Here is a 72,089-nt window from a genome sequence, read left to right as displayed (position 1 = left end):
ACAGTCTCATGATTTGAGCTGATAGACACCTGCCAACCACATTGGCTTGAATCAAAACACCAGCTTTACTGGAATTGTACTTACTGTAACATCTAATTCCTGCTCTAGAGAGGTGCCAATTCTTGGATACCCAGTCACCTGTGTCTTAGCTCAAAAACCACCACTGACAATGTTGTACCACTTGTAGATTAAACCCTCTCTTTTGTATTTTGTCTTTAGTATAATCTCAAATAATACACTAAGACTGGCAAAAGGTTATGCAAGGTGACGGATGAGATAACATCATCTTACGCCAGATCTATGGCTGTGTTAGTGCCGTTCTCAATGCTTTGTAGGAGTCTTTAGGTATGCAGGCTGCTTGTTGATTTATTTTGCCCTGTGCAAATTTCCAATCTGCGGTGATTAAAGGCCTCAGGCAGAGCCAATCTTGTGTTGTGTAAACCAAAAACACCACAAACATTCCTATTTTCACCTCATATTACCCTACTAGCAAAAGAGGAATGTTTATCCTCTAACAACGTCTTAATATTGTCAACAAAAAGATGAATAAATATAATTTATTAGACTCAAATAAAGCCACATAAAAAGGCACAAATGTGTCCCAACTTGTGTTGGTTATTTGTTACAAATGGACTCGTTGTTAGGATTTTTTTAAGCTAGTCAAACAGCATGAGGTCCACTTACAATAGGTTGAGCATAGATATCACAGGCTCAGTTGTTAAATGCACACATGCTAGTTTGAGCCGCAAACAACATGTCCTCCTTACGTATTAGGCTACTGCGAGTCGCTAGGGGGTGTGATAAAGACCTCCTTGTAAACACACACCTCAATCGGCACCATATCATTCACCACCTTGGAGGAGAGTGTGTATAATTTGGGACATAAACTGAAAGCGGCATCATTGAAGAATGTAAATGTTTCCATAATAGAACATCAAGTGCTCAAATCCTTGGCTTGAAGCACCATTCTATTCATAAAAGAATCCTGAAAAAATACTATGGTTTCAACAAAAACATTAAGCAGTACAACTGTTTTCAACATTGATAATAAAAAAAAGTTTCTTGAGCACCAAATACACATATTAGAATTATTTCTGAAGGATCATATGACACTGAAGCCTGGAGTAATGACTGCTGAATATTAAACTTTGCACTTTAAAATATAATAAAATAGAAAACAGTCATTTTTAATTTTACTTTTTAAAGTAACTTTTTAATGTATACTGTCTGTTTTCAAAATAGCTTTTTTATTTACTTTCTTTTATTGGAATATGATAGGGACAAAATTCGAGAACACTGTAAATGTTTGAAATGATATAATGCCCTCAGACAAGCTCAGAACCTCGTTTCTACGGCCAAAGCAAATGCATTTAGCATAATGTAGAAAAAGAAATGGAAAATTTTTTCAACTACCCAAAACTACATGAAAGCACAGTGAAAAGAGGCATATGTGGCATGTTCATTTGCCAAAACATTTGCCAAGCACAAAACTTGAAAGTTGAGGATGGAAAGGCTTGATTCTATTATTGATCTTCAAGGTTCAAGAAAGAACCAAAAAACAAAAAAATCTCAACTGGAAGTCATTTCAGCGTCTTCGAAAAGAAACAGATATCTGGAGACTTCTGAGAGTACGCAGATATCCAACTGCAACAAATGTTAATTTTACTGGACAAGTTAATCCCTCACAGCTCCGCCAACGACCACAAGCCATCTGTGTGGGACTACAACCCAACATACAACAAATAGCATTGTTTGAGGCTTTTGACCCAGCCTTGCAGCATGGAGGAGCTCCATGAACATTTTCCCATTGAGTTCAACATCAGAGAAGCCAGAGAGAAACCACCTACACAAGGGCCAGGCATTTCCCAAGAAACAACCCAGCTTCTCTCCATGTGAGTTAATGATCCCTGAGGAGACTGAAATGAGCATGAATACTTCTCAATCTGAAATCCATATATATTTGTCAGCTTCAGAGGTGGTAGGAGAATGACTATCAGGATTCTGAGTCACAGTTTGAGCTGGCTTGTGTAAGGCAGCTAACAGAGACATATGGAGTGTCTGAACATTGCTGTCTGGAATGACATGGGAGTTAGAAACACAAAGTAATATGCCATATGCTTCAGTCCTGATCCATACTTGTTAACCATTCAGATACTGCCAAAGATGCTCATTCTGTATCTTTGCATTACAGGAGTGCAATTAATCGGTACATTCAAGGTGGTAGTTTAAGAAACATATACAAAACAGGTATTGGCATAAACACTGATGACTGACATGAGGAACATCAACACATCCGCCAACCTTCAACTTATTTGTCAGTATCATCAGCATATCTGGGAAACCCCATGGGTCTTTTTAAAGCAAATCAATGAAGCACTTACCTGGGACAAAGTCAACACTAAAATACCTCTTCATTTACTGCTTAATAACTTAATTACTAATCTGCCACTATAAAACATTCCTGTGGTAACCAAACAACCATAAAACTAAATAGCCCCACTAAGGTGATGCTACAAAAGTACTTAGATAAACCATCCACATTGATTTTCATTTGAGATGACTTTTTCAACAGTCTGAAATATCTGTATGGCTTATATTGTTATTTTTAAATTACAGCCTATTTGGACAACTTTGTGATGAAATGGACTTTGCTGAAACAGGAACAGACAAACCCTGGTACATTAAACCTTTGTTGCCTGTGGATAAAACTATACAAGCATAATATCTGATTTCAATTGTCAGATTGGCCTGGTTGCATGAAACATCATGTTGTGAGAGACATTAAACCAAATGGTGATCAAGTCACATCAAAGTATACAGATGTATTAGATAAATACAGATAAAACTACACAGAGAGACTACTTTTTTATCAATTCATTTTATATAATGCATTTCTGCTGAGAAACATCTACTTGCTATATTTCAACCACTTTAATGGCAATGTTCAGTCTCAAAATTCAATCTCTTTCTTTCACAGTACTATAAACTTTTCAAGTGCACAGAGAACAGGAAAGTACTGAGAACATAACACTGGCCAGGCAAGGAGTTAAGAAGTTCTCCAAAAAAAATGGTAAATGTAAACATTCAAAACTATTAATGACCTCAGAAAATTGCTATGCAGCTGGACCACTACACTTTTTCAATAAGATCTTGGTATATATTTTTACATCCTGGATATTTGATTTCTGTTTATTCTTTTGTTACACATATGCGTACAAAACCAAAAGTCCTGTCCCAAGAGTTTTGGGTATGAATATATGTACTTCTACACCCCTATGTATTATGGTAGCACTGCCCTGAAAAACAAATGCTGTAGGATTCATTTTTAAGCAATTGAATTCGAAACAATTAAAACTAGTACATTTCTCAAATAATTACAATGAAAGAGCTAAAATTACATTTTTAAGTAAAAAGACTGAAATAATATTGCATTACATAAACAATAATATTCTTAATATTTTTTTTAAACAAATAATTGTTTATTTACAACTTCGTTTTTATGGTGTATGTTGAAAACCCATTTGATTGGACATTCAAAAATGCATTTAATGGGATTTAAATTATGAAAATTGTATTAATGACATAAGAAAATGCATGCATTTATTTCCTACTTTTCTTATTTTAGTGCATGTGAAATCTTTTTATACTACTTCATTAAAACTACCAGAGGTCAATTAAGGTTACCATTCTACATTATTAGTATGAATAGTCTTGTTGTGGTGATAACTCACCATGCTGAGCAGATGTTTTATTAGTGGTAACATGAGAACATTGCACCTTGAGGCTCTTAAATCATGCATAAACTTGTGCTCCAACAGCATGGAGATGTAAAGACCTGAGTCACACTGAACCTGAGCTCTGTTCCTTCATTACATGCAGGTAAGTTCCTCAAAAAACATCACTTTACAGTATCACTATGGAAAGACGTGTGTGCATTGTTCAAACCATGCACCATACAGTAAGTTAACAGTTGCATCTTTACTCTGTCAAAAGGTTAAAGGACAGTGACTGAATCCCTCTTTGTCTAAAAGGGGCTGAAGCCACCTTCAAGATTCAAATGTCACAAATGTGGCTACACATCATAACCTCCTACAAAGCTTATTGGAATGAATTCTGCCACGCCTTCACAGTTTTCTATCAGTTCCAGTCCAGTCACATCCCTCAGGAGTTGTCTTTGCCTGCCTAAGACTTAGGATTACAAATTCAAACTGAGCACAATAAATCCCTGTCAAAATACGAACAATATGTTATGGCTGACAACCAAAACAATAAGTTCTGAAATGTACTTCTTACAAAACCAGATAATCACACTGTCTTGTATTTCATATCATTTATTGTACTGCAGGGCACTTACAACAACAATAAAAACATGTTTCACAGTATCAAACAGCAATTTTTACTGCATTCGTTTGAAAACAATGACTGAATATGACTCGTGTGATATTGGGAGCTCTACACACCCATCCACAGCAAACACTGCAGCTGCTAAATGCTACGAGGAACTTTACTTCTTAAGAACTACTGAGTGGCATGTGAAAAGCCTGCCATGTTTAACTCTAGAAGACTGATAAGTCAAGCATGAAGAATCTGTCATGGTTTGACACAGGGTTACTACCTCCATGCCACAAACTGTCATTTTCCAAGTGTATGACTTCCCTTCTACTGTGGAACACAAAAATAATTCAGAAGAAATTCAGTGGTGTTCACTGGACCACACTTTCTTTAGTTTGTTAAGAGATATATAGTACTGTTCAAATGTTTGGGATCGGTGAGAATTTTTAACCAATTTTACTAATTTGATTAAAAATACATTAAAAACAATAACATTGTGAAATATAAACATTAATTTGTGACCATGGACCACAAAACCAGTTATAATTTTTTAAAATTGAGATGTATGTGCCATCTAAAAGCTAAATAAATAAGCTTTGCGTTGATGAATGGTTTGTTAGAATAGGACAATATTTGGCCGAGATACAACTTTTTGAAAATCTGGAATCTTGAGTGTGCAGAAAAATCCTTAGCAATGCATATAACTAATCAAAAATTAAGTTTTGATATATTTACGGTAGGACATTTACAAATTATCTTCATGGAATATGAATATGATATATATACTTTTTTTTTTTTTACTTAAAAAAAACTATATTTAATTGGCAAATAACTTTATTTTTAATTTCAATAAACAAAGTTTGTAAACAACCAAAACCCCATATCATGTAAAAACTGCTGACGGCAGAAGCTGTTTCTCATTCTAGCGTGCTCAAAGTGCATCTGAGCAGCTCAATAAGTCATCAACTCCAATTGTTCAGAGCACAAAAGTACAGAGATAACAGATAACTGTTGTGGAGAAGTACGAGTTTCCCCTTTTGCTAAAAATTTACAGGTCTTTTGTCACTTCTTACATTCAGCATCTGCTTATGGGCCATTTAAAGTGACCTGACATGTCAAAATGACAGTGTGAAATATAAAGTCGACAAACCCTCACCTTCACTGTTCCAGCTGTCAACAGACAGAACCATGCAGTACATGAATGGGCCTGATATGCTTGTAAAGCCTAAAGTGTCAGTGACTGTTTCTGAGCACGTGTCCATGGTGATTAAACATGTGGAAAAACAGAATGGGTGCTGCCTGGATCATTTAGGAAGCCACTGACGGGCATTCGCAGGAATTAGCCTGAGCCTGCTGAAATACAGGAGAGACAATGACACTGCTGATATGAGTTGCCAAGATCTGACACGGAGGAAAGACACTGCAGGACTTCGGAACTGTCAGATCAGGGGTTGTTAAAGTTTGAACAAATATATATCCAAGCTGATACATGTAGATTATAATGAAACACCTATAATTAATTACTGTCACTTTTGCAATGTGTTCAATGAGTACTTTAAAGCCAACAAAAGATGGCATTATATAGTTGAGAAAGCGGCAAGTGGGAACAGGCTATTAACTTCTTCTCTAAATGAATAATAGCAAATGTATTCAGTTTCAGAAAAAGGTGTCTCTAATCATGTGGGTGTCCACTTTATTGCAAACCACACTGTAAACTACTCTCTGCATAAGCACGAAGCTGAGGAGGAATATAACTTCATGAAATCATGGTAGAAATTCACAAAAGAAAGAGTCTGGTTGGTCTCCTCACATCATTCAACCCAAAATGCACACACACAGAATGAGGAACCAGAAAAAAACTTTGAATCATTTTATAGGCCAATAAATTGTTCAATTTTCTAGAACACTGAGCCATCTGAATTTTTTTATGGGTCCAAAAATGAACTTCTGGGAACATTATTGTTTTCATTAGGATTATTATTATTAGCCTATACTTTTTCTCCCTTAAAACTTAATATACAGAATAACCCACAAATCGTAGAAACATAAAATACAGGTGGAGCTATGAATCAAAATAAATGATTTATATCCCATTTTATTTCTGCCAAGGAAATTTTTCCACAATATTGGATTTTTCAGAAACCTATTTTGCAAACTAGTCCTTGTTTTTTTGACTGTCTGTACCTGTAATTTGTCTGTGCCATATTTTGCAAATGTGCAGTCTGGAATGCAACATAATCTAATCATCAAATTATGTTACATTTAGGAATCTCCATAAAGAATGTAGAGCATGGTCTGATTTACAAAAAAGTTATTTTAAAGAACTTGCAGAAATGCATGCAGAAATTTACTTTGAGGAAACTTCAGAAATTTGGTTGGGCTCGGCCAGTTGGTGGCGCTATAAAAATAATAAATGTCATTAAACAGGGTCTACTTCAGTACTTAAGTCTGAGAACGCATGCAAAGTCCCATCCCGTTTGAACAAAAGATGACACAGTGAAACACATAAATGCATGCAGCTTCATTATATACAACTGATGTAATTATTGTGCATGCGTTGGTCTTAACATATATAGGACAAATTCAAGTTTTAAAAGCCTACAGGTTACAGGGATTTGTTTCGACCCTAATAATTCATGCTTGTACCGATATACAGTAGCCTATCGCAATTGCGATAATTTGCATACAGGTAAACACTAGGGAGAAATGGAAGAAGTATCATATCAAGCACTTCCAGGGGAACATAACTTTCCGTTCAATATATAAAAAAACACCTTCAGTGACCTAAATCTTCAGCAATGGGGGATTGGCTTGAGGGAAGTGGCCTTTGCTTCCCACAAAAAGTACCGTAAACAAGTACTTCCAGAGTTATATGTGAGATTTTTTTTTTCCTTTTCTTTTTTTTCTCAGTGTTAAACATGTTACAACTTTTGTAGCACAGTGCAAAACTTAAGTGCATTCAAATGTTTATTATTCAAAACGTAGGCTAAATAATAACGAAATCTGACGACATTAAAAAAAAAAACAATGCGCAATATCATTTACAAAGCATCAATGCACGCCTTCGGTTGTGTCTCAAAACAAAATCAGCTGCCTACTTAGACAACATTTCGATTTGTTGCCTATGTGATAATTAAAAATGTTTCTCGCGCCTGTGACGCCCAAAAATGCAGTCTAGACAGGCAGCTCGCTAAGACTGCGACACAACTAATAAGTAATACTGTACCAGTTGGTGGATGCTCTCGGGTTGAGAACGTCTTCTTTAGCGGTCAGCAGAGACAGGCTGTACGTGTCCAAGTTAATCGCTCTCATCCTGATGCTGGAGTGTTTCTATGTACTCCACAAACCAGTGCACTTCAACACACGTTTTGTGTCACTAGCAAACAAGCAGTTCCTTTATCCAAAGTTGCATTCAGTGAGTTTTGCAGGCGATTTGTAACTTCTGAAGGTGAAGGGCTGTTGGAGTTGGAGGTGGAGGCGAACACTGCTGATGTGCTGCATCAGTCCTGCTGGAAAACTTCATGAAGAGGAATCTCTCCAAAAGCTCCACCTCCTGCTCAAAGGGGAAAAACACCAGTGCTGTTGCACAATTTTAGTTTATCTCGGTTGCTGCTAACATGAATTATTACAGACCGTGGTATGTTCGGTCACATTAAAACAATTTGGAGGTACCATAATTGAATCCAGTTTTATATTCTAGACTTTTTAAACACAAGGACGCATTTGAAATGGGTTAATGGGCATTCTTGTTGAATTAGGTCATGAGATGTCCACATTTAAAGCTATCTTGTATTTTAGTGCATAGGGCCTACTATTTTTTTAAAAGGTTTTCAAACTTTTTGAGGCCCTATTTACTTTTTATGTATGCTCATTTATGGTGTTTATATGTTTGCAAAATTAAAAATAAAAACAACAACAACAACAACAAAAAAACTATAGCCTATGCAGAATTGTTTTATTTCTCACTGTTACTATGGATGCCAATAAAATAAAAAAGCAGAATGCAAACAGTTAAAATAGTAATAATGTCAAATTCAATGCTTTAAAATTACTTAATTATTTAATGCTTTAAAATTACGTAATTACTTTATAATTTTTTTTAATCACAATCTAATTACAATGAACATATTTAGTTAACAATAGGCTATAAGTTAACACATTAACACTTTTTTTTTTCTTTTCTTGTATAGGTTCTCCAGCGCCCCCATACAGCCGAGGGTCAGCAGAATCAAGTTAGAAAATGAAGTTTATTTTAACAAAGTTTGAGAGGAACATGTTCGGATAATCCAACCAATCAGCATCAGAGAAAGCCTCTCTCACCTCCATTCAGTGGCAGTTTTCCAGCATCCCAACCCAACACCTCTCTCTCTGCCAGCCAGGGAAGTCCAGAGGAGTTACTGGGTTTGTTCCAAATCTCAAGCACGAAGCCCTCCAAAAATGCTTATTCTTTACCCCTTTCCATTACATGTGAACTTGTGAAGCCCCTGTTAGTGTAATACTTTAGTACTTAATTAGTCTTTTTGTTCTTATTTTCATTCTTTTTCCTGGATTTTATAAAAGACAGAAATCACAGGCACAAAAAGAACATCTATATTAGTCTGTGCAAATTCAGTCAAAATGTTTCGAGCTTTGCTCCTGTTTTGTGCTCATGTTTGAAGTATAGCAGTGAATGAGTGTGAGTTTGGCTGGAAGTCCACTGGTCCTGCACTGACACGCTATTGAGCTGCCAGTCTCTCTTTGTACAGGCTTCCTGTGAGCAGTCTTTGGAGTGCTTGGCAGCCAGCTGAGAAGCCGTTTACAGTGCATTGATCTCTGGAGGGACCCTTGTCCCAGCAGGGCCGATTTCATGGGAACTGAACTTGATGTAGTCTCCTTTAAACTGGCTTTGTTTTTGTTGAAAATGCAATGCTTAGTATAATGTATTTCAGGTAATAAAATGTTATAGTATGCAGAAAACACTTTTCAACAAAACACTTTGAAACTTTCCTATTGCTTTTTTTTGATCTGTTACCTCTTTGGATGTTTTATGCTTTCCATGGTGTAAAGTTTCGTCTGTTATTATTGTTTCAGATCTATTTCTTGCAAAAGATGTTCATGATTATACAGAATCATTCTGTGCATATGGATTAAACAAAATGATGAAAGATGCTTAAAGGTTAAAATACCCTTTATTGACCCACAGGAGAAGAGAAGTTTAGTCTTCATACTTTACTGACGTCAGTTCAACATTGCTCTTAGGAATCAGGAGTTAGGAATTACCCACTCATTCTCTTTCACACACCCAGACAGCCGTGAACGCAAACTGAACCCACATCTTCCTCTGGCTGGCTCTTTAAACATTACATCATCTATCTTTATGGTTTAATTAATTCATGTTGTAGAGCTCTGCTAGTGAAGGAGCCTCTATACTGCCTGTCTAAAACTCTGTGTTTAAGGGTAAATGTGCACTAGAGCACAGATCCCAGCTTAAACCGCTGGAGCCCCCTAAAACATCCTCTTTGGAGGCATGTGTGAGGGTTTGTGGCACATGGTCTGAAACAAACGGGTGCCAAAATGTCCGAATTCCTTCATGATCTCAGCAGCTTCCTGCCTCATGTTGCTTTCCCCGCTGACAGATTTGAACGTTATGCTGTTGTGTTTGACATGCCACCACGTCTGGTATTTCCTTTGAGTGACACGAGAGATTGTTTAAAATGCTGAGAATGATAAAGTGCTGTTTATTTGAGAGGAATACATTTAGCACTGGAATAATGTTATTTAAAACAGAGTAAACACAAAATGGAGGATGAAGCCCTCATGTGGTTTCTAAATGTTCGGACTGAGCCTGATAAAGCCTATTGTCATATACTATTTTTCTTTTCTTTTTTATACAGGGGCCCCTAATAGGCTGGAAGTGGTGGAAGGGTATAAACATTTGAGATATATATACAAATAGCTTTTCTAGGAATGTCAAAGATTGCATGTTTATTTCAAGATATTAATTAAATGTTTCTTGCATTCACACATTTACTTTATAATCTGATAATATAACCATTTCATTCTACTTTCTAAAGAATCAGATCATAAGATGAACTGCAATTGTTTTATTTTATTGACAGCCTTTTTCGTTTATTTTTTACAGAAGGTTTTTTTTTTTTTCAAACATTTAAGAGTACTCTAAAGGTGTGGTCAGATTTACCGTTGCTCTGTGAAATCCAGTCATTGGGAATCCACACATTTTGGGAGTGTCACTTGAATGCAAAAAAGTTCCCCACACAGATTTCACTAGTCTCACTCACAAAGTGAATATGAGCAAAATCTGTGTGGTAAAATTATTCCTAAAGTCCTGATTCCAGTCATTGTTATTGAAATTACTGGATTTTGCCCACAAAATTTTGCAGAGAAGGGGTAAATGCAACCTCATCTTAATATGGATACAAAAAAGGATTGCAGTCAACAAAGTAAATATTATCAGGCTTATTTGCTTTGGGAGACTGACAGTTATTCAGCTGAGGAAAAATAATGTCTATTACAAATAGTCAGTCAACAGTCTATTTTTGTCCCTGGCCAATAGATCATCCTTTACGGTGGCCTTGGCCTTGGCCTTGCTCTACTATAACGCCTCATAGTTTCATTAATAGTGATGCGTTGCACAAAGAAAAAACATTCAAGACCATTCCTGTCTGTTACAGCGTTGGCATATTTGTCCGCCTTTACATCTTGAACACATGCAATGCACACACACAGTCATGCTTCAGTGTGTTTAGACCTGAAAGAGATGTCAAAGTTCAACACACCAAAGATATATGCCTTTAGTCCAGGCTTATAGCTTGACCTCTGCCCTCTCATAGTCATTACTCTTTTTCATCATATGTTTTCTGTTAGCCTTATTGCTTCTCTCCATCCTTTTCAAGCATCCAGCATTTCATCAACCTTTCCTAGATGTTTGATACTGTGTTTTCATCTCTGAATGCATTATCTTAAGTAAATGCTAGCATTATCAGCACTGACTTCCTGGGAATTCGTTACCTTTTGGAATGCCTACATGTTGAAGACATACAGCATATTTGCCATATCATATGGAGCTGTACTATGTCAGGTTTCACATAACATTTCTGTGGATAATTTCAACCCTATTCTTTTCATACCAGTGTCTAAAATTGAAACACTGTTACAGTTTAAGTCATGAATTTCTTTAGGTCAACAATCATTAATATGCAGGCAAAGATTCGTAACTGGGGGAGGAAAATGTTTACTTCAAGGGTTTGGATTTCAGTGTTGTAAGCAGTTTGTGTTTGCTTTCTCATGACAAACAATGCTTGCTACGTTTTCCAGTATTATCACATTCTTGTGAGGAGGCTTCAGGGAACATCCTCCACTGGGTTCCAGTCTGTTTACATAGCCATTATTTAGTGCTGCGCTCATTACACCAGAAGATGAAGATCTCATGCTTTAGTTGTCACAGTCTGAACTCCCACATGTGGCACGCTTGTGCGTGTTAATTACATTCTCCATTAATGTACATCACACCAATTGAGACCCAAGTAGGATGTTTTTTTGCTTCACTTTTGACAGGAGGAGCTGGTTGTTATGTACAGTAAATTGTTCACAGCAGGTGAGGTGTCTGTGTGGATGATTAAGGCCAGAAAACTTTCAAAGAAGTATGTGAGCACAGACGCCAACTGCCAACGTTCTGCCAGGTTAAACAGCACCGGGTGTGCTATTGCATTGGAACGTAACAATCTTCGGTAGGCTACTCAAGGGGGCGATAGAGTAAATAGAGCAGTCAGCTGTTTCCATCTCCCTAGAAGCATTTTTAAAGGGTTACTCCACCGCAAAATGTCATAAATCACTTACCCTCATGTCGTTCCAAACCCGTAAAAGCTTTGTTCGTCTTTGGAACACAATTTAAGATATTTTGGATGAAAACAGGGAGGCTTGAGACTGTCCCATAGACTACCAAATAAATAACAGTGTCAAGGTCCAGGAAAGTATGAAAAGCATCGTCAGAATACTCCATCTGCCATCAGTGATTCAACCATAACTTATGAAGCAACAAGAATACTTTTTGTACACGAAGAAAACAAAAATAACGACTTTATTCAACAATTCCTCTCCTCTGTGTCTCTCCAAATCAGCGTATTGCCATTTTGGCAATTCTGAGCAGTATGCAGGTGGTGTACGCTCTTCTCTATCAGCCGCGCCGCCAATTCACTGTTTTCATTCAAACCAAAGCGTAAATACAAGTAAAAAACGTATCCTTGTGGTGCGGCTGACACAGAAGAGCGTAAGCAGCCTGCGTACTGCTCAGATTTGTCAAAATGGCGCTATGAAATTGTCTATGAAATTCTACATGAGCATTCAAAAAAGTCATGTGACTGATCTCATTGCACAGCATTTGAAATGTTACGATCATTCTCAAACGCCCGAGGAAACTCTGTCGTCAAAGTATTTCTGTACAATTGTCTCTCAGAATGGTCTACCATGACTGCGTTCACAAACAGCTAGCATTCACCTCCGAAAGCAAGACCGCACTTATGTTTTAAATTAACAATTTAGGATGGAAACCCAGCTATTGTAGTCTTCAAAAGGAATCAGAATGTTTGTGTGAAGGACACATAAAGTGAAACATTTTCAAACACAGCCATTTAGGCAAATTCCTGCTTTAGTCCCCCTTGTGGCAATGGTGAGAATCCATAGCACGCTAGTGATACATTTCACAACAAATGACACATAGGGAATCGAGATTGGTAGTTTTTTTTTTTTTTTTTGCCTCATTTAATGTGATAAACTGAAGAGCATTGAGAAACAGAAAGAGGGAAAACCAGCTAGAGAGTTGTGATCATGATTTCGCAAAACAAATAAGCAGAAAACCTGCAAATACCCGCAGAGAGACTACAACTGTCAGTGTACAAAGATTTGAAGGGAATAAAAATATATTTCATCAGTGGCTGGTACTTCAACAAAGCCAAGACGATCTCTAGAGACAACATTACCTAATAATAACAGCGGTCCAACATAAGCCTGATTACATAAGACATTACCAACACAGAAGAGCAGGGGCGTTGCACAAGATCCCGGGCCCTATGCAAAGGCAGTCCTGACCCCCCCCCCCCCCCCAGACCTTTCAAGGGCCCTCTCTTCCTTTGGGGCCCTGGTAATCAGTACTGGTTTTACCCCCAGTCCGATGCCCCTGCAGAAGAGACAGAGGCATAAATAAAAAAAATAGGTTCGTAGAGTCTGCTGAAAAAAACAGCTAAAACCAGCCTAAGCTGGTAGGCTGGTCTTAGCTGTTTTTTTCAACAGACCCCTGCAGAAGAGAACCAGCCTAAACTGGTTGGCTGGTCTCAGCTGGTTTAAGCTGGAAATAGCTGGTTTTAGCTTGTTGTTTCAACTGGTCCCCCAGCCTGACCAGCTAAGTGGCCCAACCCCCTCTAAAACCAGCCTGCTGACCAGCTATGAACAGCCTAGACCAAGCTGGATGACCAACCAGGCAACCAGCTTAGGCTGGTTTTAGCTGGGTTTTTCAGGCAACATCCATTCTTTTGGTTTCTCTGCAGCTCGTTATAAGGACACGTGAATTTGCTATATGTTTCTGAACTTCACAATTGATTGTCTGACAGTTGATTGATTTACACATATAGCTGAACAACTGCATGCAAAGAAAGACTTAACATAGCCAGCATTTTGATTCTTTTGCTTTCAGAACAATTGCCCTTCACCCTGTATTTAGACTAAGGACCTCACTAATGTAGAGGAATTTGTTATGAGGGGGTGAGTGAGTCTAGGCATTCGGCTCCTGTTGAGAATGTCTGTGACTTTGCTCTGCTGATTCCAGTAATGGTTTTGGACTTGGGGCAACAGATTTATTGAAGAATAACTTTGAGGAATTCCATTCTGAACAATAAAATCTTAAGAGCAACTGGATGTTCATGTTCTTCTCAGTTAAGCAAATCAATCTATGGTCTTATTACATCTGAGGCATTACATTAAACAGATCTTTAAAGAAAAAATGAATGGAGAAAATGGAGCATACTGTGGTAGCCATTTGTGAGATGTTTGCTAGTTGCAAAAGATAAAATATATTCTATTAACAATACATTCACCTTTTAGGGCATTTATGGGAAACTGTGCTTCTTGATGGCACGTTGGTGTGAAGGGAAAATGTGGGAGAGTGGGATAAGACCATGCTCTCATGGAAGAGGAATGCAGTGGCAAGGTCAGGTAGAATTTACACTTATGTAACTTAGTATAACATTTATGTGTATGAAAAACAGTGTCAGCATAAAAGGCACTCTTCAGAATTATATTTAGTTCAGAAACAATACTGTACTGCACATTCTGTTATATAATACAAGCTTTTCTAGATATCCAGCATGGAGACTTTTTAGAGTTGCTCAATTACAGCCATAAGAGTGTTACCACATTGTGCTTTCATACAGTGTTTCTGGCCGTTATGAATCAAACCATGGCACCACCAAACACATCAGTCACAGATCTGATGACACAAGCACTAGGGCTGTAATCAGTGTCTCACAAACACACACCAAGAAGACTTTCTGGTCTGTTAGCCACCCGTCTACACAGACACCCCCTCTTTTGGGGCTGCAGCATCAATTACAGCATATGTGTTGGCTTTGCCCCTTCAAAGTGTTACTGGAAATGTTGCAGTGTGTGAGTGTGTGTGTGCACGTGTGTATGGAGATGACTTATTTCCTGTGATGTGTATTCCTTCAAACAATGCAACACCACCGTGTCCTATGGAAATCATTACCATGTCCGTGTTTGCATGACAACCAAAAATCTCATACTACAACTGTTTTATTAAATCACCTCTGGGGACTGACATTTTGATCTGATTGTTTCAGGCGTTTGACTGAGGGACTGGGGAAGGAAGGCAGTCACTTTGAGATGACGCAGCCATCTTGTCTGCTACTTTGTGAAGGAGAGACATAAAGCAAGAGCCAGCTGAATAAAAGTAGTGCTTCTGCAACAAACCTAAGCAGCTCAACTAGCAGTATGTGGTATTAGTGCATGGAAAGCTGGTCATAATTGTAATGCAAAATATTTGTGACATATTATATTATGTAGCCTATATAATATTTTGGTAAATATATTTATTATAGAGTTTAACGAGAGGAAAGCTTAAAACTGTGTATGTCTCCCTCTGTAGGGCATTTTACAGTACTGAATTTCCACGTAACAAGCTGATCACCTGTACAAATCTTACATAAAATTGTGCACATTTCTCATTTATGTTTAAGATACACTGAAAAAATGATATAGGATTTACTCAGAAATTGCTTGTAAATTTATAATCATAATTAAAACAGAAGTAACACATTGAATTAAACATGAATTTTTGAAGCAGAAAGACAAAGTTTTTTTAAAACTCCAATACAGCCAATCTTTATCTACAACACTGAAATATCATTTTTACAGTGTATCTGAGAACAGTTATACTCTTTTACATGTATTTTAAATGATTATTATATTAAAATGTGTTAATGTAACCATTTTTATGATCAATGTTAACATTTCATAGCAAATCAAAACACACAAATAAATGAGTTCAGTTAAGTTTTATTAAAAGCCAAGCAAACATTAAAATACTGAAACAGATAACCTTTTTCCAACCCCTTTTTTGCTCCATTTTGTACAAATCACAGCTGTTAAAAAATATTACAAACCATTCAATAAAACTTTTTTTTTACTTTTCTTTTTTGCAACAGCAGCAAAACATTCTGATTTTGTATTTTAAAAGCCCTTAGTTGTGTGTGTGTGCTTTTTCTGGTTCAGAACAAGAACAATAATTACAGAACAGGTATCAGAAACAATAATCAAACTAAGAAGTTAAAAAGAAAACCACAAAGTGCAAAACAGCTTTAAATAGTCACAGATTTGAAAGAGGAAGAGAGGTCAAGGGTAAGGTCAACAGTCAGTGACACCTACCTCACCTCAAGAAGACAAAAATGGCAAGGACACCTCACCACAAGTGGAAAGAGGGACAGCGTGCTCCACTATAATTGACAGATGTTGTTCAGTAATACGGCCCTTTTCTTTCATGGAGATGAAGGTGGATTTCAAAGCACATAAAGGAAGTTGGTTGGAGAGCCCCTCTGTTGAAACACAGAAACTAACAAGGGCTTGAAGTGGACTCTGCCTATGACTTGAGGTCAGATTGTTAATTTTACAAGCAGATGTGGTTAACCTTTCCAGTTTTTTACAAATGTTTAGTGTTTTCATTAAAAAAAAAAAAACAATCACCACAATAAATGCTCTCTGATATTAGTATTTTACAAAAAAATAAAACAAATATCTAATATCTAAACCAAAGTCATATTCCAAAAAGAATGTTGTGTATCATATCTTCCCTGTCCTATACCAATTTATATTACCCATAGCTTTGTAAAAAAAAAAAAAAAAAAAAAAAAAAAAAACCTGACCTTCAGTTGACTGTAGAGGGTGCAAGTGTGCCTCTGACTCTGTTAATGTGCATGTGTTTACATCCACTCTCATCCAAACGCTTATAATCACTGTTCACAACAAGCACAGGTTTCCACTCAGCTCAGCACTATCAAAGAGGGATGAAAACACCTAAAATGTTAGGGGGAAAGCATAAAAATATTTCACATCATCACTCAAAAAACAGAGGGTATTGCTACATGCTGGCCACAGGCATGCAGAAGGAGCAAGTGGTCTGATGGCTGTCAGCTAAAGTTTGTGGTGTTGTGTGTGTGTGTGTGTGTGTGTGTGTGTGCACTACAATTACCTTGATCAAAACTAAAGGCAGTGACCTCTCTTAAGATTTTTTTTTTTTTTTCCTCAATTAAAGGCACGGTGACACAACAATAGACCACAATTCTCAAGTGCTCTCACGTTTCTAGTGGGATTCTAATGCTGAACTGTTATTAAATAAATAGAACTACAACCACAAGGTGTCATTAATAATGAACATGATAAACATTTAGTATAACATTAAGTATCTTTAAGGGTTTTGGATGGACTTTTTAAAAGTTGTAATAAGGGCTCAGATTTTTTAATCATTTATTTTTTTCAATAACATGATAAAGGTGCATGATAATTCCTTAGTAATGAAAGCTACTGTTATTCATAATTACATACAAGTTAGCACTTCGACCATTCCCATGCACATCTTGCCTGTAAACATGCACCGATAAATGCTTTACAATTTGTTTAATTGAAAGAGAAAATCCACAAAGAATATCATTTGTATCAAATTTTAAGCTAAAGTGCATATTTAGCTAGCAGTTATACTGTCTGTCCTGTTGTTAGTCACTGTCTGAATCAGTCTCTCAATTTGAAGTGACTGTTCACCCAAATATGAACATTCTGTCATCATTTAATCACCCTGACGTCGTTTCAAACTTGTATGACCTTTTTTTTTTCTTCTGTGGAACATAAAAAATATGTTTTGAAGAATTTTTTGTCCATACAATAAAGTTAAGTTGGATGCCTTTGACTTCATGGATGCCACACACTTCTTTTGTGTTCTTTAGAAGAAATAAATTCATATAAAAAATGTTGAAACAACATAAGGGTGTGAAAATGACAGAATTCGCATTTGGGGTGATCAATCCTTTTAAGGACTAATAGACCTTTCTAATACTGTTTATTTGAAATCTACTAAACCACCTAATTTCAATCACATGTCCTTGAAGTCAATGAAGGCATATTCGATTAAAGCACAAGGTACAAAGACTTTGAGGAACCGACATAAAAGTATGAGGGATTTTTTTTTACGCAAGCACAAAATACGCAGGGTCAAGGAGCACCGTTTTAATGGAAGAAACCATTCCATGCTACAAAATGTTTTAAAAAGCTGTAGTTTAGAAACAGTCAATGCCATGCACATCAAAGGCAGACCAACTCTAAAATAAAAGTGCAAAAGCAAATAGTCAAAGAACAAAAAGTGCTAACAAGCCCAACAATGCTTTCCATCCCAACAAGCATGCTGATGTATGAAGTGTTCTCGAATTGTTCTTTAACTCTAAGAGGCAGACAGGAGAGCTGCGATTAAGTACATAATTTATCGCAGAGCCAGTCTGCAAATACACAGTAAGGTCTTACATTCGTTATTTTACTAATTATTAAGCCTTTAGGCATAGTGTGGCATCTATAAACATTCATTTGTCTGCCCCTATAAATAAAGCATCTTAATGGGATGAACCTACAAAAGTGCGCCTACGGGTGAAGACGGTCACATATAGCCATACAGCGTCTGCTCTCCGTTTCCATCTTTTTTAAAATTTATTTATTATTTTGTGTGCAGATTGGCCTGTCTGAGCACATGGGCTCTGCGTGTCTATTTTTGTAGCTGTTGATGATTTCAGCTCGTCTGGTGTGAAAAGCAGGGTGCAGCCTCAAGGAAGCGAAATCAGAAAGCCACAAATAGAAAAAGGGTGGCGTGGAAAACTTAAAATGTCTCCTATTTCTCACTCACCTCCGAAGAAGTTATTAAAAACACTTTTGTTAAAAGGCACGAAACGGGCAAAACAAACATGCTTCACCGAGAAATACTTGAATGTAGAAGGGAAAGTGTAACAATGGTCATAGGCACTCATGTGTTCAGATGGAAGGCAGTCGAGACAGACTCTAGCAAACAGATGCTAACAACACTTCACAGCACATGCACATCTGAAAGAGGAACCAAAGCAAGAGTGGCTGTTAGTGTCACTGTCAATTTAACCACAAAACCGGTCTCAAAGCTTGAAATCGAAAGCTTATCAATTAAAAAAAGAAGGATAGGCTTTTGATTTACAGCTTATGTTGGGATATTCTGTTATTAAGATTGTCAAAACAGGTAAACTCGTGTAAAGAGGCGGTCACGCTACACTTTTCCTTCCATTCATATGCATGCAAATGTTGGATACTGGAAACACAACGTTCCAAGTTTGGTGAACTCTGACCTGCAAACTTGTGTTACCAATAGAGGATCATTACGTCATGGCTTGACAGTTTAGTGGAATTAAACAAACACAAACTTTAAATTCGCAGCACTGCAGAAATTATTATTATTATTATTATTTTAAAGACACCATATAGCATGACATCACATCACAACTGTTGCTCAAAGTCTAGTGTAACCGCCCCTTAAAGATATAATGGGTGAATGGTTGAACACTGTTACATTTAGCCGGTTAATCCTGAGCACCGATTGTATCTGCGTATGTAAAGTGCAAAGTGAAGCATCACATTGCAACATATCAAACACTACAGGTAGTGGATCAATAGATTCTCCCTCAGTTTGGCTAACTGCAGAGGTAGAGGAGCAGAGGAGTAACAGAGGGGAGTGGCAAAGGAATACTAAACACTGCAACCTACTTTTTGGTTCGCCAATAGCTAAGATTAAAGTAGTGCTACAAAAACAAGTGCATTTCACAAGGATGGGAAGATCCCAAACAGGATTGACAAACAAATGAGTAGCTAATACTTTCGAAAGCAGGGTAAAGTCAGAAGGCATGGGCGCCTCCCAGTGGTGGAGGTGAAAGGCAAGCTTGCTAGTGGTCATATCACAAAGCTCAATCTACAGAACATCATATAACAGCTGTGACTGTTAATACTGTCCTGGCAGTGGTAAAATAGCCCTAATTTTGTAGTTTACTTGCTGTCAACTTTTTGTTTTTCTGCAGATTTTGGTAAGGCGTTTGTGTTTGAATGAGTTGTCTGTGTGTATGTCTGTCTTTGGTGCTGGCCTGGAGTTTTTTTAGTGAGTGACAGACCTGAACTACACACCCCTTCTGTTCTACCACATGAGCAAAATTTAGTAACAGGACAAGCAATCTGAAAAACAGTTCTTCGGTAGGCAACACGATTGGTATTCTGAGCCAATATGGGGCAATGGAAGATCTAAAATGGAGAATTGTTTTTAGTGAGAATGTAGGCAAGGGCAATAACCCCTTTATTTGAACAATTTATATATATATATATATATATATATATATATATATATATATATATATATATATATATATATATATATATATATATATATATATATATATATATATATATATATATATATATATATATATATATATATACATCCCTGCCGCCATTTTTGTTGCTAGTTGTATTCAAAGCTAAGCTATGTTTCAGCTTATAGGCAATGAACATGACGGTTTTCCCAGAAATAGGTCTCACAGAGAAAAGCTCAACACAGCAGCACTATGCAGCATCCGTGTGCCTGGGCGCCAGCGCTCAGACGGGGTGCTGGTGTGAGTGCGTGTGTGGTCTTGTATAATAATAACAGTCTTAAGAGGCGAAAGCAGGTCACTGCAATGATGGCGTTCCCTATGTGATGCTGCGGCGAGACCTAATGCATTCGCACAGTAGAACATGTAACATCGATAGTGAGAAAGATTTGAGACTTTCTCCAAGCCGTCTCCCATTTAATGACACATACGCTTTGAGCTCTCGTGGCGGGCAGCCTGCTAAGAGCCAACGCGGGAGGGAAGGATAAAGTTCGGAGGCAAAGAAAACCCAGACTCGCTTCCAGCAGTCGGGATGGATGCACAGAAACAGGGCTCCCCAGGCTTGGCTACATGCCTCTGGGCTGAGATGAGGGAGAGGGGTACAGGGGGTTTGAATGGATGGATGGACACAGACCCTCAGGAAATGTGGGGTGCAGAGGAGGATGGATGTCTCCAGAAACACCACCCCCGTTTGGTGTGCTGCTTGCGTAAGATCTCCTCCTCACGCTCTCGCTCTTTTTGAGAACGGAGGTAGCGGTCTTCCTCCTTCAGGAACCAGACAGGGGGCCAGCGATGCTTCTCAAAGTGTGTCTGGTTTTCTGGAAGAACAAAAGGGCAAGATGAAGGAAATACAGTGGAAAAATCATTTTCTTGCTCAGTATTAGTATCTTGTTTTTTCACCTAAAGATAAATATCTAAAAATCCTTACACCAAGATGCTAGATATTGTGTTGTATTCAGATTCAGATATTCAATTTGAATTTGAAAAAGCAAATGGTTTAAAAAAAAAAAAATTTCCCAGTGAATAATCCCAGTGGCAAAAGTTTTATTCGTAAATATCTTCTGTAATATATATCAAGTTGCTTAGATGTTTAGCTATATTTACTTAAAAAATTCAATTGAAGAGAATAAGGTTTACAAAGTACAAAATTAGAATTGTAAAATAAATAAGTAAATAAACGTAGATATTTAATTTTTTATACACATACAGACACTTACTTTAAAAGTTTGGTACAGTACAATTTTTTCATGTGTTTGAAAGTCTCTCATGCCCACCAAGGCTACATTTATTTGATCAAAAAATACAGTAAAATCAGTAATGGTGAATTATTACACTTTAAAATAAAAGTTTTCTATTCTATTTATATATTCTATTTATCTATTTAAATGTAATTAATTCCTGTGATGGCAAATCTGAATTTTCATCATTAACATTATCAAGTGAATTATTATCAACTTCGAAATCAGTTGTGGTGCTCAATATTTTTCTACTCCATAGAAAATTCAAAAGAACAGCATTTATTTAAAATAAAAAGCTTTTCTAACATTATAAATGTTTTTGCTGTCACTTCTGATCAATTTAGTGCATCCTTGCCGAATTTATTTCATTTATACATAATATACATCTAATAAATAAATGAACAAAAGCACTTCTTGCTTCTTACCAGGAGACATAGTCTTCATATCTTTAGGGAATTTTCGACAAACGCTATTGTAGTTTGTGCAGATGTGATGCAGACACCAGGCCGAGAGCTGTTTGGCATTGTGGAACTACAGCAGACAGAAAAGCAGAGTTGGCACAGCGTGATTTCTCTCAATGAGGCTCATTTGAAAAGCAAAGTCTGTTCATCCTTTGAACTAGAATAAAGTAGGCTATGAATGAATGGTAATTCTGTAATGTGCGCCATTGTTTATATTGCCACTTCATTTCTCAGTTCATTCTATTAAAGGCTTTGTTTGCTTCATCTTTATTAATGTTACCTGAGCCATCTCCAGATAGGCCAGCACATGCCCATCAATGTCCACCCCTTTAACGGACAACTGCAACAGCTCCTCAACGGCATGTTGCTCTGTAGACCATTGCAAAACACCACACAACAAGTGTTAATATGTCAGCCATGAGGCTTAATGGTTAACAACATGCAAAATACTCCATAACAACAAAATCGTCAACAGTGAAAAACTTCTCACCTTCACAGGTGTATTTTTAGATAATATTTAGCTGTAGATAACATTTATTTTTGTTTATTTATTTTGTCAGTTAGCACCATGTCTAGTAGCTTTGATGAGTTTAAATGCTATCATCTGTAATATTAACCAACATTTGGCTCACAAATGATGTCTTTGCAAATTCATTCTGAAAGTGTAAGTCTCAGATTATTTTCCTCTCTGGGCCCATTAACCACAGAATTGTACAGTGGTTTTTCAAGGTATGCTGTCTGCCTTCGGGTAAACATAGAGCCATTATTAAACCTACCTGTTAGAGCTACAAGGTGGGGAAGACAGAGGCGGTTGGCTAGTATTATAAGGTCCATTGGCTCCAGTTCAGGACAAGGTGTTAACACACCACAGTACAGAAACTCCAGAACAGCTCTCATGCAGGCACAACTGGTGTTGGGGATAGAGACCTAAAAAGAGAAACGGAGAAAGAATAAGAAGTGGCGGTTAGCAAAAAACAGCCTTAATATTTCAAGTTGCACAGTTATTAACAAAAACCCACGTTGAGAAAAGTTTGTGTGAACAGATTTCATAACCCGTGCTGAGGAATGTTTATTCATAGCCCATCTCCAGGACATGGAAACTCGTGAGGCAGATTGATCCAGGGATGAAACAATCTGCTCAGCACCTCTCCCCTATTGAGACGTGCATGGTCCTGGCCGCTGACCACTAGAGGAGGGCTTCATGTTGACATGGCAGGACCCAAAGTGGCCAAGGAAATGGTCAGAAAGGGATGCATGTATTCAAAAAGGCTCGTGGAGGAAGGGGCCCGAGAGAGCGATAGGAGGGCGAGGGCAGTGGCCACCACAAGGGGTCTTTCATCCTTCAGGAGATTAAAGCACTGTTTGAAACCGTTGACAGTCTCAGCTTTAAGCTATGGAAAAATAACTCTGTGGGCTTGTCGCTACGGGAAACCTGGCCTCTGCATAAACAAGAGCCAACAAGCCAGCCTACAGGAGAGACTGTCATCATATAACAGTGAACACAGAATATGCTTTACAGAACAAATATACAACATTCAGCAAGCCTCTGTTCCCATATACTGATATGGCAACTTTGTCACCACCAGAACATATTCAAAACAACCACAATTTATTTATGGTGTTTATAACCTCTTAACTTTTAAAAAATACTGTATTCTTCTGCTTTTAATAAATGGATGTACATCATATTAGTACAAGGCCACATTAGCTTTCAAAAATTTGGGGTCAATAAAACTTTTTTTAAAGAAAAGACATTAAATCAATCAAAAGTGACAAATAATATTCTATTTTGCTCTTTCTAAACTTCCTTTTCATCAAAGAATCCTGATGAAACAAAAATGTCAAGCATTGATAATAATAAGAAATGTTTCTTACGCAGCAAATCAGTATTTTAAAATGATTTCTGAATCATGTGACACTGGAGACAGGGGTATGTTTTAAAATATATTAAAACAGAAAACCATTATTTTAAACTGTAATAATATTTCCTAATTTTGCAAGCAATATAATATAAAATCTTACTGACCCCAAACTTTTAAACAGTAGTGCATTTCACAAATACAGTGCAATCCACCTTTATCATCCTTCACAGGAAGTTGCAATTGTTGTGCCATTGTAATGTCACGGTGAATTTTGGAGCATACATGACACTGTGAGGTCCCTGGAGGCAGCATGAGATAATCTGCCCACGTCCAACATCATTCAAAACCATAATCACATAAACCCAAGCTTAAAGGTAGAAGAGCTGTTGTTTTGACTCTGCTTTGGCGGGTGAGTGGAGAGCAAACAAAGGAGTTAGGGGAGAGCTTTCAGCAGGGACATAAAAAGGAAAGTGCAGAACACTTACAGGATGGAGATGCTTATAGCAACCTGGAAACCACTAGCACTAGCATCTTGTGAAGGGGTTTGTTACCCTACTTACCCTAAACTGCACCGATCTTCTGCTTCTTGCTTATTGAGTTGTGCGGTAAACTGATCTTAAATGCATCAAACCACAAAAACTATCACAACAGAATCTGTACTGTTTCCACCACATGAGTAGGAGGTTGTGGGAACAACAACCGCAAGCTGACACAGATTCTATAGGTCAGAGACGGTACATTGGGGGGTGGCAAGATGACGCTCAGCGGTACTTCTGAAGCCTAGCGGTGCCCTTCACCTGTCTGTCTCAAAGCCAATTAACAGAATGTCAGTGTGAATATGACCGTTCATTATGGCTAAAGGGCAGACTTAAAAGACGCAGAGGGGACACAGTAGGCAACTTCCTATTAAAACCTAAAGATAACAATAGTGCTGTGAGTGAATTTTTGCCTCAATCCTCTGAGTACAAGCAAACAAATCCAAACACATCAAATTCACATCAAATTTGCAGACACAAGTAAAATAAAAAGTATATATATATATATATATATATATATATATATATATATATGACTGTTTAATATGCATTCAATAGTTCTGTACTCATATAGACATTTTTAATTCTTAAAAAATTCTTTCTTTTTCATACTGATCCGCGTTGATAGATGGCAGTGCAGCATCTAACACCACTGAGGTGTCAGTACTTAAAGTACATTAAGAACAGCAATGCTTATGCTAGCTGGAGAACTACTGAATGCACCATTAAATGTAATCTTTAACAAGCTGCTAAATAAATATCCTTTTTCGTACTGAACTTGATACCTAAATTCATAAGTTTTTCGTGTTTTTTTTTTAATTTACTGGAATTTCAGTTAAATGGTGATGTTAATATGTTGTGTTAGTTTGTTGTTCTTGGAAGAGGAAGAATTGAGAAAAACAATGCAACTACCTTGAGAAGAAAATGGGGTCAAGACCCAAGGGAATGTGTGTTACAGAGGAAGTGGTCACCTATCAAAAGCAACCAGACTCTTTCTCATCAACTAACAAGTTACTGCAGTGTACACCGCAACCACAGTCTCTGCCTTCATCATCTCCGTTTTCACTTCAACTTTGTCTCACAGGGAAATGTGACAGCTTCTCACATTTGAGCTTCCGCTCAGTCTTGTGCTAATCACACTCAGAAGTATGATGTTGCTGAAAGAAATTCCCGAGCGTCTCCCGTATGTTCAGACACTTCCTGCCTTAAAAAGCAGCATGTTCAAAACAACAGAGATAGACCAGCAAGACTTACTGAAGAGTGTACTCACATTGAGCTTCATGCAATGTAAACGTACAACATAAAGAGACCTATAAATAACATTCAGATACAGAAGCAGTGTAGATGTCATCTTCAGTAATAAGTATGTGCTGCTTAACATCAAAAACCTTGAGAGATATTTCTGAACAGGACTAGAATAGTAAAGCTTACATGTGGTAGATCAATCAAGGACAACCCTTGACTCTGTGCGTCACAAACTGAAGCGACAATAATGTGCAGCAACAGACAAGAAACATTTGAGTACAGACTCTGAAAAATTCACTTATGGTGAACGATCAGCTTTACTCAACTGAATGACACTTTATAAATATTTGCCACCCTGAGGTCTTGCAAGGGCTTTATATCTGGTTATACAACACCTTCTGTGCCGACTGCTGCACAGACAGTGACAAGTGCTTGCTCTATTCACTGCCTCATTCTAAAAATAGTACTGTGTTCACTACAACCAGTTGCTACAATGCCTACTGTGCCAGACTGGAGGAGATGAGGACCAAGTCATTTGGCCGCTCTTTGTCCTGGATCATTACAGGTAATGTATGGAACAGGCTCAGTTTTTTTAACATTTACAAAGCCCACTGAACATTTCTAAAGTGATTGCTGCTCATGTTCCAAGAAAGAGACACCAGAGGGACAATTTCAAGTGAATACAAAGAGTTCAAAAAGAAAAAAGGAACTTGGTTGCTGAGTCAATAACCAACAACCCAATCTCTCCCTTCATGTGAACTCTTTTTTTCTAAAGGGATTTCTACTGAAAACACACCACAACATCTTGCATTAAATATGCTATGTGCACAAGAGACAAAAACCCTGATGTATATGACTTTCTTTCTTCAAATGAACACAGAAAGTTTTAGAAAAATAAACCTTGTGTCCATATTAGTCACTTTGAGTCCTTATAACACTCGTGAATAAGAGCCTCAAACAAAGTTGACACTTAAAAAAACACACAAAATAAAAACGACAGTAATCCATAAGACCAAATTGATGATTTAATGTCTTCTCAAGCAAAACTGGTGGTGTGTGGTTAAAATACTAATACTGTATTTTCAACTTGTATACACCTATAAATGAACACTTCTGGCCAACGGTCATATGTACGTTTGTTTGAAGTAAACAGCAGCACATTGTGAAGCATGATGCAAGTGCACTGTTAAATTTGTAAAAGTTGCTTCCATGCTGTTTAGTATTTATTAGTATTTTTCTCACACAAAACTCTAGTAAGCTTCAGAAGCCATCGATTTATCAACTGGGGTCTTATGGACTACCGTCGTGTTTGTTTTGTGTGGTTTGTGAAGTGGCAGCTTTGAAGGTTCCATCAACTTGCATGAGGGTAAGAGAATTTAAATTTTTGGGTGGAGGATCCATTTAAAATCAAACCTTGTTATGCTATTATACTCCTTAAAATTCAATGCTTGACAAAAGAGCATGTCAAGCTCGTATTAGCAGAACCAAGTTTACTTGTCTCTGGCCACCTTGTGTTGATCTCTATGTGACATACTCTCTCAGCCGATGCTGTCAGAATAGAAAAGCAGCCAGCATCCTATTTCCCGCATCAGTTTGTTCTTGTGCTGTAAATCTAGCTCCCTGTAATGCTTGTAATGTTATACAGGGTGATCCTGTTCACCAGCAGGCCTGGACACCTATAACTCTCGGCCTCTGGTGTTGGTCAGCTTGGTCCCAAGTTCCTGCCCTTAGGGAGCTTGTCTTTCTAGAACTTGAGCTGACAGCCGGTAGCCCAAGGAAATCAGAGAGCGAGCACGGGATAGACCTGGATAGAGTTGTGTATGGGTGAGATGGGCCTCCGAAAGGAATACAGCGAAACCTTACCTTTGACACCTGACTTAATACAGGGTTCCCACACCTTGGTTAAGTTCAAATTCAAGGACCTTTCAAGGACTTTCCAGGTCCAATACCCTTAAATTCAAGGACTTAATGTGACACATTTCAAGTGAGAGCAAGGTTACATTGTGTTAAATTTTGTAAGATACATTGTTACAGTTTTCATGTGTCAAACACAACTATGCAAAAAAAAATTTGCATTTATTTTTTGCCATATGACAGAGATCATATATTCTATTTGTCGTACTTCTGTTTTGCATAAAACTGAAGAATATTCAGTACATCCTATACTGTATTGTAAAATGATCTGATATTAGCTTATGCATTAGGGTTGCCAACTTCAGTAAGGGACAACTGTGATTCTTTACAGGAAAATATTTGTTCTGTACCACCTAGAGTATGTCATTTCCATGTCTACAGTTAAGTATGTGTATAAAAGGTGTATAAAAGGTTCTCAGAAATAATCACATTTGTTTTGCTTAACCTATGTACAATTATTCTAAAAATAAAGTTTAATGTCATACAAAAAATATCACGCATGTTATACACAAAGCATCGGCCTGAGTAAATTTTACCACTATAGAATTGTGACTGCACAAGTGTAGTAATTTAGGAGGTGAATATACTGTGAAATTACATACAATATATGACATAAAATTTGAAAGTATAACAACTAAATGTCTATGAAACTTCAATCAATAAAGCATTTTTTTTTTTTAAATCAATGACATTTAAAATTTTGAACTAAAATGTTTTTGCAACCATGTAGCCAATGAATTGATGAAAATGAATATTTTTTCAATTAAAAAGAACTTGGAGTGTGTAGGTGCTTGAATTTGTTCTTCAATATTAATGAGGTCCAGGTTTAGGAATATGCTAGAAGTTACAATTTTAAAGCTGGCTGTGAAGTGGGAGTGACCAGGCGGCAGAGGATTCTCCAAGGTCTTAAAGCCTCCCTTGAGTGGCTACGTTCGCAATTCAAACAATGATTTGTGCAAAAAGAATGATTAATTTGTTATTTGTATGGTCTAGATCAGCCCTTCTTAAAGTCCGGACTCCGGTCCGGAGTCGATACGGACCTGCCTCCACTTTGTATTTCAAGTGCACTACTCGTATCACTCAGACCTCCGTGGCACACACACACACACGGGGGGCACGGACCAGTGTTGCAGTTTTTACCATCTTTTTTGTAAGACAAAGCGCATAGCAACTAGCAATATTTTGGATAAACCTTTTAGCTTTCATTAAATAGAATATTGTCACCGGTTTCGTCCTGCAAGCGCAAGGTTTTTCACGATCAGCAGAGTTTTAGCAGCACATTCAACTGACCTAACTGCAACAGACTAGTGAATGAATGTGTACAAAACAGCGTTTCCAAAAACCTGTCACTGCTGACTGTCTGTGCATATGAACATGAATGTGGTTCATCTGTAACTGTTAAGGCCTAAATATGTACATACCGGTATTTTGTTACACAGATAGATGTTTGTGCTGCATGATATAAATAAAGTAATATATTCACTGCTGTATAACAGTGTATTGCAGGTATAATTCAAGATGTTTGCAAATAAGCTGAAGTGACTTTAGGTTACACTGAAGTAGGCATGAGATTTTGACGGTATGATAACCTTAAGCAAAAATATCACGGTTTCACAGTATTGTTGTTACAGCTCTGAAATGTGTTATTTTTAAATGACTGGGCAAAAAAAACTTATATATTTTGTTTTTGAGTAACATACATAATATTAGAAACAGTAGAATTAGTTAATTTTTTCTTTGATTTGTTTCCTAAAAAGAAAAAATAAAGACTGAAATCTTTATTTAAATTAGAAATCTGTCAACTAAATCTGTAATTACAGTTATTTCATTTTATTTATATAATTCATATACATATAATTTATATAATTTCATATCATTTAGTAATATAATAATAATCATACACATAATTTGATTGAATAATAATCCAATTTGAAGCAAAAACAGAATGTTCTGACAAGCTTTGTGAAATTATATTACATGCCTGAATGAAACAAACAGCAGAAGCTCTGAATGAGATGCATATTCACTCTCTGACAGCAGGAGGCACCTCTGGAACACCAGATACTGCTGTAAACAAAGCTGCGCTGCGCTGAAACACTGCTTGAATATGAACTATACAGAGACGAGATGAAAAGAAAATACCACGTAACATTTTCAGAAGACAGTCAGCTCCCCTCAGAATCACATTCATATAAACCCCCAAATCAATATTGAGGATTTTCTTCCAATAGTTTGTGCATCATGAACAGGGAGTGATCTGCCTGCTACAGTATTTTTCTCTGTGCGTCCGTCTTCAGCGTCTCTAGCCTGTGCTAATGGGCATTAACAGATTTCATATTTTCACATAAATTACATTTTGGAAATGATTGCATTGCAACGCAGTTTGTGCAAGTCCAGAACAGAGAGTTGCAATAAGGCAAAAAACGGCCGGTTGCCAATCTCGTAAAGGCCAAAGTATACTTCGGCCGTCCGCACACTGTCGGCATTTAGTTATTTCATCATCAAGAGGGCTCGCGGACAGCCGCGCACCCCGTGGTACTGCACATGTGAGCTCATCCATCCACGCTCATCTGCGGTTGAGAATACGTTTGAAAGCTGTGCGTCGCAGCTGTGCACGAGACGGAAAGGAACGCTGAATGTGAAGTATACCTCCTTAAGTTCGGCCATCCTACACACGTGACTGACCGCTCGCTCGCACCAACAGGAGGAGGGGTCAGGAGGGGTCAGTGTTACTCTCTACACTGCACTCTACCTGAGGGATTCCTACTCTTTCAGCCTTTGAGGAGACATGGAAAAAAGTGCATACCGCAGGAACGGTATAATGAAAAATATTAGTGGTTTTAAAACCGTGAAATTTTCAAACCGCGGTATACCTTGAAACCGGTAATCGGCCCATGCCTACATTGATGTACTATTTCAGAAACAGAATATATGCACATGAGAACTGCTTCATTGGGCATGTAGTTGTATAAAAATGCAGTATGCTACTCTATGTTGCTAACAGTTCAGAGAGTAAATGCAAGTATGACTTAATGACATAATGAATATGATAATTGCATATACAAAGTTGAATTGTTAAATAAAGTTATAAGCATGTTTATTAAAAATAAGTTTTGTAATAATTATTTTGGACCTTTTCATGTTAATGAGAATTCACATTCGGACCTTTGAAAGTAAACTTTGAGAACCCCTGGTTTAGATGTTCATATGGCGTATGCCTGCGAATACGGGACAAACTGCGTTTCGTATAGCTTTCATACGGAACGCTTCTCTGATGCCTTAAATACGGGACAATTCCGTATAATATGGAATGGTTGGAAACCCTATTTTGCATGGATTTTATTGAAAAGAGCTTAAGCTCAAGTAACCAGAAGTTTTAAGATATATGAATATGCTTTTAAGTTTTTCTTGCCTCATGGGTTTACATCTTAACAAGCAAAGCAATTCAACATCAATTTCACAGTGTGTCTGTGAAACATTGAGGTACCATCGTAGTAGTTTTGTGTGAGCGTGAGCGTCATTGCAAAGTACCTCAAGCAGGAAACACTTAATGTAATGCGTAAATGCGCATAACTAAAGTAAATCAAGGAAGCTAGTATGCATAGGCCACGAAGTGTTGCAGAAATAACACATTTGCGGACTGGAGGGAATAATATGGATTTTTTTCCAGAAAACTTCTTGCACAAAATAAATTCAAGGACTTTCAAGGACCTGTATCTATGTATGTTTATTTTCAAAAACTTTCCAGGGCCTTGAATTTTTTTTTTTTCAGATTCACAAACTTTCAAGGATTTCAAGGACCTGTGGGAACCCTGTTAATAGTTCTGGATGAAAAATACATGAGCTTAATTTATGCTAAGAAGAAACTGTGATATGTTAGAATAATTCCATAGAAAACAAGTGTAAATCAAACCAAAAACTGTGTGGAATGGTTATCATGTGGTTTTAGTTAAATACCACTTTGAGACCAAAAATCTATGAAAGGGTCACACACAAAAACCTCCTGTACACGTTCACATGACAGTGCTGAGGAAATGAGTAGAGAAAGTGCCCAGTCTAACAAACTTCCTCTCACTATAAACTCAGCAATGCACTGAAACACACACAGATAGAGCACAAATTCCGAGTATGGGTCACCACACTCGGCTACACTTCACTTTCTCACTTTCACTTTCTCACAAAGATGTGAGCGTGTTTTGGTATGAGTATTTGGTATATATATCAACTGCTGTTTTGCAAAAGCAAATTACATGACAATGAAATAAGCATAATACAGACTGAAAATAATCACCTGATCTAGTTTGACCAGAAAAACATATTACTATATATCAGGGGTTGGCAACCTTTTCGGCATGATGTGCCATTTTTAATTTTCCTGTTTAACCACTGTTTAACAGTCCTCCCCATTATACAGAATGCATTAATGCTTTGTACAGTACATAGACATTTTAAATGATATGACAAAAAACAATAGGACTCTTTAATTTTCATGCAAATAGTTTCTGATTTTTTTTTTCATGCAATGTTTTTTAAACTTTTCAAAAGTTTCTTGAATAAAAGATATAGTGTGACCGTACTGAACATCAATGTGTGTGTGTGTGTGACAAGGCCAATGCATTAAAACCATTTAGTTTAATCACCGTTCAATATCAATGCGCTGCTTTAATTGATGCGTGCGCATTCAGAAGCTCATTCAGAAGCTCATAAACTTGTTGTCAGCGCTGCCACGCAACTTTTACTAATCGATACTGAATCGCTACATTATTTCTCAGCAAGGAGGGGGGTAAAATCAATTTACACCTCTCTCTCTCTCTCTCTCTCTCTCTCAAAATGGCCATATTTGAGAAAAAAATTTGAGTAGTTTGCATCACTGAAAATAGCTGTTGGTCATTTAACATTTCTGTTGTAAACTATCGTTAAATGTTTACTAATATTAAATGATTTGCTGCTTACCTCGCTAACTTCAACGTTAAACTGATGCTTCGCGCTCTGCTTCTGAACCCCGTCTACCATACTGCAGAAACTAGGGTACAATTTCAATATGTTTTTTTTTGTTAAATAAAAAAAATCACTGGTAAATAAAAACACCTTAGTATCGATATTTTTTATTTGAGTATCGATACTTTCGATACTCGCATCAGTATCGATATATCGATACTTCAGGATCGATTCGCCCATCCCTACCGCTGAGGCTTTGATTTGAAGTGCCTATATGCAGCGGTCGCACACGCATCCGTAGACTAGCACAAGTTTATTCTCATACTTCAATGGTATTTATAGCTCCTAACAGGCTGTGTGACTATGATAAGTTATTACCTGAAATGTATGTCAGTATGCAGTTTTCCCTATTGCTCATGTGCCAGCGATTATCCCTCTACGTGCCACTGTTGGCACACGTGCTGTAGGTTGCCGACCCCTGTATTAATATAACTCTAACATGATGTCAAATCTAGACCAAATCCTTAATTTGGTCTACAACCTCAATTGCTGCAAATAAATCTTTCTAGACCCCTTCTAGTTTGCCTCTCTTGAATATGGGAGCACAGACACAAAGCAGATACATCTCAGCATGTGTTCCTGCTGGCACAGGACCTCCTCTAACGTCTCAGCATCAATCTGCATGGAGCACTCTCCTCAGAGGCCTGTTTAGTACTGAGGGGCTGTTAATTCATCCATATGGATGAGATGGTCTCCTGTCGCAGCTGCATCAATGTGGGTCAGGCTGTCATAGAGGCGGCCTAGTTTTAACTACCTGTGCCACTTTTTTAGTGGGATCTGTCAGAGCTCCAGGGTGGGAAGGATCAAGGTGACTGAGACTGATAGTACTTTGTATTAGTACTTTGTGGTTCCATAAATAAGTTTAGGTGAAACTTGAGAAATGTCTTGAGCCCAAATCCAACCCATATGACGTAGACCACTGATGTCCAAAATACTGGTACTTTGGTATCTAATCAATGCTTAGAGAATAAAACCAATAGAAAGATGCTTGGTTTGAAAGTTGCCTTTATGCATACGCTACACTATTGACAGTTTTAGTCTGCAAATTCGTCTTATTGCAGATTTAGTTTCCTTTTCATCTGTCAGTGCAGTAACACAAAATAGACTTTTGCAGACTAAATTTGTTTGCGCAAAAAAAAAAAAAATATGTATATATATTGTGCATGTGTATGTATATATAGCATAGATAGTGCCATGCTCTTACTTGAAATACGAAATATGAATCTCTAAAATCTCTGCTTACCTCCTCAATGTAACTCTCCATGAAGGATCCACGAAACATGGCTGCCATCCAATCACAGCTTGAGATGAGCAGTGGCTTATGGGCTGGCAGATATCCGTCATCCAATCGAAACACCACATCTAAAACCAGGAGGAAAAGAGCACACATCTCGGCGTGTGTCACAGAGTCGAGGCTACAGAGGGGGAGACAGGTGGACGGACGAACACAGAGACAGATGAAGAGACAGATAGACACATAGACCAATAATAAATAGACAGATTGACAAGGCTAAGGATAAGAAGACAGAAAATGTGAAGGGAAGGCCAGACTGGGACCATATAGTGGGCAAATATATTTTAGCAGCAAATTCTTTAGAGACTGACATGGATGACTCCATGAGTTCACTGTGGCTCACTAACTATGTTAAAAAACAGATGATGTTGGACAGGTTGTCTAATTCAATTCAATGCAGATTTCTACTCTAAGGTGGGGGAGCAAATAAATCTCTAATGATTTAGTTTCTAAACTTCTGCATACCCATAGGGAATGTACAAGTAGTCTTCAGGCCACAACGGAGATGAAAAGCATTCTGGTTTTCAAACATGAAAGAAGCACCTTCATGGTTGACTAATGAGATTATGACAATTGCAGATGATGCAATGAAATAAACAGGTGTAAGTGGAGAATAAAGGAGTGTTGAAAAAGGTTAATTATGACAAACATGCACACAAGACGTGACATCAACAGAGAGTAAGCGACACAGAAACCACAAAGCAGAAAAGCAAACACGTCCACAATATGCAAATATTCACTGACAGCAATGAAGGGATATTTTAAAGCACTCCACTGGGTATTTCCTTAAAAACAACAAAGAGACTGAATGAAGGCACTGTTCTAGAATATGAACTATTCTATCTCAATTCCATTGAATTCTGGAATTGAAAATAGAACTCATAAGACTCAAAGTCAATGGTGTCACTACAAAAGCCTTTAGAATGTGTCGCACTGACAAGTAATGGAAATTAACTACCCAATAACACCAGAACTTCCTGAAGAGTCTGCACTACACAAATAAGGACAGTTAATTAGAGAAAAAATCAGTGGTGCTGGCCATTCATTTATCAATTCCCTCAACAACAGCAGCTTTTAAGCTGCTTGGTAAAGGTTATTTTTGTTTGGAGAAAGGGCTTGATTCAGCTTCTCAGTGTGAAAGGATAGAACAGATAAGCAGGGTAATTTATCAGGATACAATAATTGCCAGGTCACATTTGGGTTTCCTTGTATGCATTGTGCTCTGGTTGTTAGATATATCCTACATTAATGCTTCTTCACATAGATATATATAAAACATAATGTTTGACCCTGATTTCAGGTCGCCTACCAGCAAAGGTGCCCTTGCTCAGGCACTCTTTGATGCGGTTGGCACGACGCACATGGAAGGCTTTGGTGATCTCTTGGTTCATGAAGCTCTCACGGTTCAGGACGTTGGCCACCATCATACGAAGGTCGAAGACCTCCAGAAGCTCAGCGATGGTGGCCACCTGCATCAGATCCCCACGTGTCTCATCCAGGTGACCCGTATAAAGGTACTGCAGCACTGCCTGAAAAAGCAATAACAGACAATTTGACAATGTCACTGAAACTTTATATATATATCGACTGGGAATCTTATTAAACATGGTATAGATTGTGTCACTTAAGTTTGTTCTTACCTGGAAAGGCCCTTTCTGAATGAGATCATCCATTGACACTACTGTCATGAGTCTCGGACAACCTGTCACAGGGTCATCCACCATCTCCAGGTACACCCCCAAGAAACCACGCCCCCATCCCAAAAGAGCACGGCCTGCTCCCAGAGGTCCTATAGAGTGCTGGTCCCTGGCAGGCAGAGCGTTATCGCTCTGGGAAGTCCTCAATGAGCCTTGCTGCAACATGAGCAGGCTATCTGAACCCCTAGTGCCTCCTTCACCCTCCTTATCAATGTCCAGGCTCTTGGTACGCCCCGCCTGCTCTTTGGCTCCTCTTCGGCTTTGTTCCTCTTCCTCGCTCCCCTCTGAGCTCTCCTCACCCTCCTGCTCCATCCCTGCCACTCCAAGATCCATAGTGAAAAGGTCATAGAACTTTGAGCAGGAAGTTGCCAGGTACACCTTGTGGGCAAAGACACGAGTGGCCCCGGCCTGGAGGAGAAACAGGACGTCTCCACACAACGGTTGGCAGAAAAGAGAGTCCGGATCTTCTCCATCAATTGGAGGAGGATCAGGGATGCCCACGACTGGTCGTGGTGGTCTGGGAGGAAGAAAGGGGGCCTGGAGGAGGGGACGCTGAACCTTCTTCAGATGGGACTTCCAAAACTGAAGGTGGCGTCGAGAGATGAGCGCAGCTCGGATAGCATTGTCAAACACATCCTTTACACCGAACTGAGCAACGATGCTTGTTTCATAGTATGGAATGCCAAGTTCCTTAGCGACCTCATGGCCTCGTTCTGGGGGAAGAATATCTGTGGGTTTGATGGGTCTAAGAGGGGAGAATTAAAAAAAAAAAAAAGGAAAGCAGTATTAAAGCCAGACAGAATATATACACTACCATTCAAAAGTCTGGGGTCTGTAATTTTTTTTTAAATGTTTAAAAAAAAGTCTCTTATGCTCACCAAAGCTGCACTGATTTGATCAAAAACACAGTAAAAACGGATATTGTGAAATATTGTTACAATTTAAAAGATGTGTTATCTATTTAAGTGTATTTCTAATTTAAATTAATTTTGAGCTGCTAATTCTCCAACCTTCAGTTTCAGATGATCCTTCAGAAATCATTCTAATATGCTGATCTGATGCTCAAGAAACATTTCTTCTTATTATCTATCTGTTCTCTGTTACTAAGTGTTTTTCTGCTCAGTATATTTGTTGAAACTGTGAAACATTGTTTTAGGATTTTTTTGAAAGTTTATTTATTGTAGATAGAAATCTTTTGTAACATTATAAAAGTCTTTACTGTCAATTTTCAGACATAGATCAGTTTATTTAATCAATTTAGATTTAATGCAACCTTGCTGAATAAAAGTATTCGTATTTTAAAAGTATTAAAAGAATAAATAAATTCTTACTGACCCCAAACTTGAACGATGGTGTAAAATATATCTAATTCTTTTTCATTTTCTAGATTTTTTTTTTATAATACATAATCAGATTTGTATTCTATGTAAATGTATACATTTAGATAATCTAAATGTTAATATCTAATCTAAATATTACAAAACTGATTTATAGATATGCAGTAGGTTGAATGATATTAGGGCCAATATTTTTAATTAAAGGGATGCCATAATAGCAACAGACTATGAATTTAGATCAACCTAAGTTATGAGCAATAGCAAATATGTTTAAAACAGAAAGATTAACTAATTACAAATACTGCCATGAATTTCAATAATTATTTAACAAACTATGCAAACAGCAGCAACGACATGCCACTGGGAGACTTTTGTCCTAATACTGAGGGTCTGTATTGAACTTTTCACTTCAAAATAAAAATATTTGTTCATATATAAATCTAAATGAAATACTATGTCCTTTATCCATTATTAACAATAAACACGGAAAACTTCAAACAGCCAAAATAAAAGACATTTACAGAACCGACTACAAACGTAAAAACACAATAACAATACAATAATCCTCGCAAAACGGAAGCCCCTGAAAACTTTTCATGCTGAAGTTTAATAACAGAATATGTGCTACGAGTGGGTAGGATGTGGTCCGTACTTGGCCAGAGGCCGGCGAGCCCTGTTAACAGCGTCCAGATCAGCATAGCGGAGGTCCAGCTGGCAGCCCACCAGGATGATCGGTGTGCGGGGGCAGAAGTGCTTAATCTCAGGGAACCACATGGTGCGAACATGGCGCAGGGAGTTTGGATTGGCCAAAGAGAAGCACAGCACTACCACATCTGATCTAAACAAACAAAGAGAAAGAAAACGGATTATTTTAAGTGAATACATCCGAAGAAATCATGTAATAGGCAGGAAATTGGCAAACCCTGGACACTAATCATCCTACACAGAGTGGACAGTGAATCACTGTTCTTGGAATAAAAACTGTGAAATGCAACAAATAATCATAATCAGTCTTTTGTGAAATGAAAACCGTGGTAAGGCCATTTTCCCAGAGGCATGAACAAACTTCATAAAGAAACAGTGAGTGAGTGAGCAGCCAAATAGAGTAATGATTATTAGATTGCGTGTGTATTAATGCATGTGTGCTCTTCCAGTGAATGTGTGAGCACACAAGGTGTTGTGCAAGTCATTAAATCATCTCATCTGACTCAATAACCAGCGCTGGTCTAATAACAGCGAGTTGTCCGAGGTGCACTCACAAGCTCATCATGTGAGACCAGCATACACAAGAATGACTAATGGAGCACAGCATTGTTGTTGAAATGCAAACAGACCTGGTCTAGCGGATTTTATCACAGTTATGCATTTACACTGGAAAGTGCTCATGTGCATGTTTAGATATAATATGACAGCCAATATTCCTCAGACAACATTTCTAAGATTTTTTTTAAAGTTATAATCTTTCTAGAAAATACTTATTGATAAATAAAGTGAAAATCTAGAGGTACTTTCTCAAAAAAGTTGTTTTATTATTAGCAAACACCTCATGTGTGATGATTAAACAAAGGAATTTCCCGAAAACATAAAATTACCAAAGTGGACAATTACAACATGTTTACTTCCTTTGGAAATACTTGATTTTTTCCATTTATGGTAATGTTAACATTGCAATAGGATTGCCCATATTTGCCCATTCCCATGTTTTTGTTGTTCAAAAAAAAAAAAAAAAAAACATTATGAAAGCGTTTCCAATGATATCGTTCCTCTAGTTGTGATGTGGACTCTGCATTTTTAAAACGATATCTTTATTGTTATAGTTATCATGCTTAATGTGAATGGACCTTAAGTCTCTACTAAACTACTAAACTAAGACACACTAAAATATATGTGCAAATAAACCTACAGTCTCCAGGGGACAAAGTCGACATCCCAGTGTCTGTGTTTCTGCTGGTGTGTGTATGTGGGAATGGGAATGTTTGCAAGAATATGTGGAAATGTGTCAGAGTTAAGACAAATAAAAAAACAAAAAACACAGACTAACACATCTGCAGATCTATCCACAACCATTCACCATCTCTCAGTGAATAATAACTGCTTGTGCTGTGCGAGTGTTGAGGGTCATAAAGGACTGTTATGTAATCAGTGCGTGTGGTGTTCTGTAGAGATATGTAGAGCATGTCTAAGTTCAAACTCCTGACTGCGTGTCTGCTTGACTACACTAGTGTAAACACTGTCTTGATCACAGACCCATATTTAAATATATAAATAAACATTAACATTCTGAGAACAACAAAGAAGACAAAAAGCATAGTACATTGACAGTATAACACAGTAATTTAACATTGATTTACCAATCTGTTCAAAATGACCTTTTTGTATACATGCATGTATGATGCATATGTTTATATATAAATATGTGTTGGCCCATGGGAGCAGGGCTTCCCCGCTGAGTCATGGTTCCTCCAGAGATTTCTAAATAAGTTTGGATCCTTTCACTTGCATTTCACAATGTGTTTTGTCAATTCCTGTTCACAAATAATTAATGGACTCAGCTAGGCTTTGATAAACATTTTCAAGAAATGTTAAATGTGTCTGTGTGGGTGTGTATTTAGCTTAAGTAACAGACACCAGGGGTGAAGGTCACCTGATTTTGTGTTTCCACAACAGGGCACCACCATAAATAGTGCTTTATCAGCTGACTTCATCTGCCTCAGTGCTGTGCACACACACTGTACGTGTCTGATCTCACAGACACACATCCTGTGGATTCATTCACGAAGATTTCTCTGTCTTCTGCTCTCTTTCTCTCTGTCTGCCACACAAGTACATACTACAAACACACCACATTCACAGCGCTATTACATTGTTAAATTATTGGATGAATTATATAATCAAAACTTTAGTTGTCAGGACCTCTTTAGTCTACCAAGTACACTGCTGTTCAAAAGTTTGGTCTGCTGTTCATTAAGATTTTTTTTAAAGAAATTAATACTTTTATTCAGCAAGGATGCAATAAATTGATCAAAAGTGACAGTAAAGAGATTTATAATGTCACAAAAGATTTCTATTTCAAATAAATGCTGTGTTTTTAAACTTTTTATTCATCAAAAGTTCATCAAACCACAAATATATAAAACAGCACAACTGTTTTCAACAATGATGATAATACAAATTCTTTCACAAGCAGCAAATCAGCATATTAGAATGATTTCTGAAAGATCATGTGACACTGAAGAATGGAGTAATGGCTGCTTTTTTTCAAAAACATTAAGACATTTTACTGACCGCAAGCCTTTAAATGGTAGTTTATCTGATGTGTGGGTACTTTGTGTGGTCAAAGATCTGAGCTGGTAACACAAAATACCACAGGTTCATAGCATTTACTGAAAAACACTTATGTAACAAATGTAACATCTGCTAAAAAGTATTTTGAAATTACTATAATTGCATCAGATATAGCATAATTTGTTTGCAGATGCCATGTTGTTTAATATTGTGTATTTAATGCAACGAGATTCCTATATTTTAAGTGTGACTTAGATGTTCAAATACTTCTGGGAAGCACTGTAAAAATTTAGGAACAGTGTCAATCTCCCTCATTCTCTGACCCCATCTCCCTTTTTGGCTCAGCGGCTACTGTGATCTGCTGCACTGCCCTGATCCACTGATCCTCCGCTGCGCTAAGAATAAGTGCCTCCACGCAGTGCTCTTTGGCTAGGCTTACAGCACATTACCTTCCCAGCTGGGAGGATTAGGGCAATAACCAAACCTTGGCAGGGCAACACATGCCACAGCCAATAGTGGAGAGACACCAGAACAAACAATTGGAAGATTGATCTGAGGAACTGTATTGTGGGACGTCAAGTGTTTGTGTATCAAGGGGCTTATTGTGCCATGGCCTAGTGGTTAACACACATACCATGACACTGAGCACTATGAGTTCAAATCCAGCTCCATATTGTGTAACTGACCTGCCATAAGCGAAGCGTCTATCTTTGTGATGATCTCCAAATGTGTCCCACAGCCTGAGAGAGACACTGACCTCATCCACCACATCTCGTGACCTCTCTAGCACCTAGACAAAACACTTTTGTTTAATTGTACCAGTACACCAATGCAAACACATTATATTCATAATACTGTGCAATGTAATACTAAGTAAATTAAATTCTACAAACAATTCTTTTTTTAAATATTTTATTAGTATATTTTGTTTTATATTCATTTTAAACATTTTAATATGTATAACTGCACACAACACTTACAAATGCGTATACAAATAAATTATATATCTCACGAAATGTGTTACTGTATAAATAGACTGCTGTTCAAAAGTTTGGGATCAGTAAGATTTTTGATGTTTTTTAAAGATGATTATTTTGCTTATAAGGGCTGCATTTAGGCTGCAAATACAGAAGAACAGTAATCTTGTGAAATATTATTACAATTACGGTTTTCTATTTTAATATACTGTAAAATATAATTTATTCATGTGATGCAAAGCTGAATTTTCATCATCCAATACTCCAGTCTTCAGTGTCACATGATCCTTCCGAAATTATTCTAATTTATTAACAATATGCTGATTTATTATCAATGTTGGAAACAGGTGTGCTGCTTAATATTTTTTATTAATTTTTTTTTTTTTTTTGAACCTTTGATACTTTTTTCAGGATTCTTTGATGAATAAAAAGAACAGCAATATTCAAAATATAAATCTTTTCTAACAATATAAGTTGTTACTATCACCTTTTTATTCATTTAATTAATCCTCATTGAAAGAAATTATTAATTTCTTTAAAAAAAAAAAAATACTGACCACAAACATTTGAACAGAAGTGTATATTATTACAAAATATTATTTTTTAATAAATGCTGTTTTTGCTAAATGCAAAATTTTTACTTTTTATTCATCGAAGAATCCTCAAAAAAGTTTCACAGGTTCCAGAAAATATTAAAAGCTGTTTCCTACATTGATAATAAATCAGCTTATTAGAATGATTTCTAAAGGATCATGTGACACAGAAGACTGGAGTAATGATGCAGAAAATACATCTTTAGATCACAAGAATAAATTATGTTTTAAAAAATATTAAAATAGTAAACCATTATTTTAAATTGCAATAACATTTAATACGATGACTGTTTTTTCTGTATTTTTGATCAAATAAATGCAACTTTGATGAGAAAAAGAAACTTCTTTAAAAAATATTAAAAATCTTTCTGATCCAAATCTTTTGAATGGTAGTGTATACATGTGTGTGTGTCATATGTCTATTTATTTATTTATTTATTTATTTATTCATTCATATTTTCAATATATAATCCCCCCTCTTTTTAACTATTTTATATAAACTAAAGTATATAAATACACTTGTTAAACAGGTTGCACTCCACTGTGATGTTTAAATGTACTTTTCTATTTGACTGTAACTTTTCCACTACAATGTCAGACTTCCGGCAAATGAGATGTACAGTATTTATGTCAACACTCAGTGCTCTTCAACATGTACACAATATGCCAAAGGTCTGCCCACCTCCTGGCACACACGGTATTGGTCGATGGCCCAGACAGTTGGCACGTGGGTGGCAAGCAGCTGGTACTGAGTAAGGGTGGCATTGCAGGCACGGGCACAGATCAGTCGGGTCTTGCCCACCGCGTTATCACCCACCACCACACACTTTATGGTCTCCACATTAGGTCGCTCATAATCTGTGTCTATATCCATGGAGAGGGCCCTAAAAGACAGAGAGGGAGAGAGATCATTGTATTGATAAAAAACATGACGAAACTCACTTTCCTAACAGATTTCCATTTATCTTTAACTTAGAATGAATCAAAAATAAAAATAACAAGAGTTACAAAACATTCAATTCGGTCCATTCACTGTGGTGACTCAAATCAACGTCCACAACAACGAATGGCGTCATCAATACTGACTACTCATTCACCAAATGTTCAAAGTTTAAAGAAAAATCTGGGTCAGGTGCTATTTCTGTCTGAGGAAGGAACAACAAAGACAGCCAACACAGTTCTGCACTTGGCTGTACTGCGTTTCAAAGTGTTCGAGTTTCAAAGTCAATGTGAACAAGTGCATCTAGCGCATTTTTTGGTTTTTTAAAAGTCTCAAAAGGATCCACCTGAAGCTAACTGAGGTCATTGTTGATTTGTATGAGAGAACACAGCTAAACCAGACAGCATTAATACGCATGCTTTGCCCAGGATACTGAAACAAACAGCATTAACACAAACACTCACATAAACACTGACTTAAACCTGCTAAGTATCAAGACTGCAGCTCTCTGCAGAGAAAAGAAGAAGAAGAAAGAAAAAAAACCTCTGCTGAGGGATGCAGCTGAAACAAACCATTAGGAGACCTGCGTGCCAACACATATGACTGTAACTTAATATCCATGACAACTAGCAAGCTCTCTTTTAGGTTCAAACAAAAGCAAGCAATGTGAGATTGCTTTATTCCCCTAAAACAATGACAGATTTTTTTTTCATAAAGAATGCAGACATTTGCTCGACAAGCTGAACTGCCTTGCTTCAGAGAGTCACATAAATTTGAGAATGTGCATATAGCTGTGAAAACAAGAATCAATATTAATACACCACTATAATATAAAAAAGAGGCCATATGAAATTAAATACAAATGATTTTGGGAACCGTAACTCCTCTGTGGCTTTAAAAGTGGCTTGAATTACCCCTGGGAAATGCACTAAAAGTGTACTGAGCCGCACAAATCAATTAGCTTTCTTGGAAACAATAAAGAATTTCCTTGAATAAACACACAGGCAAAACCCTTGGCCAACTAAGAGCAGTGCATTCTTTTGATACAGCTAAAGTGATACTGCTATCTACATTACAAGCCACCCTGAGCTCCTCTGTCCAAGTCAGCTAACGTTCCATAAAAAGAGTTCATGAAAGATTAATGCAGCCACTGTTTATTGTTCCACTGACAAAGACGTCACAGTTCTGGCCTCCAATGACATACTGGGGTCTAAAAATGATTCTCATTCATTCAGTTCAGTCTGAGTAGCAAGGTGCCAATTCTGACGAAGACTAGCAAACTCAAAAACAGCCCATAATAGGTCAAGAGACATTTTATCTAGAGCAGCGGTGCTCAGTTAATTCCTCGTGAGGGGAATGTAACAGCCAGCTTTGAGATTTTGGAGCAGTGAAGGAGGTTTCAGAGAAATGTTGTCAGTGGTAAGGGTGCTCTGGAGGAAGCTTCTTTCACAGGTTACATAACAATGGTGGCACAACGGGCCGATGAAGCTGAGCTGTAAATGTTACTACATCTTAGTGTTACCTAACAATAATCTTCATAACTGTTCTGTGAGAGTCATCAACATTTATAATGGATGCCGAAGATTATTATGACTGCATATTAAAAATGTTAAAATGATAGCGGGTAGACCTTAACCCAGTTTTCAAAGAAACAGACTTGAGCATGTTTTCTCACCGTGCAAAAAGTAGGGTGCAGACTTGTGCACAATGTTTCCACTATTTAACTTTATTTGAATATGTTTTAAAAAGCTACATTATCAACTTCTATACATGTAGGAAATTACATTCAAGGGATAGTAGTTTATTGAAAAAAGACAATTCTGTCATCGTTTACTCATCGTCATGTCATTTTGAACCTTTATGATTCTTTGGATTTTTTTTAAATTTTATAACAGTACCATTTAAAAGTTTGGGGTCACTAAGATTTTTTAAAAATAAATGAATACCCCTTATTCAGCAACATTAAAGACATTTTTAATCTTACCAAAGATTTATATTTCAAATAAATGATGTTATCTTGAACTTTATTTTCATCAAAGAATTCAGAAAAAAATGAATCACGCATCATTTCCACAAAAATATTAAGCAGCACAAATATTTTCAACACTGATAACTAATCAGCATATTATAATGATTTCTGAAGAATCATGTGACACTGAAGACTGGAGTAATCAGCTTTGCGCACTTAATCAGCTTTGCATCACAGGAATAAATTACATTTGAAACTACATTTATTATTTTAATTATTCTAAATTGTAAAAAATAAAGTAAATGCAGCTTTGTTGAGTAAAATAACAGAACAGTAGTGTAATATAATTGATATTCATTAAGCAAACAAAAAACAGTTTGATCCATGGAAGAAAGAAATTCTTACAGGTTATGAGGGTGATTAAATGATGACAGAATTTACATTTTTTTAGGAACACTTGGTGAGAATGTCTACAAACCGAGTTTCGTTTACAGTTACAGTTTTCTTTTGTGACACACACAAACAAATGTGTATAATAAATGCAATGATAAAAGAGACATGGTGTCTCATGAAGATTTTAGCAGAGTCAGTTGAGTGAGTCAGTGTTTTATCATGGGGAATGAGACGAGCAGTGTGCCACACTAATGCTTGTTTTAGTGACAGGCAGTGATAGAAACAGTGGGAGGTGAGGTCTGAGAATGAGCGAGAGGGAAAGAAAGAGAGAGATGAGACGCGTGGCAGACGCCCACTCCATTCACAAACACTGTACAGCCCACACAACAGTTCGTCTGCTTGTATTCAGTCCTGCAGCCTCAGTGTGTGTGTGTATCTAATATGTAGGTAGATAGAGAGAAGAATATCATAGCAAGTGGACCAACTATAACCCACAAGCAAATATGACAGTTAACGAACAATAAGCTGGTTTGATAGGCTATAATAATAACTTATTATAGTGCTCTCAAGCTTTCTTTCTCCACATATGTCTGGTGGCTACCACTAACACTGAAGTATGGATTCAAACTAAATATTTTGAGTAACTTCTCATGAGATAAATCTAAAAAATTAAAAAAAAAAACTTTGACTGTCCTTTCCCTCTCTGAACATCTGTCTTTCTAGACAGCCGGGCAACAGAGACTTGCTCACCCCTCCTGCACTGTATGTGTGTGTGTGTGTGTGTGTGTGTGTTACATAACAGCTCCAGTGGCAAAGGCTGCTCTCTCTCCTATCACATAACCAGAATTTACGACTAACCCTTGCTCTTAGAGAGCACCTGCAAACCCTTTTCTTAAAACACTAAAATAAGAGAAAACACCCAAATATACAAACTAAATCAACCCTAACCGTATAAACACACACACTGGATTTTAAGGCCCTGCCTGTCATAGTGACCTAATTTCTGTAGTTTCCGCCAATGCTTCATGCCAAGTGTTCTGCCCTGAGCGTGTCTGCATGGGTGTTTATAAAGGCATATTTATAAGCATTTATAGAGGGGACGTGTAAAGACAGGCTCTGCCATGAGCGTAGACGACTTATGTAACGCGGTGGTCTCCTGCCTGCTGCCAGTAAACAAGTTAAAGCAGAGCAGCGTTTTGCTGCGCACCAGATTTGACACAGTATTTCCAAATACCCAACCATTCCAAAATACTGTCCTCTGGTAAACACTGCACCTTGTGGCAGCATAGCACCTTGGAGTGTCTTACACCACATGCCTCTGAACTCCATAGAGTCAAAGTCTTGTCAGCATGTCCGATAGCTGTTTCAGTGAAACAAATTAAGGGCGTGTTATTTACTTCACATGCAGTGGTCACAAAAAGCGACTGGATGCTTAAGTCACATTTAATGTATGAATCTCTTTGCATTTTATAAAGAAATATCAAACCAAGCAGAAATTATTTAAAATAAATATACCACATATACAAATTATATAGCAAAACATTAGACAAAAATAAGTTTCGAATGACTGAGTGCACCTGGGTCATGTCACCCATTCAAGGCAGAAACATGTCACAGAAGTAGCCTAAAAAAATAATAAATAAAAAGGTTTATATTATGGACAATAAATCCAAATAACTAAATTCAAAATGATGAAATTACTCATTTCTATATATGTGGTGTCAAAACTAAATGTTTGTGTTATATAAACCAAAGTGTGAAAATCAAGTGACTAACTTTACACTTGTTGTCTGTCAGCTGTTTCGTACATCACACCTTTAAACTGATTAAAAAACAGCATGTAAAATAAAAAATAAAAAATATCTTGCATTATCTTTCATTATAATTCATTACAGGGTTTTTGCTCACTGATCCCTATATATAAAGTAGATTTATATATATATATAATATTAATTATACTTTCATCATTGTGATACTTCCAAGTCCACTTGAACTTGGGGCACATTGAACTACGACTGTAGATCGGACATCTGGGTGAACTTGAGGAGAACTGACTTCATACATGCATTAAAAATCCCCTTTGAGACCAGTTGGTTACAAGTATGGCTTTTTGCACATACCACATGGTTTGATATTTAGTCATCTAATATTTTGCTATATTAGTTGGAATTAAATGTCCAAAAACTTTTTGGGAGCAATATATACCATCTGCTGGTATTTTCCCATGATCCTTGAACTGATTGCAACTGCAGTCTACTCACACTCATGCTATTCATGCTATACGGTCATGTCAGCATGAACAACAATTTACTGTAATTACACAACGAGACGTGCAAAAGTCAAGATGATTCATAACAAAGTGACCCACCAATGAAGTCTTAAGCAAGAGTTTAACTGTTTAGCGTCATGAGTCCTATGGACCTAAGCTGTCATGTGCACTATAAATATAACCATACCTTTACCCTTGAGAGCAAACTCAGCAATGAAAGATTCATTAAAATCAGCCATGGAAAAAGCAAATGCTTCAGCTCTCAATGGACCCGCTGAAGTGAATGTCTTCAAACAGTGCTGATAGTGGCGGCTTATCCGAGATTACTTTTCCTGTGAATGAATGCTTAGCATTTGTATTTGTATTATGTTTATCAACACATATCAATCTGATCAAATATTGTCAGATAAGTAAAGCATATGAAAAAAGCTGGTTACAAGTTGTAATATAGAATGTGAGTCACAGCAAAAGAGGAAGCACACTACAATTGTCTTATCAAGTACTGAACAGCATGACAGAGCAGGATGTTAACTGCAGTACGTAATGACTGTGTAGCAGCAGTTGATTGCTGACAAGTAATGTTTGAACAATTTAACAGTCACATCATAAAATAATGATTGCTGAATCAGCTTCACTTTATCCCTGGATTATAATGGACAAAGAGTCAGTAAGATCTCACAATAGCATTAGCGGGAGAGCTTGGCTCATGCCTACAAAGAAACAAACAATAAAAACATGCACCATGGTGGAATTTCGGAGAATTCAAATGTTCAAGATATTTTCTTTGATTAGATCAGGTGTAAAGGCATTGTGTTAAACGTGTTGGAGCAGCCATTGACAAACCCCCATTCATACTTCTAAAAGCCCTAATTCAGCACCCATTCAGAATTAGCTTCATTGAGAAACATTAACCAGGAGTGAATTCTCACAGTAAGAGGATTTCTCGCTTTAAGATGAAAAGGACTGCCAGGGAATGAAATGTGATTCCATATAATACAAATAGAAAAAGATGAAAGAAAAGGTGAGCCAAGACCATGCTCACCACCGAATCAGAGTGTGCAGTGGGAAATGAAGTCATACACACACAGAAAAAAACAAACAAACAAAAAAAAAAAACGATACTATGAAGACTGAGAGGAAGCATAGCAACGAACTGGCCAAAGCAAAGAGGTAGTGAGTTTCAGCAACCACGACATGATACAAAGAAACACTTCCTATGGCAAGCCATTTTGTCATTTATTCCTTGAGACCAGATTCTATTGTTATGTTATTAGTACTTAATCCACTAGTGATTACAATGTTTTTCAAATTTACTAGAAACTATTCATTATACACTAATAATCATCCCAACAGCAACAAGTAGTCTATGTTACTATGCCAGCAGAGACAAATAACTATAACACTGTTACTGGAAACAAATTGCACATTTTTGTCAATTTATCATATCTAAAAGGAGTGTATGGTATGAGTATTGGTACCGAACGGTTCACGGGGAAATTCCTTTGGACTTTGGAGTGAGCAGGACACGTGCATGCCATTATGTAGTGGTTAGGAATGCACTTTGCAAAAGGAGTGACATATTTTCCTCATTATCTTCAGCTGGGATGTTCCCATGACAACGCAGCACATGTCCGTCAGCAGATTTGCTGATGGATACCGACATAAAAACAATATACAGTTTATATTTTAAAGTTTTATATATATATATATTAGTTTTTATATATTATATAGCATATTTTAAAAACTTTTTAAAATATAAAATGTATGTTTATTTGCAACAGTTATGCTAGTTTCAGCCTCAGACGTCACGCCCACGACCGTTGGCTAAACGTCTGATGCATATGGGGCATATCGGATTGATTGAATTATACAGGATTTCCGGGAGATGTGTGTGTCGCGTTCTTTAACGTTCCGCGTGGAAACAAAGATGACGTGCCGCCAAACACCCTCATGAAAGAAGAAAACTGTGATGATAAGCGCTTATCAGGATCAACTAAATGCTGGGTTTTCAAAAGTATTTATAATATTTAAAGTTTGTGGCATAGAATCTTTAAAGGGGTGGTTCAGTGTTTTTTTTCTAGGCTTGTTAATGCTTCGTTTTTTTAAAAAACACATTATTTTTCATATAGTTTATCTTTATTCCACACTGCTCTGTCCATTCTCTGAGAAACGGGCTGATCATTTCCTTATTTTATGAAGCCCCTCCCTCAGAAATAGGTGATGGGCTCTGATTGGTTAGCTAGCCCAGTGTGTTGTGATTGGCTAAACCACCTCTAGAATTTTAAAAGACGATATCTCTGTTTGCATTAAACTTTCAGCTTCGTATCTTTGCAGATATTGTTTATGCTCAAACAGCAACATTACACACTAACTTTAAAAAGTGAAATTGCAATGAATCACCCCTTTTAAATACATGTGAGAGTGATTATGCCTTTTAACTTTGAATATAATTTGAATATTGATATTAAGTACAAAATTTTTATTTAGTTTTTCAGCCATTTTGACAGACCTACTGGGATGCATTATAATTGTTGCTGGCAAAACTTTAAATCTTATATGAAGTGTTTTTATTGAACTACAGCAATGCTGTAATTCATGCTATCAATTCTAAAAAAGCAACTATGATTAGTAAAATACAAAATGTTAATAACAAGAAATCGAGATAGATATTACTGTGTAATAAACAAGGTGAATACATGGTACAACATAACTAGTAAAAAGTGAATAGTTGTTACAGATTAACCACACAGTGAAATTAGTTACTAGCAACAAAGTTGGTTGGACAGTGACTAGCAGAAAAGGCTAACATCGAAATGCAAGAGTGGTGACTAACTGAACAGATACTAATCAGTACTAGAATATGAATGAATGAGTACTAGTAGCCTATCTAATGAATTATTAGAGTGCATGTTAGAACGGCTTGCCACACGTTTCCAACATCAAGCGTTTAGGATGGGCGGTGGTTAGTGTGACTGGCTTTTTTACAAACCGTTTTTAATGCAGTGTTGAGTGTAAGAATGCAACAGTAATTGAGAATCTGCAGACAAATGCTGCACGACTGTTGCGTTGTGAAACAAAAGTGCAATTTCTCCACCCTACCTTCCGACGCTTTCAGAATTGACCCACATGCCAGTCCTCGCGTGGTTCCTTCCCGGCTCCCGTTAAACCGGGTGCAGGAGATCAAATAAAACCGTTAAATGACTGAGACGTCTCTGGAAAACTCGCGACTGTTTTGTGTTCAACTCACTGGCGTGTCACGGCTGACACAAAGGCAGCATCTTCACACTCGCCTTCCCTGCAGAGCTAAAAGAGATCCCCTGAAACAAGTTTGCAGAATGCAGTGAAGAACCTCAACCGTTAAGTGTGCTACATCTATCTCTCGCTCTCTCAATGATACCTCTTTTCCAGAAATTACTGACATTTATAGGTAAGCTCTCATTTTGGGGCGTTCGTTGGTGTGTTATTGTTACTACAGCTGATTTCGCCAATGACACGCCCCTCCTCGTGCGTCACGCAAACTGAACTCACCCCGAATCCGTGTAACTGTGACTGGCAGCCAATCAAATCCATCGCAGCAAATGGCCCCGCCCCGTCTGGAAAGCTCGGCCCGTTAACCCACAATCTACCAGTCATTTGTTTAGACTCAAATCCGCTCTGACACACGGAGCGGTTACAAAACGTTTTCTACGGCAGAACATATTGTAATTGCGTTTGAAAAACTAGTGTCATCCACTGAATCACTGGTGCGGATATTCAACCGATGCTTACGTTATTTTATAAAGAAATCACGCGTAGCGGTTTCAGTCACATAGGTAGCCTATTGTGCATTTGCGCGTCAATATCCATTGATGACAGACCGGTGCACTGCAGTGTTTCGTTGTACACTGTTCTTTATCGTAAATGATACAGTTGTAAAACCAAGATGCTAAATTCACAATTAAATTTCCATGACAGTTGTGTGAGTGACAGCTGCATAATAGGCCTAAATGTAAAATAAGAATGATGTGCAGTGCTTTCATCAAACAGAAAGCCTCTAAGCATAGGCTTCAAGTGTGTGTGTGTGTGTGTGTGTGTGTGTGTGTGTGTGTGTGTCCTTTAGGGGGTCTTAAATGTATTTAAAATAAATTAACATTATAATAGCCTATTAAAATGATTTAAAAGTTTAAGTGTTAAATCTGCTATAAAAATATATGTGCAACATATAATGTGTAACATTTCTTAGACCGGAGAAAAACACTGAGCTCACACTGTGATTTTTTTTTTTTTTTTTTTTTTTTTTTTGCCTGCAGCATCCAGACTTGGCAAACAATATTAAGACAATTTAATGCCATTTAAGATATTTAATGGCTTTCAACAATTGAGGATCTAAAACATTTGTATTGGCAAATTCTGTGGGATTGTTTGTTTTCTGATAACTCTTGAGATATATTTACCCATGTTATGTTTAACATCATTATGTTAAGCAGTTAATGTCAATAAAAAAAAAGTTACACATAATAAAAACAAGCCTAGCTTATTATAAGAATAACAAGAATTATTGTTTGGGGAGACTTGAATAATAAACTTTTATCATTTTATGGCATATAGTGGAACTCATTTGTCCCTGTGATATTCTAAAACAGACAAACCAAGTAATAAACACTGACCTCTAGTGATTTCTACTGGTATAAAACACAACAAAGACCTTTAGAAAGTGCAGAGAAAGAGAGAAAAGATCACCCAACTGCATAGTGTTCCTGTTTTTATAGTATTCAAATTTGGACTATATTCACTGAAACAATGAGCATTTAAAAAAAACTCTCTCTTCTCAAACATCCAGACTTGCAGATTTGGTCGGACCATGATGTCATTGCGCAAAGTCTTTCAGTGTTGTCAGTCACAGATTTTAGTGAAGCACACACAGACCCTGTTCCCACACTTCAGTCAATGCAGCCCTTTTTCTGCCATCCATCTCAGACCCAGCTGGACTCTAGCAGGCATGCCAGTGCCAGTGCAGCAGCGGGCCCTGAGAAAGTGATGCCCCTTTGGCCCCTCTGGAGCCCCCGGAATGAGAGTGAGAGACGGAGAATCGAGAGAGACGTGCAACTCGCAACTATGAACATGTGGGCATTGTGGGATTTGTCTAAAGGGTTTAAATAGAATGATGTATTATGAGGTGAGGTTGGTGAAAGTGTCTGAGCCTGTAATTTACAGTCAGGCTTCTTATACTGACATTATGACAGTGTAAAGCAAAGGAAATGGAGAGCAGAAACATAAATTAGACTGGGTGGATGAAGGGTGAGCCTGGGAAACATTATGAGGTGTCTCCTGCTGAGCTGAGCTATGTTTGTTATTGTGGCTTGTGGATGTGAGCGCAGGTCATGAGCACACACACATCTAGACATACTTGCACATTAAAATATGTCTGTTTTTTGCTTTTTTACCTTTTCCATTCACTTTTAAACAGATTTGCACATACTCTCACTTGGCATTAACATGTTAACATCCATCCACTGTGTATTTAAGGTGGCTGGCCCTTACAAACTGTGTTTACATGCTAACACTCTATATTCAGCTATCATAACAGGATGCATAATGCTTTCTATTGCATATTGCATATGCATATTCAGCTTCAGACTAAGCAAAGTAGGGCTATGTTCACACTGTCAGTTTTTGGGATTGACAACCATATTTTCTTTACAGGAGTCTCGAAATGTCCCGTTCACACAGCAGCTTACAGTTGTGTTTAGAATGCTGTCTGAATTAACTTGCAATGGGAGTCAAGCCCGTTTTTCTTACTAGTAACCATAGCGACAGTGACCAAAGTAAAATCAAAGATGGCGACATGCATAAAACTGAAAGTCTTATCACTTTCTGACACGACAAGAGTCCAATTGAGCAGTGAGTTCTTTCATCAAATCTTCATTAACAGACAGCGGCTTTTATATTTGGGTGGAGAGCGGAGCATTTGAATCATGCCCAGAACACAAAGCTGACGGGATCTAAAACATTCAGATGACACGCAGTTCATTTCTCCATCACTGTAAGTTACCGAAAACACACATGAAAACACGTAAAACTTGTTGAATGCTAACTATAGAGGACTGATAAACTGTAATAAATACTGTAGTATACTTTAGTTTTTACTACAGTAAACTGTAGTGTATTGTAGTATAATATGCCCTATAGTTGTAGAAAACTAAGAACAGTATTCGGTAAAGTAATTTGTTTATATTACTATAGTTGTTATATTACTACAGCAACTATAGAATTACCACAACAAATTAATTCAAGTACTTTACTATAGTATGGTTCAAAAACACTATAGTATTTACTATAAATTACTATATATAATTACTTCATGTGGGTGTGCTGTGATTTCTGCTATATTTGCATGTAAAATGACTAAGGTTTGTCCATTAGACAAAGAACATTTTACTTTTACATCCCTCCCTGAATGTAAGCCAGGGCGGGATCAGCCAGCGGCGGCTTACCGCATGCGCAATTCATTTGCTGTCTGGATACAGAGGGGTGAACATCTCCTCTAGGGCTGCAACTAACGATTATTTTGATAATCGATTAATCGGTCGATTATTTTTACGATTAATCGATGAATCGGTTTATGTACTTATATTTTAGTTTTGCCCATTTTTTCCCCAAGTAAATTATTAACAAAGGGTCTTTATCATTCAACATAGACTTTTTAGAGATTTTAAACCATTTTGCATTGTCATATCCTCATCAAAAACATACCTGGAGTTGTGTTTTATTATGTGTTAGTTATCCTTTGTCGAACTCTTCTTCAATCAAAACACTGACCCATACATACTCTAGCAAATTTCACAAGGAGATTTCAAGTAATGTTTTCACCATGGCAGTCCTTAGGGCTCCTAAAGTAGTTTAACATCCCGAACAAAGCTTATTAAGGAATCTTTCAGAACATATCATGAAGAATAAGAAAAAAAAAGAATTAAAATTGCAGTAAATTGCATTTGATTATTTTTTTCCTGTAAACACACAGCTTATACCTGGGAAACAGCTTTATAGCTTATGCAGTGAAATTGTAAACAATCCTTCCAATAAAGTGCCAATGGCATGAAACCTGAATTGAACTCACATTTTAAAGTAAAATTTAAAGTAAAATCCATCAGAAGGTTGTCCAGAAAAAAAATTGGACACACACAAAAAAACAGCTGTGTGAAAAAGAGCAGTGAATGCTTAGAAAAAAGTGCATTTCAAATACATTTAAACATTAACCTCTCTCAGTCAGTCATAATTAGGCTGCAAGACTGAATTATGAACTGGTAAACGACAAAGCTTTAAATGTTAATTGTTAAAAAGCAATGTTGTCAGCTTTTACGACTAAACATTTGCAAACAACATTGTACTGCAGAATCTGCACAAATAAAAGTCTTTGCACACTGTGATTTTCATCGGATTTAAATATGTAGTTGTCCTTTTAACAGTGCAAAATTCTAAAATGTAATAAAGCGATAAAATGTTAACAAAACAGCTTATGCCTGAACTGACAGGAATTCGACTACCTGTGGGAAATGAGGCAGAACACTATTCACTCATTATTTGAGAAAAACTTTGCATTGCAGTGCAAAAAAAGGTCAACATGTCCAAATGTTCAGGGCTTAACAGTTAGGCTTGCTCTCTTTTTGCTCCCACACTTTGGATGACTTCGTCCGATTAGTTTTATCTTCCGCTTTTTTCTTTTTCTTTCTCGAGCTTACTCCACTGCCGCCTGCCTCACTCATCACGCTGAATGCTGCAGAGAGACGAAGCACGTGACATAAAACGAGGCCAGCTATTGGCTATTCGCTACTTCTCCTGCTGTACTGGCTGAGTAAAACCTCCGGTGGCTCATTACTGCCACACTTTGGTCACCGCAGATTTAAAATATGCACGAAATGAGCCGCTTACGGCAAATAAAAATTATTTAGCAACGAATCGATTACTAAATTAGTTGACAACTATTTTAATAATCGATTTTAATCGATTAAATCGATTAGTTGTTTCAGCTCTAATCTGCTCTGACCGCAGCTGGGAGCGACTGCTGCACGAGGACTCGGCTGCCAGTGAGTGCTTTGGGGCGGGGGTGGGGCCCACGGCAGCACCAGTTGCGAAGAGTAAAAATTATACGTGCTTTCACATCAGAGTCGCCAAAAGTCTCCAATAACACCAGAAAAAGTTGCTAGATTTTTCGCTAGTTGCTTTTTTGAAAATGTGTCACTAGAAGGGTCTGAAAACTCACTAAAAATAGCAACAATGTTGCTAAGTTGGCAACAATGGTCCTGAAAATGTACAGGTGTGAGTTTGGTTAGAGAATACGGTTGTCGAGCCCGTAAATATCCGAACTGTGTGTGAACGTAACCGTATTAAGGACTCAAAAACAGGACTGACAACCGTATTCTGCTGCTGTGTGAACATGGCCTAGGTCAGACCTGTTAAGTTGATCTGCAAAAAGGCATAAACAGGAAGTCATAGGATGGCAGTACATCAGTACAGCGATAGCAGCGGACAAACTGACATCACAAGTGGGAACAGGGAAATGTATGTTGCACACTCACTCCTGTCATGGGTACTAATAGCTTATGTTCAAGAAGGGATAAGATTTAGCGCCATGGACACAGAGTCTCCAAACAAGTCCTTGAGTGCATAATGTGGAGAAAAAGATGAGGCTGACATTCTGAGAATAGGGGGAGGTTTCCTGGTATCAGTCCATAAACAGTGGCATGGTGTCGCCCATGTGAGAGGCTTGTGAGGTTGTGTGCAGAACATCTAAACAAAGATAAGATTTATAAAAACAACACAGATAAAATGAGAGAAAGGGGGAATGAGTATAGAATGAAAGGGGATAAAGAAAGCATGCTTAGATATATGGCCAATAATTAAAGTTTTGCAATACACTGTAAAATCCGTAAAAATATGGCACAATGTTCTGCATTATGAAGGAATTTTCCATATTTTTAATGGTGTTTCAGCTGTATTTTGCATTTTGCTCTTCATTGCGTTGTGTATTATAGGTTAAAGGAAATGTCCTTAAAATTACTGGATGTCCTGGCAGAAAATTATGGTAACTCTTTAGTATAGGGAACAATTATCACTGTGAACAAGCTGCTTATTATCAAGCCTATTAATAATATATCGGCTGTTTATAAAGTGTACTTATAAAGCACATATTCTGCATGACCATATTCTACATCCCTAACACTACACAATACCTAAACTTAACAACTACCTTACTAGCTATTAATAATCAGCAAATTAGGAGTTTATTGAGGCAAAAGTTGTAGGTAATGGTTTGTTAATAGCGAGAATTGGACATTAAAATAAAGCGTGACCAAAATTACTTTTTCCCAGTGTAATTATTATGTACTTGATCATCTTCCATGAAGAGGGAAGTCACAGTTATATTCAAATTTGATTATAATCTATACAGAACCAAAAATGTAGCTATAAATTACTTAAGTCAGAAATGATTAATGTTGGTTTCATGAACAGAAAGTTTAGGAGTACATTTATTGGAGATTACAGGGGTATGATGGAGGTGTGCACAGAGGGGAGAATGTGAGACAGACTTTATCTCCACAACACTGGGACAGGCCACACTGTCTTATCAACGCACAATTTCAAGCTCTCCAAGCATGTTAACACTGTGAGTTCATGCCAGCTGTCAGTGTACAACATGTGACCTACTTACTGTTCTGATTTATAGCACACTAGGTGCCAACTTTCTTCCAAAGAATGAAAAAAGTGCATTCTCATACAGTGGTAACTTTTCCTTTGAACGCTGGACAAATGTTAATAACATTAAAGTGATAATTGCATGTATCATAAACATTTTGTGATATAGTAGTGAGTGTTTGATCTGCAAAGCATCTATAGAGTAATAAAGAGTCTAAGAGTTGTGATGAGTGACTCAGTTAATGATTTTATGTCTATTTTGCTTATTTCAGAAACCTTGCAGTTTTCCACTATCCTAAAATATATTGACACCTCCTCAGATATGTTGTCATATACATCAGTCTTCCCACTGACATAAAGCAGCTTGTGTCAGGTCACCACAAACAAACACACCTACAAACTAGAGCTGGGGAACTATATCGATTTCATTTGTACAATCCCAATATTTAGTCTTTAAATGGTAAAACTTCTACTACTAATAAAATTAATATTTTCACAGATTAGAAGGTTCCCTGTTTCAGAGTTTTGAATCTATTTCCAGCAGTTTAACTTCCCTGCTAATGAATCACTGCATAGCTGTCTCGCTGGTGGCAATAAATCACATTTTAACAAGTGGTGAATTCGAGTTTACAGCCTGTATTGAATTTGATGCATTAAATCACTGTGTACAGCAAAATAACTGCACAAAACAAGCTACTGAGTCCATGTGTAAAAAGGTTAAATGGCAAACAAATTACTCTTATGAGCCAGTTCTTTTTAGTAAAACAAAGTTTTAGGTATTGTGTAGTGTTAGGGATGTAGAATATGGTCATGCAGAATATGTGCTTTATAAGTACAAAAACATAAAACATGACCAGTGTGGCCTGATTCACAACAAAGTTTATTTTTAATGAATCACAAACATGCAGCATGAACAATATGTCCTGATTCATTGACACACTACTCTCACAAAGTATTTTTTTTTTTTTTTTAGTGAATCATAAACATAAAGTGTGGCTCAGTTAATTAACAAACAACTAATGAGACAGTTCTTTTTTGTGAATCAAAAGACATACAGCTTGATGGTTCTTAATGAACATTTTTAAAATACAAGTCAGCACTTTTGAAAATATTTCAATTTTGAAATACTGTATAATGTGTAGCACTATCACACAGAGAATTTATTTTATATGTAAGCATTTTATCTGAAATTTAGCCTAAATAAATCACAATTGAATTGTGAAATCTATATTGATACCCAGCCCTAGTACAAACACAAAGTGGAAGCCAGCACTCATATGATATACCCAACGGCAAAACCACCACCCCAACACAACTCCTCCACCCAGCACTCTAGTCTAGAGAATTCAGTGATGCTGTTGTTTGTTTGATGGCAACTACACTCCTCCTACTGCAAACAACAGGCTTGAAGAAATGACAGACAAAAGAGTAAGATGAGGTGGTTTTCCTGCATTCTTCTGTGACATAAAGCAGCTTTGATGAAGACTGAGTGAATTTAAACTAACTTTAGACTTCACTCAAGCCCACTCCCCAGCGTTTATTAGAAAGGGGTTATTAACAATACCTTCAAGCCACTGACAGACACTGCTGTAAATCTGTAATCAGTTTTTTTTTTTTCAGTGGAATATTTCTAAAGGAAAGGAAAGGAGGTGATGTGTGGCCAAGTATGGTGTCCCATACTTTGAATTTGTGCTCTGCATTTAACCCATCCCAGTGCACAGCAGTGAGTAGTGAAACACACACACACACACACACACACAAACAGAGTTGGGGGTTCGGTGCCTTGCTCAAAGATCTCTCCTCAGTCGTGGTATTGAAGGTGGGTTACAAGTCCGACTCCCCTGAAGGGTCACTGTCCTGCAGAGTTTAGCTCCAACCCTAATTAAACACAACTGAACCAGCTAATCAAGGTCTTACTAGGCATGCTAGAATCTTCCAGGCAGGTGTGTTGAAGCAAGTTGGAGCTACAACTCGGACACCGGCCCTCCAGGACCAAGTTTGGACAACCCTGCTCTAACCATTAGGCCACGACTGCCCCAAATTATTGGGGCAAATTGAATAAATTGAATTATTGCCCCAAACTGAATTAATTGTGTAATTTTTCACGTCTAACTTTTGAGGATAAATGCTTTTACAGTCACTCTGAGCTACTACAGGCCTTATGTGCTTATACCATAACATGTAAGACATTGTGAGTCAGATGTGATTTTGATAACTGTGTCCTCGTGATTCGTATCTTTACTATTACCATAATATCTAATCTTTTAGTAGAATAGGAGACAGACATGCTGCCTCTCTTAGCAAGATGTGACTCATGTGTTAAATGTGAACATCTTTAAGCAGAACCCGCTCAAATGAAGAGGCTAATCTTATTAAGCCTTTACTCAGCTGAGTAATAACAGAGCTACTCTGGGGCCAAGCGTAGTATGGCTTAAGCTTCCTTCAAGAGAACCACACTTCAGGCTGAATTAATTGAGTAATATAATTTTGCACATATAGGTTGAAATTTGAGACTATAATGACAGTTATGACTATGCGCTGTCACACAAAAGATAATGAAAGGGATATAAAGTCCACTTTTCAGGAGATGTAGATCCTTCATTTTTTCCTTAAACCCCATAACATGTCAGTGACATCATTACCAGTTGACTATACACCCAGTTTAATTTTAAAGAACTACGTGATTAGCCTCAAGTAAAATGACTAGCTCTCTGAAATGACGTTAATGTGAAGCTGCAGTCATACACAGACAAACCATTTTATTTGGTTTTTATCCACAGGGTTAAGGGGATTGAGTTAAGGGAAAGACATTAAGATCAAGCTGAAATGCTCTTAACCAGTCAGACCTCTGGATGATACTATGCTCACCATCACACCTGTGTGTAGATACACTCAGGCTGTATTTGCCAAGAATATTTCATTGATTACTTCAAATTAATGGAGATGGTGGAATATCTAAATTTTCCTCAAAATCCTTAATATGTTAAATTCATACCATGATTGAAATAAAAGCAGAATAAAGAAAAGTAGAAGTCATGTAATGTGTCCTACACAACTCATCCCCAAACAGCCTAACATCTTAATCAGAATATCTATATTGGGCAACTAGATTAAAGGGTTAGTTCACCCAAATTCTGTCATTAATTACTCACCCTCATGTTGTTCCAAACATGTAAGACCTTTGTTCATGTTCGGTACACGAATTAAGATATTTTTGATGGAATCTGAGAGCTCTCTGACCCTCCAAAGACAGCAATAATATTACCACGATCAACGCACAGAAAAGTATATAAGGACATCGGTAAAATAGTCCATATGACATCAGGGGTTCAACCATAATTTTACAAAGCTACGAGAATACTTTTTGTGTGCAAAGAAAACAATAATAACATAATTTATCAGCAATAAATTTATATGTTCCTCCCTTTTCACTAGTGTTTAAAGAGATAGTTCACCCAAAAATGAAAATTGTCATAATTTATTCAAGTTTTTCCAAATTCAGTCCTTGATTAAAATTTCTCATGAGCTTAATTGATTTGGTCTAAAGAGAGAAGAATAAATGACTATGTTTGTTTGAATACTACACATAAAATAGCTACCAAAATAAATGTTGGTAACTGCAGTTTGACTAAAATAATGACTAAAAGTAATGACTAAAAGTAATGACTAAAAGTTGACAAAAATTTTATGACTTTTTGTCGACTAAAATTAGACTAGAACTATGAAAGACTAAAATGACTAAAATGTGACTAAGACTATTAAGCATTTTCATTTCAAGATAAAAACTAAGACTAAATCAAAAATGCCTGTCAAAATTAACACTGGTGACAGTGGTGGTTCAGCTATAATTTTATGAAGCTAGGAGAATACTTTTTGTGCACAAACAAAACAAAACAACTGTCCGCCACCATTCACGAAAGTACCACGCATGTACTGCGCCTTGTTTACAAGCAGAGGAATGCACACGCATGCGTCATGGTACTTTCGTGAATGGCAGCAGAAGATTGTTGAATAAAGTTGGTATTTTTGTTTTCTTTGTGCACAAAAAGTATTCTCCTAGCTTCATAAAATTACGGTTGAACTATTGCTGTAACATGCACTTTTAACAATGTCCTTACTACCTTTCTGGGCCTTCAGCATGTCAGTTGCATTGCTGTCTATGCAGGGACATAAAGCTCTCGGATATCAAAAATATCTTAATTTGTGTTCCAAAGATGAACGAAGGTCTTACAGGTTTGGGAGTGGGATGACATGAGAGTGAGTAATTCATGTCAGAATTTTCTATCCCTTTAACTGTCAAAGCATGGGCTATACTGGACTGAAACAGTTCAATCCGAAACTGTCAACCAGCTTTGAATATTATGCAAATCTTGTCAGTGAGGTTTTGTTTGACACATTATTTTTTTAAGGTGTATTTTGGTGTACATGAAATATGAACACACATAACATAATTATGGGGCACACCTACTGGAATGCATCTAGTTGCATTAAGTAAATGGAAAACCAGTATTATGTGGCATTCAAAAAATGTCGCAGGGTACAGGAGGATAGGCAGATTAGATCAACAAGTTAATTTAATATTTAACATGCCAAAATAAATATCTCTGAAGCACCATAGGCCAAATTATAACCTGGCTGTCTACCGCCGGGGGAATGAGGAAGTTACACAGCACTGTTGTTATTCTGCTGGGAGCTGAACCTAAAAACAAACCTCTTAGTCTTAAAGGACATTCTGCTGCTGTGATTTTTTTTCATATTCTTACATTTTTCTCTGTCACTCCTCATTTCCCTCTCTCTCTGTTTTGGGTTTTCAGAAAGAACAGGAAGGGATGTTGTTGAAATAATTGGAAAATATAACGGGCTTAGAATATATTACCATAGACTGTTTAAAACTGAGATAAGATGAGAGAATAATAAAATTAGGCCCAGAAATAGAAAAAATGTTACCAAAAGATGAACTGCTATGGACACAATCACAATCAATCATACAATCAAAGAAAAAATATGGACACAAACACATGCACACACAACAAATTGACTGTCTGGCACCCTGCTGAACACTTAAAACAGCATCTCTGAAAAGCACTGGAAAAATCTATATTGGTGTTATTTCTGTGCCTGTCACATTAGATTGTTATTGGCCAACAGTAACGAATCACATGTAATCACAACATAGCAAAACTGCATACAGTTTTCATCCAGCTTTTATTATTTTATAATAAGATGTTTACTGTGAAAATAAAACACTATGATCAGTTGTTAGCTCTAAAACATCAGTATCACTGTCATTGACATATGCAAATGTACTGATCACATAATGATTGGGAGGGACTGTGGAAGAGTGGTACTGCAAGATGCCAGTACACACCCTGTCATGTGAATTTGAACAGACTCAACAATAAACCCTGCTCTTCTGACAAGACATATTGGGGTAACAAAAGTTTACTTTCCAGGCCTCAGTAAAGGACAGAGAATTTGTACCGGCATTAAATTATGTGTACTGTGTAAATAGATTCTTGCAAATAATACTAAATGTATATAACAAAAAATGTGCTATATATCGAACTACAGCTCTGTCTATTAAATGCCACTCCATTTGAAAGCAGGTGATGGCGATTTAGCGGTAATCAGGGAACCGGCTTTACTGACGAAATGTGCGTGACAATCGGATGCGATATATTGCCCAGCCCTATTGTAAACATAAAGAAGTTGTCCCAGCTAGTAGGTTTTATCGCATGTGAGGATCCAGCAGGTGGGGGATCATTTATAGCCTTTTCTCACAGCAGCTAGAATAATTAAATGTACCATTTCGATGGCGGATTGTAATCCAGAAAGGATTATGTGTTTATGAAACACATGTGAATGAAATTAAATTATATTCCAGTTTTAAATGTGCTTCTGATTACATTTTGGGTTAAAATAATTTTTTTATATGAAATTCGAATGGTATGACAATTAGAGATTAGACTGTGCAGAAATTGAAATTTACATGCTAATACACACTATAGGCAATGCTGATGTTGTTAACATTAATAATTTGAGAATAAAGTATAACAATAAAAATAATTTGCTTGGTTTGATGTGATATGAGCTAACAGCAGTTGGTGAGAACAAACGTGGCAGACTTACTTCTTATTTGGGTCATATATATTTCAAGACGTAGGCTAGAATCTGTGTATGTGAAGTACAGTAAATATCCACACCGGTGCAGTGACTGACGGCGCACAACACACGCAAGGAAGATAATTCAACAGCTACAATTGCAGGTTTTTAAACAGAGACGGCGTCAAAGAGGCAAAATTTACAAACTGCAACTTTAAGGTTTGGGTTTAAAAATTGACTAATGTAATCAAATGACAGAAAAGGCTTTCTCAATTAAGTACTTTTTTTTTATTATTATTTACATTTAACCCGGAATTGACAAAACCTGTAGAATCTGTATTTTTCAAGGTCTAAATTAAATTATATTATTCCCACCTTGGAAATATAATTAGGAGTGCAATTTCTGTGCCACTTGAAAGATTGAATTGCAAAAATAATGATTGTTTAACTGTAAACAGGTTTCCTGAACACTCCCCAATTACAATTATAGTAATGAAGTACAATTATTTGAGTACCGTCCAGCCAAGTACCTGCATATACAGTATACAGCAGCACTTTTTGGTACACTAGAGTCAAGTCAGACTTGAAAATATCTATTGTTTTATCATTTAAATCAGACTCCTTTTTATGAAATGCAGTCTTAAAATGTTTGTTCAATTTTGTACTTATGCCACTAGGTTTGCTGTTGTTATATCATGCAACGACATCATACATTTGCACGTCTAGTATACAGAAAAGCTCATATGAAAGCAATCTGTTATGTCTTGGATGACAATACAGTGAACTGCATTGTGTGCCACTGTACAAGGGAGTCTTCTTGTCTATTGTGCTTCATTATGGGAGGAATTACAGCAGCAGCAGTCAGTTTCGAGTTGTGGGTGTTCTGCACAAAATGCCACACCAGCCACTCCCAGCGGTACAGGGTTTTCCTGATTACTCACATTGTGTGTTTGCAGACTACTACTGTATATGCTTTTTATGGGATCACAAATCATGTTGGGTGTGCTATTTTGGAATGTGGTTTTCAGGCTTTGCCAGGTCAACGGGTCAGGTTGCATTTGCATCTACTGTCTACTGTACAAAATGCAAAAGATTTGCAAGTCATTTTAGTTCTATATACTACTCTGTGTGCATGTGTGTCTTCCTGCAATCTGTAAATCAGAAATTGCATAGTGACCTCATTACCAAATGAGGTATTTCCGCTGTAAAATAAAGAATGTCAAACAAGATGGAGATGTCATGATAACTAGGTTTTACTCTGATTAACTCTCTCTCACACACACAAACATACAGGCAGATACAGAGAATACAGTAAAATATACACAAGGCGTAGCATAGGTCTGCTGAAAGGGCCTTTTTAATTCTCATTTAATGAATCCCACACCTACTCAAGCAAGCCTTATGAAAAGATTTTTAAGTGAGTCACAGTGTTTTGAACTGCTGTAACTTTTAGGCTCAGGAACTTATGGGAGATATGTGAACTTTAGTCAAGGAAACATAATTTGCTGAAGCCACAGAGTCATGATCCAAAAGCAACTGTTACATGACTTAATAATTATGCTGCACTGACTGGACCGGGCTGGTGCCCTACAGACTCTACAGAGGCCTCTTAATTTGAACGGAAATGTTTAATCTATTTAAAACTGCCTGTTTGTTCCTTAACATTCAAGCAGTGACATACACACACACACACACACACACAATTATCATACGCAATAGCCCACATTAAATATAGGTGCATCAATGTCGGCACCTATAGCCTTGTGGTTAGTGCGCTGACATATATTGCAACTGTGCTCGTGGTGACCCGAGTCTGATTCCCATCTCGAGGTCCTTTGCCGACCCCCCTCCACTCCAAACACTGCTACAATGTATTTTTCAAAGATAAAATATTATGCACTATAATCTACCAGATACTCCATATGCCAGGATCTGCCACTGCAGATATACTGTATGTTACTTTTATTTTCATTGTTAGTTTTAAACTACTCTTCTCTCATATGTCCACAGTGATATGGAAAAAGCATGATACATAATTAACATCTGTTAACTGTTTTATCAGAGCAAACAAAGCTGCAGTACATTAACCGTACCCTGAGAAAAAATTTAACATTTGCATACAACAAAATTTTACTTGGAAAAAAAAAAAACCCTACCCCACAGACAATAAACCTTATAGTATTAATAATGAGATAATTACCAAAAGTTATTATTTTAGATTGTCTGTGATTGTATGGGAGAAAAAACTTCAAAACAATATCATCAGATGAAAAACTTCATCTAACTTTAGGAGTCAATGACTTCTGTAGTGGCAAGCAGTCTCAGGTGACTGAGTTCATGCTCCCCAAAAGTGTGTCAATAGTTGTGCAATGTGCAACCCTATCTGTAGTCTCCACTGACCTCGAAGCAAACACACATGAACAGACTGACGGAGAGTAGTAGAGGGAACCTGGACTAGGACAGGGAGGTGACAATGTGAGGAAAGGTGGGGGGGGGTGTACTTTATCACTGGACAATTTCAGCATAACACTTGACTGTCCTCGTGTATCTCAGCACTGTCACTCATGTACAGCCTGTGTCTGTGTGCATGAAACGTTCATACCACTAAAGCTTTTACAAACAAAACAATGAGGTACAATTTATCATTTTGTAATAATTTTTAAATTACAAATACACTTTTACTATTATAAATTATTAATTTAATTATTAATTTATTGACTTCTTCATTTATTAACTGGCAAGTGTGAATATCTTATTAGCAATACATCCATGTAGGCTTCTGTATCACTCTATTTGCTCAGACAGGGACAAGTGTGAGAAAGAGTGAAACCATAAGAAAAAAAAAGGTTAGAAAAGGGTTGAGGAGGGGTATATGACTTTTAGCAAAGTTTCTCAATAACTAGTCTCAGCTTCAGGCGGCATGCTGCACAGTCTATTCACTGAGAGTCTGATGCATATAACTCACAAAAATTGCAAGCACTGCCTAAAATCACCTGTTCCAAATGGCTGGCGCTCTCCCTGATTTTTATCATTTAAGTTTTACTTGAGGCACTTAATAATAAGTAAACCTGATGCATGACCAGAATTGGATATTATACTTGTTTTTCTGATATTTGTAAAGTGAAAGAATCAGTACTGATGAAAGAAAAAAAAACATTTTTATTTTAATTCTAAACCCTTCTGCTATTTTCAGAGTGTATTTCTGTACAATCTGCTGTACCACTATTAAATTCATTATTTTGACAATGTATTTCAGTGCTCTTGTTGATCAAACAGTAGAGCATGGTGCATGGGTTTGATTCCAAGGGATTCAGGAATTAATGAAATATATGAATGCAATGTAGGTTGCTTTGTATAAAAGTATCTGCCAAATACATAAACAGACATCCCTACACATAGAAACAAACACTGTGGCTGGTCACTGTACATATCAGATGGTCTCTTTCTAACTAAGTGGATAGTTCTTCTCCAGATTATGTACAATAAGGACCAGATTTGTAAAGTGTTGCTATGTAAGACTATTCAAAAAGTTCACTTACTCGCTGCATTAATGCCAAGTTCTGTAATGAAACTCTAGATGGCTCAGGATGATGGGTCATTAACGCAAAGTGATGATATTCACAGTGTTAAATACTTGGCACAAGCTGATTGGTTCATGTTGCCTACACAGCCAATCAGCTTACTGCTTTACATTTAAATGGCTGGTTAGCATTGCACTCCACAGCATGCTTTCAGAGTTCTTCTGAAACCCTCCACCTTCCCCAGCTCCACCTCTATAGATCTGCTATGGGTTATTTTATATGCTATTTGTGCAGCAGCAGTATGTCTTAATTGCTCACAGCACTGTATCACTGTATGCATTGGCAATAGCAAGTTCCTGTACTTGCTTGCAGCAGCAGTAATCTACAACTACAGCAATGTGTAGTCATCATAACCAACAGCAGCAGCAGCATATCAGACCTAGTCCGCCAAGACCAAATACAGTAACTTTGTCATATCCATTACCATGCTAAAATGTTCAGAGAGTTGCCACAATAGAACTAGTTTACAGCGTGTTTTTCTAAAATTCATCCTTTTCCTCTTTTTGTATGCAGCAGCGCCTTCTTCAGCTGAGATCCTTTTCCCCACAACCCCTTGTGAGTCTTCCCAAGGATCTACTCTCTTCTTTCTCCTCCCTTTCCCTCTCCCACTCTTTTCTCTTGCTATCAGCCTGCTGTCCTGGCCTCAACTTTCTTTGCACACAGACTCTCCTCTTTCAAAAACAACTGCGAGAGCAGCCAAAAACACTGAGGGAGATAGAACACTGTACAATGACTGTCTCTCTAAACTGCATTGCTCCAGCACAGACCAACATCATGTGCTTTGAGGAAAAGATGCATGTTTGTTTTTCCCCATGTTTGTATATGCGTGTATGCAGAGGTCAGCTGCTGACAGGCGCCAAGAATGAACAGTACTTGTCTACATGTGATGTCATGCATGCATTTAGAATACAGAATTCTTCCCATGTGTTCTGTGTGCATGCTTCACTCATCCTGTCATGTGTTGTGACACGTCCCCCTATCTGCACACTGGAATTTTGACCTCTCTATGTATTCCTACTGGAATCTGGATGGCGCTTTGCCCTGGTAGAGAAAGTGGAATGCGGAACGCCCCCTCCCCCTTGTATCAGGCCATAGGGAGCCCAAGACCAAGTTAAAGATGTTGCTCAATACACTGCCCCGGGTCTTATATAGCTCCCAGCTGTGTGGAGCTGGCCAGATCCTTGGTGCTCGAGAGGGCTGGAATGTTTGGAGTGCAAGCATGCTGGAAAGCTCAAGTCACCAACAACAATCTCTTGGAGATGGAGTAGAGAGAGAAAGAGTGATAGAGAAAGAAAGAAAAGAAAGACAGGGCGGTAACATATTCCACAGTCTGCCTCACCCAAAAATCAGCGGTTTTAGTTCCATGACAGATAACAAATGGATGTAAAAACATGCAATTGTGTTCCTTAACTGTCTTTAACTGCCAGTAATAATGTATTTACGGTTCTCCTTGTTTGTCAGGTTTGCATTGTCCAAATAACACAATCAGCCTTAACCTATAGATACAAATCTGAGTTTATACATTTGACACAGCAAATTCCATAAACTCATAGATATGCATCATAGCATAAAAAGTCACGGACTAATCCACAAATCAAAGTGAAATAACACAGAATTTTCTTTTGTAACTGGTATTATTACTGAACTGCAAATATAGTTGGTGGGCGTTTCTCACAATAATTATGTATATTAGCAATTATCGTGCATTTATTCTTGCTACTCTGATTCATTATTAATACAATAGAGCAGTGAGGGTGCGGTGTGGATTATGACCAGACAGTCACTGTTTACTCAGCTGAGCAAATTCTTCAAAATGTACGTGGAGAAATGTGGAGCCAATATGAATTCACTACAAAGTGCTATGCACATCAACTATGAAGGGAAGGACTGAGATTACTGTAACTGTAAACGTGCATTACGTGTTGCTGAAGCACAGGAGTTAGCGCTGGCAGGAACTTTCAGCAGGACTCTTATCTAACCCATGGACTCAATGTAATAACTAATTGTTATTTTGCAATTTGATTAAAATCTTTAACTACAATATAACGTTTAACAGATTGTTGGAAAGAAAAAAATAGATATAGCTGGGCTGTCATAATGTCATGACCCGCTGAACCACTTGAGGATCTTAGGGATGCCTGGTTAAACATCCTGGGTGTAGTGGAATCCTGAACCCATATGATTTACACCAGACACACACACACACACACACACAGATTTGTTGTGTGTGTGATTACAAAACAAACACTGGCTGTATCTCAAAACCTACTGAGCAGCCTACTTCATGGGCATCATGTGCGCCTGCAATAATTTTGACAAGAATCCGCCTATTGAATGTTATCTAAGTATAGGCATAAACCTTCATCGTTATGTTTGGAAGATTTTAATTCTGCTCATTAACTTAATTTCTGTTCAATTTCTTTTGTGTTTTTGGAATTTCTCATATTTTTTATTTTTATTTATGTATTTATTTATTTTTTCAGTGAAGAACCACTGAGAGTGGTTGAAAAAGTGCAATGAACAGTAGGTTATCACTGCAGTCACAGGATGTCACTTTGGCACCACTTTGATTTCACTTAAATTTAAAGGCAACAATTAAACTGAATTTTAGTACTATTTTAGTAGCAATGTTTCACAGCGAACTAAAGTGAGATTTAGCATTGTCAACTTCATATTGACATCTCGAAAATAAGGAATTGCGATTTAAAAACTGAGAAAAGCTCATCAAATCACACTCAGTATAGACAACAGAACATTAAATATTATATCAAACTTAAAGTTTTTGTTAAAAATACTTACCTTGTGATTTCGCCTCGTGAATCTTTCGGGTTACGAGCGTCAGTTAAAGTGATCACTGCCTTCTACTTACAAAAGCATACCGTTTTGTGTCCTTCCATAAAGATAAAAGAAAAGGGAGTTAGTCATCGAGCTGGGACAGCCCAAAATTCTTGGGAGGGACAGTAGCCTAGATACAGACCAACAGTTCTGAGATCGACGAGCCTCGGATCGGAGTCTCTTCCAAACAGACCAGACGAAGTGTGCTGGCGTGGTGCTGATGCGAGTTTTCTGTCTCGCCCTTTTGAGTTTGTCACGCCTTTGAAAAGAGACGGGCACAATTATCTCTCTACTTTGCCACAACTCTGAAGGAATGCAGTTTGGAAAATCCAGATAGCGACATTACCACAAACCCCAAAAATGACTAAACAAACCGGTCTCTCAACTGGTCTGGGGGTCAAATGAATCGCACGAATAAAAAAGTCGCTGTGAATCATGTGAGACCCTCAGCGTAATAACAGGGAATGTAACTTTTTATTATTCAGTCCGCGCAAACGTGTCCAAGTTGTCTACGGGCGGTCAAAAAACTACATGCCTGTTATTCCTTTGTCTCCCCTAACCCATCCTCCCACCCTGTAACATGTGAACGGCCCCTGTCTGTCTGTCACAGTGGCGTGCTCACCAAATCCCGACCAGTCGCCTTTTGCCCCTAATGCCCGACTCCGTGTCGCTCTGGCCGCTGTCATTTGCTGTCCACTTGCTGTCCTGTCAAGTCCACTGACGAACGCCAGCGCCTATTAACAGCGTGATGACACTGACACTGACACTACAGCGCCACTCCCATCCATTCATAAAGTGGAGCGCGAGCGTTTCTGCCTACAGATCGGGCTGGAGCGCGTGTTCGCTTGCCGCTCAAAGGCTGAAATTGTGCAAATCATGTGTGTGCAAACGATTGTGTTTGCTAACACGGCCATTTCTGTGTTCTAAACATGGCTAGATATTAATGTTAAATTTAGCTACAGTGCCGCCCACTGATATTGGCACCCTTGGTCAATTTGAGAAAAGGCGGCTGTGAAAATAAATCTGTATCATTTAACTTTTTGATCTTTCATTAAAAAGAAAATCACAAAACTCTGAACTTTGATTGAAGTAAAACAATTGAAAGTGGGGGGAAACTCACATTATGAAATAAATGTTTTTTCTCCAATGCATGTTGGCTCCCATTATAGGCACCCCTAGAAATTCTTAAGAGTAAAATATCTCTGAAGTACATTCCTATTCACATTTAATTTTTTAGCACACCAGTGTGATTATGAACATGAAATTGTCCAGCCATGACTTACTGTTCCACAGGATTATAAATATGGGGGAACACAAAGGCCAAATTCCCTTAATCATCCATCACAAAGAGTAAAACCAAAGAATATAGTTCTGATGTGTGGAACAAGATTGTTGAGCTTCACAAAATAGAAAGTGGCTGTAAGAAAATAGCTAAAGCATTGAAAATGCCCATTTCCACCATCAGGGCAATAATAAAGAAGTTCCAATCAACTAAAGATGTTATGAAAATGCATGGAAGAGGACATGTGTCTGTATCGTCGTAATGCATGCTGAGGAGGAGAGTTTGAGTGGCCAAAGACTTGGCGCTCGTGGGGTGAAGTGCCGTGGCGAAAATCCCTCTCCCGGGGTACCGTCGGATTCTGTGAACAAGAACAAGCATTAACTTCGCCTGGAGCTTCGTTGCAAGTCAACTCGGTTGCCTCTTCTCCTGGCTTTTATGGGCAGTGGGAACAAGCTCCAGGTGCGCCACTTATCGCGCACAGGTGTTGTGACTGTGATCAGTGTGGGAGCGACGTTTCCAGGGCGACGTTGATCAGGAACCGGGATACTCGCCACATTCCCCCCCCATAGGTGTCGCCCTGGTCCTGTGGGGCAACACAAAACTTGTTGTGAGGGTATTACGGGAGGGGAATTTGATGTTACCTGCCAGACCTGCCCAACCGGACCAGCCCCGGGAGAATCCATCCGCATTCTCGTGGTCGGCCTCGGCCTGATGTTGTACCTGGAAGCAGAAGTCCTGAGTGCTAGGAACCACCGAGTCACCCATCTGTTCGTCGGCAGCTGGGTTGCCGCACACAGTCCATAACCGGTCCCATTCGTTCCACCACGGTGTAGGGCCCCTGCCAGGAACTTACACGCAGCTGTCGGGACCAAAACTACCACCCGTTCCCCTGGCTGGAACTCCCGGGCTTGTGCGGGCCGGTTGTACAGTCGTTGCTGGGCACGCTGGGCCATCACGAGGTGTTCCTTCACTAGGGACATGACTCGGTCGATCCTTTCTCTCATTTCCCATACATGCTCGACTAGGCTGCACAGTGGGGCTGGTTGATTCTCCCAAGCTTCCCGAGTGATGTCTAGAAGGCCCCTGGGTTGTCTCCCAAACAGCAGTTCAAAGGGGGTGAAGCCTGTGGTACCTCTCGGACTCCAAAGATCACATACGGGATCATGAGGTCCCAGTCATGCCCATTTTCGGCCACCACCCACCTCAGCATACGTTTGAGCGTCTGATTAAACCTTTCAACCAAGCTATCCGTCTGCGGGTGGTAGACCGACGTCTTCGGCTGTTGTATTTTGAGGAGTCGACA

At 37.6% G+C, this 72,089-nt stretch overlaps 2 protein-coding genes across 11 annotated transcripts in view; both read right to left on the bottom strand.

Annotated features, from left to right (window-relative positions):
- The window catches only part of LOC109053936 (drebrin-like protein B), a 30,255-nt gene extending 22,408 nt beyond the window's left edge, over positions 1-7,847 (bottom strand). For all 8 annotated transcript variants that reach the window (XM_042724554.1, XM_042724558.1, XM_042724555.1 and 5 more), the window contains exon 1: positions 7,559-7,847. In XM_042724554.1, the coding sequence (XP_042580488.1) occupies positions 7,559-7,644 (86 nt within the window). In that variant the 5' untranslated portion in view covers positions 7,645-7,847. The remainder of the gene's footprint in view (positions 1-7,558) is intronic.
- Positions 7,848-20,378: 12,531 nt separating this feature from the next.
- LOC109063418 (rho-related BTB domain-containing protein 2-like) lies at positions 20,379-70,278 on the bottom strand. 3 transcript variants are annotated; one of them, XM_042724552.1, is made up of 13 exons: positions 70,127-70,278; positions 69,647-69,763; positions 69,469-69,559; positions 42,426-42,627; positions 40,860-40,963; positions 37,541-37,726; positions 35,495-36,296; positions 35,164-35,383; positions 33,804-33,922; positions 22,782-22,932; positions 22,286-22,374; positions 21,970-22,075; positions 20,379-21,124 (listed from the first exon to the last, which is right to left on the bottom strand). In XM_042724552.1, the coding sequence occupies exons 4-13, from the start codon at positions 42,615-42,617 to the stop codon at positions 20,943-20,945; spliced, it is 2,151 nt and encodes a 716-aa protein (XP_042580486.1). In that variant the 5' UTR covers positions 42,618-42,627; positions 69,469-69,559; positions 69,647-69,763; positions 70,127-70,278; the 3' UTR covers positions 20,379-20,942. The 3 variants fall into 3 exon arrangements, with proteins under 3 accessions (XP_042580486.1, XP_042580487.1, XP_042580485.1); XM_042724553.1 differs by lacking the exon at positions 70,127-70,278 and having other exon boundaries at positions 69,647-70,042; XM_042724551.1 differs by lacking the exons at positions 69,469-69,559; positions 69,647-69,763; positions 70,127-70,278 and adding an exon at positions 50,414-51,270.
- Positions 70,279-72,089: the final 1,811 nt, after the last annotated feature.

The sequence above is a fragment of the Cyprinus carpio genome, chromosome B5, assembly GCF_018340385.1.
Source record: "Cyprinus carpio isolate SPL01 chromosome B5, ASM1834038v1, whole genome shotgun sequence".
NCBI classification, from domain to species: Eukaryota; Metazoa; Chordata; class Actinopteri; order Cypriniformes; family Cyprinidae; genus Cyprinus; species Cyprinus carpio.
The sequence above is the reverse complement of the archived record's forward strand: the minus strand, read 5'-3'. Positions and strand labels throughout refer to the sequence as shown.

Coding starts and splice junctions, on each gene's coding strand:
- LOC109063418 (XM_042724551.1), bottom strand. CDS start 50,442: ATGTGGGTCAATTCTGAAAGCGTCGGAAG. Junction 22,375..22,781: donor CCACCTTGTAGCTCTAACAG/GTAGGTTTAATA, acceptor AATGGTCTACAG/AGCAACATGCCGTTGAGGAG. Junction 21,125..21,969: donor TATGAAGACTATGTCTCCTG/GTAAGAAGCAAG, acceptor TTGTTCTTCCAG/AAAACCAGACACACTTTGAG.